We start from the raw sequence: 72,089 nt of genomic DNA on the forward strand, positions 1-72,089 counted from the left end.
AACAAGAAGGACGTGATAAGTTTCTTGGGGAGACTTAACTACATCAGCCGATTCATAGCACAATCTACAGTTATCTATGAGCCGATCTTTAAGATGTTGAAGAAGAACATCGCTACCAAATGGACTGATGATTTCCAAAAAGCTTTCAACAGAATCAAGGAATACCTATCAACACCACCAGTCCTAGTTCTGCCCGAGCCAGGTAGGCCTTTATTACTCCAGCTCGCACTATTGGATGGAGCGTTCGGTTGTGTTCTGGGGAAACATGATGAAACGGGGAGGAAAGAACAGGCTATCTACTATCTCAACAAGAAGTTTACCCCGTACGAGGCCCGGTATTCACTATTAGAATGCACTTGTTGTGCTTTGACGTGGGTATCTTAGAAGCTGAGGCACTACTTCTGCGCCTATACCATGTATCTCATATCAAGGATGGATCCATTGAAGTACATCTTTCAGAAGCGCATGCCCACTGGCAAGCTGGCCAAGTGGCAAATCCTGTTGAGTGAATTTGACATTGTCTACGTGACTCAGAGAGCAATCAAAGGACAGGCACTAGTAGATCACCTTGCTGAAAATCCCGTGGACGGAGAATACGAACCCCCGAAAACATATTTTTCTGATAAAGAGGTATCATTCATAGAAGAAGACATTGTAGAATCCTACGATGGTTGGAGAATGTTTTTCGATGGAGCAGCAAATTTCAAAGGAGTTGGCATAGGAGTAGTCCTAGTATCAGAAACCGGCCAGCACTATCCGGTATCTGCCAAGCTCAGGTTCCCGTGCACCAACAACATGGCTGAGTACGGAGCCTGCATCTTAGGGCTCAAGATGACCATTGACATGAACATCCAAGAGTTGCTAGTAATTAGGGATTCAAACCTGCTTATACATCAGGTCCGAGAAGAATGGGAGACCAAGAACTCCAAGATACTCCCTTATCTGCATCACGTACAGGAGTTGAGAAAGAGGTTCACAAAGATAGAGTTCCAGCATGTTCCCAAAGTCCAGAATGAGGTTGCCGATGCATTGGCTACACTATCATCCATGATACAACATCCAAATAAGAACTTTGTTGATCCCATTCCGGTAAAGATCCATGATTAGCCAGCTTATTATGCTCATGTTGAGGAAGAAGCAAATAGAAAGCCTTGTTTTTATGATATCAAGGAATATTTGACGAAAGGAGAATACCCAGAACTTGCAAATCCTACTCAGAAACGTACACTTTGGAGGTTATCCAACAATTTCTTTCACAACGGAGGAATCATGTACAGGAGGACTCCTGATTTAGGATTGCTAAGATGTGTCAACGCAAAAGAAGCATCTAAACAGCTAGAAGAAATCCATGTTGGGACCTGCGGTCCACATATGAATGGCTTTGTTTTAGTGAAAAAGATACTCCGGGCTGGATACTTCTGGATGACTATGAAAATAGATTGCATCCAATACATCCGAAAGTGCCACCGCTGCCAGATACATGCAAACATGATAAAGGTGTCTCCAAATGAGCTTAATGCAACAAGCTTGCCATGGCCGTTCGCCTCCTAGGGAATGGATATTATCGGACCAATCGAACCCACCGTATCAAACGGACACAGGTTTATCCTAGTAGCAATTGATTATTTCACCAAATGGGTTGAAGCAGCATCTTACAGGGCAATGACTAAGAAAGTTGTGGCAGATTTCGTTTGCGACCGTATCATGTGTCGGTTCGGAATTCCAGAGTCAATCATTACTGATAATAGCTCCAACCTCAACAGTGATTTGATGAAATCCATGTGTGAAACCTTCAAGATCAAACACAAGAATTCTACAGCTTATAGACCTTAGATGAACGGAGCCGTAGAGGCCGCCAACAAGAATATCAAGAAGATACTAAGGAAAATGATAGAGAAGCATAAGCAATGGCACGAGCAGCTCTCATTTGCTTCATTGGGATACCGCACCACAGTCCACACATCGGCAGGAGCGACCCCCTATATGCTGGTTTACAGTACAGAGGCAGTCATTCCCGCTGAGGTAGAAATTCTTTCCTTAAGGATCATACAGGAAGCAGAGCTCGACGACGCAGAGTGGGTGAAGAGTCGTTACGAGAAACTAGCTCTTATAGACGGAAAGAGAATGAATGCAGTTTGCCACGGTCAGCTCTATCAGAACGGAATCTCCAGAGCCTTCAACAAAAGAGTCAAGCCGAGACAGTTCACACCGGGGCAGTTGGTGTTAAAGAAAATCTTTCCACATCAATATGAAGTCAAAGGAAAATTCTCTCCCAACTGGCAGGGTCCGTACATAATTCACCGGGTTCTAACAGTAGGAGCCCTCATACTCACAGAAATGGACGGAGAAGTCTGGCCAAAGTCGATCAATTTAGAAGTAGTCAAGCGATACTATGTGTAATCTTTATGCTTTCCTTATATGATGTAATTTGAACTACGCCTGACCTGATTCCCGTTTAAGGGGGGATACGTAGGCAGCCCTATGGGTTCGGTCATAATTCAATAAAATTTTCATTTCCCCCCGCTATTGGAAATTGGGGCAGAATTTTGAGGAGGACCCTCAAAATTCCGAAGTTGATTTCAGCCATTTATCATCAACAGCCGTCAGAAGCAGCAGCCCAGTAAACTGGGGCAGAATTTTGAGGAGAACCCTCAAAATTCCGAATCAAGAGAATTTGCAATGACTTGAACCACGTCGCAGTCGTTGGTTCATCTAAGGAAAACTATTCTTAATTACGCATTTATATTATGCTTTTACTAAATCATGCATGTCTATTACCAAAATTTCTTTGTTCAGCAACGCTACCTCAAGGATACACAGTATCACCAAAACGGAGTTGAGCAGGTCAAGCAGAGCCAGCAAGGATACGAACTAACCTTTCCCCTTTGCAAAACTCATGATTTTTCTTTGGATGCAGGCACCCAGGTCGCAAAATCAACAAATATATTATACACTCACATTGCTCAGAAATACGACTCTCAGAACCTTCATGCCTATTAACCGCACACCACATCCCAATAGCCACAATATCGCAATCAGCTATTAGCTATCAGCTAAGAAATTTTATTACTATTCGCCTTCTATTTTCCGCATTGCATAAGGCTACCATTCTGCCTTCTGAGACTAAGCTCTGTGTCTATCTGCATTCTCTACATTGCATAAGGCTACCATTCTGCCTTCCAAGACTAAGCTTTGTCTCCATCTGCATTCTCTGCATTGCATAAGGCTACCATTCTGCCTTCCGAGGTTAAGCTCTACCTCCATCTACATTTCCTGCATTGCATAAGGCTACCATTCTGCCTTTCGAGACTAAGCTATGTCTCCATCTGCATTCTCTGCATTGCATAAGGCTACCATTCTGCCTTCCGAGGTTAAGCTCTACCTCCATCTTGCATGGCTGAAAGATCGCCGCCTTCATTTACTTCTTGCATGGCTGAAAGATCGCCACCTTCATTTACTTCTTCCATGGCTGAAAGATCGCCACCTTCATTTACTTTTTGCATGGCTGAAAGATTGCCACCTCATTTACATCTTGCATGGATGAAAGATCGCCACTTCATTTACATCTTGCATAGCTGAAAGATCGCCACTTCATTTATACCTTGCATGGCTGAAAGATCGCCACTTCATTTATATCCCGCATGGCTGAAAGATCGCCACTTCATTTATACCTTGCATGGCTGAAAGATCGCCACTTCATTTATACCTTGCATCGGCTGAAAGATCGCCACTTCATTTACATCATCTCATGGGCTGAAAGATCGCCAATCTATCCAAAGGCGTCATTGTTCGGAGGCACCATCTTCATAGCCCGAGAACGCCATGCCATGGCCTGAGGACACCTTTTATCTTTTGCATATCATTATTCAAAGACATCATAATTCGGAGGCATCACTCTCATAGCCCGAGAGCATCATTTCAAGGCCTGCGAATCCTTATTATACGCTTCATGGCCCAGGACAACATGGTCTGAGGACATCATCCTAACCGTCAAAAGATAACATTCATGGTCCAATGGGAACTTGCATCATGTTTAAATTTACGCACAATATACACTTGTATTGCTTATTTGCAGGTAAACCGGCAAACCACAGTCATCTCAGCAGGAGCAATCCCGCTCCAGTTCCCGCAGCCCTATTAGACTTTAACCATCCATCCCAACCTGAGTATCGCGTCCGTCCTTGGGAAAACCTCCATCGGCATATTCCGCCGACGGATCCTGAACTACATATGGCATGATTCCTGTAAGACCAGGGATATGCAGGCAGCTTAAGAACCAGAGCACGGTCAAATTCTTCAAACCATTTTGTTCGGTCAATTGGCCATCATATCTTTACCCGACAACTCTTTCATCCTTCCCGGGTAAAGAGGGGCAGTTGTTGATACCCAATTTTTTCCTATTTATTTTTATATGCAAAATACTTTCAAAATAGCATATATGTGCATATATAAGTATGTCCAAATATTTTAGTATTTTTTTTTAATTTGTAAAAGATTTTTAAATCAATTTATTGCCCTATCTTAACAATACAAAAATCAATAATTGTTCCTCAAATTATCATTTTGGTGATTAACTTATTTTATTCTCATATTTATACCAAAATATAGCTAAAGTAATTTTTACGCATTTTTACAAATTTATTTAGTATTTTTAAAGCTAAATTGCATATAATTACAATTTTAGCCTATTTTAAGATTTAATAGCATTTTATAATTGTGAAATTGACTCCAGTGTTTTTTAGTTTAATATTTGGGTATTATTAATTAATTTAGTACTTTTAATTTGTTTCAAAAATTATTTTACCTATTTTTATAAAATAAAAAGGGAAAAAGTGGCTATTTAAAATCTAGCCCTAACTATTTCAATTTTGACCTAAAATAAGCCCCCAATTAAACCCCAATTTCATTTTTTAAACGGACCAGCCCAATTCAATTTAACCCTCCCCTGACCCAACTAAAATCTACCCGACCCAGACCCCCTCTTATCCTGGCTGTTGATCTCCGAGATCAACTGCCCCTACCCATTCTTGCTTTTTTTAATCCAAACGACTACCCTAATCCCCTCATTTCTCTTCTATTAGCCGCCTCTAAATGCTCCACTCCCTCAAACTCTCTCGAATGTTCTCAAAACCCTAATCGCCTCCTACCGTCTACAACCTCAAAACTCCCGGAATCCATGGCTTCTCAGGCCATGGAAGCCCTACACTCACCGCTCCTTGCTCTTATACGCCTAGTACTTGGAGGTTCGAGGTCTGACCTCGAAGGTTTCCGCTCAGATCTTCGCCGATCTAAGGTTCTACGGCCATCTCCAGCCTTGCTCCGGCGTACAATAGTGTTTTGAGCCTGGTTCTGACTTCTCCAACTTAGATCGGACCTTTTCCAAGCCTTTCTCATTTCTAGGGCTCTTCTGAAACCCTAAATCTTCGAGGTTTTCTCCGATCTTTTTATATTTGTTACGTATCTATGCTCTACTTGAGTTTTCAAAACGATTTCCCTAACTTTTCTTTCAAAATTAGTTTTCAAAGTTCTTCTTTTACGAATCTAGGGTTTTTTGAAAATGCTTAAATGCCTATCTGATCTTCTTCTCCTTTCCTTTTGTGTGTATTTGACGCTACTGTGTCTTTATGCTTTCCTTCTACCACACATGTTCTTCTGTGCTTTCTATCTTTCGTTTTCCTACTGTGTCTCTATACCATGCTCTCACATGTTTATCTCACTGTGTTTTCCTACATGTTCTTTTGCTATACTTTTCGGGTGTTCTTGTGTTCTTTTATTGTATTTCTCTACTAAGTTCTTAAGTCTCTTTGTTTGCTTTCTACTGAACCTTGTTTTTATTTTCTTCTAAAAGACCCGTATAAGCATGTTTTCCTCTACTATTTCTTCTACTCTCATTATCCTTCGAATTTCTACACTCTGTTTGCTTTGAACTTTCTACTGAAGTTGCTTGTTTTTTCATAAGTTTCTGAAAGAAATCTCTAAGCCTGTTTTGACTACTTTCTTCCTCATCTTTGTACTTGACTCGAGGTGGAAACCCTAGAATTTGGGGGTTCTGTCGAGGTTTGGTCATGTGATTGAACTAGGGTTCTGTTTGAGAAACCTTGACTCTTTCAGACTAATCTCTGAGTCTATGAACTAAGTTTGAACTTCTTTGTTTGCACACAATGCTGAGCTTTTTTTTTTAATTCTTCTACATTAGACCCTTCTACTAATTGGCATGATAAGTTTCTCTCATGTTTAATGTGTCTGTTTGCTTTTATATGTGATGAATCTTTCGTCAAAAGGGTTTTCCAACTTATGATTGATTCATAATTCCTTTTAATAGGTCTAATTGATTGTTGCTGATTTTATTTAAGTAAAACCTTTCTTCACCTTTTCTGACTGGGTTCATTCCTACAAATCTTTGGGCTTCTGATTTCTTGGCTGTTAACTGATTCCCTTGCCTTATTTGCAGAAACCGTGTACTGTCAAGACCTTATCCTTAAATAGACCTTTATGTATTTACCCCTATTATACTACTTTGCACAAAGTGTTTGATTAATTTCTTTCCTTAATGGGTTTATACCCGTTTGTAATCTGAATCCCTTAATTAAAGGGAAAACTTGTGTAATTGATTGACAATCAATTTTCAAACAATTCTCTTACCTTATTTCGGCTTGCCTTCTATACTATAAAAGGGCACAACCCCTTTCTCACCAGACACTTTCAACTCAACACTTTATACTTCAGACTTCCCACCCACAATCTCAATTCTCTTCTAAACTCATCGTATTTTGACTGTCTGTTTGCACTTTGGCTTTACAAGACTACTACTTTCTTCTTACTTGTTTCTTTAAGACTGGTATGTTCTAGTTTTAGATTCAGCATCATCCCAATGTGTTTACTTATAGCCTTTACATCCATGCCTACTTTACTATCTATGAGGAGTTAAATGTTTAACTGGCATATAAATTTCTTTTTACCTGTTTCTGCTGTGAATCCTTGCACCCCTGTTTCCTTCTATATGCTTTGAGTTGTAGTTCAGGACATGGCAATATGCAAGTTATTGTTCATGTTTGGACTTGATCCCTTGGGGGATCTTGACTCCCAAAACAATGTATTTTAACAGGCTTGTAAGGTGTGCCAGCACTTCTCATTGCTAGGTATGCCCACTAGCCTGTCCTTGCTTCTTTACCACTTCCCCTTTCCCCTTTTTCAAACTCTACACTTACAGTCACTCTTAGCTTCTAAGTTCTGCCCCCCTCCTGTGAGCCTTGCCTTGGGACCTTGAGTTCCCTCTGAACTTGGACACCTGAGGGCTGGCCCTTCCATACTGCACTACGACTTAATCCTGCACATTTGGGTGTGAGCACTGCCCGGAGTTCATTTGGGGCTCTTAGGGAACTTTGACACATCCAAATGAGAGAAAGGCTTTGGATACTGATCTTTGGAGTTGGTTCATCACATATTTCAGACATGGAGTTTGAATTAGGCTCCTCTTGTTGTACTGTTAATTTCTGATGTAATTTTGCTTTTCTTATTCATTCTAGGCTGTAATAATTTGTAATAACTATTGGGAGTGGCTAGTGAAAAGGGATGGGAATGACTATATGCAAAAAGAGGTAGATATCATGCCGATAGGCTTATTAATTTCTGCAGATACCATGCCTATTTCTGCATCCGCATAGATATCCTGCTTATAGGTTTACTTACAAAATTTTGCACTTGCATATTGACACCATGGCTATAAGAATTCCTGCATCATATAGACACCATGTCTATAGGTTTATGCATTCATATAGATACCATGTCTTTAAGGTTTTCTGCACTTCTGCATTATATAGATACCATGTCTATAAGAAAGTTCTGCATCTCTCATATAGATACCATGCTCGTAGTTAACTAGAAATTCAAATCCTGCATATGCATCCGTCACTAGACAAACCTGTCTATAGGATTTAAATAACTAACAGCGAATACCATGCCCATAGGATTTTTGCACTCTTGCTACGTCTGTAAAAATGTTTAAAATCAAAAATGCCTAGAAAGCATGCCTATAGGAACTATCAACCAAATCTGAACTGCCTCACTCGTTTTAAGTTTAATATATCGGTACTAACGCATTATCAACTGCAAAACTTGTATTAATGTTAAAAACTGGCAACCTTTCTGTAATCAGTTTACTTCTTTATTTCTGAAACCAGTAGATGTCATGCCTATAGGTTTCGTCTAACACTTATGCAAGCCTTAGGATAAAAGCTATAACTGCACCAGGTTTTGTTAATTACAACCAGTGGGCAAGCCAAATTCGGACTTTTTATCTGAAAAAATGTGATAAATCAGCCTGCTTTAACTTATTAAGTTTGATTAGACATTATTCAGTACATGCAAGACATGCTAAACTATATACTTTTTCTTTGATTTAAGGAGGTTTATATGTTTATGTGTTTTCCCAATACTTGCTACATATATGTTTTGATTGCCGCCTTAGAATTTTGTCCTTTTAAAACTATGAAACCTCATACCCTTTCCCTTTTAGGATTAGTAGTCTCAAGTACCTCCGGGACTGATAGTATTGGGGCAGGTAATAGCATGCAATAAGTAATGAAACCATTCTGTGCTTTAATACCTTAATGGGGTGGGAAAGAGTAGATATGGATATGATGACCACACGATAATGTCACGTGTAACCCCTCATCGAGGACAGATTACCGGACATTGTGTGGGGTGATCCATATTATTTTTAAACCTAGGACCCCCCTTCCCTTTACTTGTTTATTTAGTTGTTTACCTTTCAGAATTTCAAACCGTTTTTCTCAAATTTCTGCTTGCCTTTCACTTCTTTAATTTTATCTATTTGCAACCATTATGTGAAAACCCCCTCATATTTGAAACTCTTACTTGCTTACTTAAAGTCACAATTATAGTATGGCCAGAAACCACACTAGTGGATCCTGAGGGGTGCCTAACACCTTCCCTTCGAGATAATTTCAAGCCCTTACGCAATCTCTGATTTTCTAAATCAAACTCTTCTTAGTGTCCTAATGCACTTTAATCATTAGGTGGTGACTCTTCTCTTTTAATAACCGTTAAAAGAGTTGTCAATGTTATAAATCTGATTTCGCGAGAAAAAGGGGGCGCGACATATGGTAAGGCTGATGGGGCCAGAGTCATTGAGCTAAAGAAAGAGTTAGCACATGTATCTCAAGGGTCTTTAGACATAGCTTCTTATTTCAACAAAATCAAACAACTTTGAGATGAGATACCATCTTATAAGGTCAAACATAATCTCATATTTGTCCAGAAGCTTTTGTCTCATTGTGATGATGTTGTATAGTTTACCAAGTCTACTTGAACTTTCCAGGGCCTTCAGTGAGGAAGCCAGTGGTGCTTGGTAGACTGGACAATGGACTTTACAAGCTGTTTCAGCATATGACTTCTCATGTTGAGTCTGTTAATGTCAATTCTTGTTCTTCTGTTGTTTCTTCTTTACCTGTAGTGTCTAATAATGTTGTTGTTGAAAATTCATATGTAAATACCATGGTTGATTCAAATAAAGTGAATAATTCTGATGTTGTTTGGCATTATAGACTTGGACACATTCCTTTTTCCAAAATGAAACTTATTTCTGGTCTTGATAATGGATTGTCTTCCAATTAGTCCTTCACATGTCCCATTTGCCCCTTAGCAAGACAGACTAGGCTCATTTTCCTGATAGTTCTATTCAATCTACTCATTCTTTTCAACTTATTCACATAGATACTTGGGGTCCTTACTCCACATTTTGGTTCCAAGTACTTTCTTACAATAGTAGAAGACTATACTAGGGCTACCTGGACACATCTGATGGGGGCAAAGAGCAATGCTTTTGATTTGTTAAATGCATTTATTTCTATTGTTGAAACACAGTTTCAAACTAGAGTTCAGACTGTAAGAAGTGATAATGCTTTAGAACTAGGATCCTCTTCCTCTAGTTCTCTTTTCTTTTCTGAAAAAAGGATCATTCATCAAACCTCTTGTCCTCACACTCCACAATAAAATAGTTTACTTGAAAGAAAACATAGGCATTTGTTAGAGACTGCCAGGGCTTTTTTGTTTCAATCTCATCTTCCTATCAAATTCTAGGGTGATTGTCTCCTTACTGCCACTTATCTGATAAATAAATTCCCTTCTCCTCTCCTTAAACACAAGATTCCCTATGAGTTACTTTTTGGTAAGGCTCTTGTATACACTCACCTTAGATCTTTTGGGTGTCTTTCCTACTCAACTGTGCCCAAACCACACAGAGATAAATTTCATCCTAGGTCTCTCCCATGTGTTTTCCTTGGATAACTTTTTGCCAAAAAGGGTTATAAACTTTACAATTTGTCCACTAAATCTTGTTTTATCTCCAGAGATGTGACTTTCCAGGAACACATTTTCCCTTTTTCCAAATCCTTTACTCGCTCATCCCCTATCTTACTCTCTCCTCTCATTCCTGACCATTTCTCTGATGATTCAACTTCTCCTTTATCTTATTTTATTCCTGTTTCTTCTTTCAATCATGTACTTCCCATTCTTCTTTCCCAAGTTCCCCTAATCTCATTTCCTCACCTTCTCCTATATCCTCTTCCCCTTCTGTTCTTCCCTCTTCTCCTCATCCACTAAGGAGATCCAGTAGGCCTCATACTGTTCCTGCTTATCTTCAGGATTTTGTATGTCCTACCCTTCCTCCTTCTGTTTCTGTACATGTTTCTTCTAGTTCTGAGTCTGTTTCTTTCAATGCCACCACTTCACAGCTCTACATTCCTGAGCCTTACACTTACTCTCAGGTTGTTGTTGTCCCTGAGTGGTAGGATGCTATGAGAAAGGAGTTTGAGTCTTTGGAGGCTAATAGAACTTGGGATATTGTTAAGTTACCCCTGGTAAGAAGCCTATAGGCTGCAAATAGGTGTACAAAATAAAATATAGAGCTTATGGGAGTTTGGAGAGGTATAAAGCCAGGTTAGTAGTTAGGGGTGATACTCAGGTTGAAGGGGCTGATTTTCATGAAACTTTTTCTTCTATTGTTAAAATGTTTACTGTGAAGTCTTTGATTCATGTGGTTGTCAAACAACACTGGCCTTTATTTCAACTTGATGTTAATAATGCATTTTTACATGGGGATCTTGATGAGGAGGTTTTCATGAAGGTGCCTCTTTGTTTATATGTTCCTTCCTCCTCCTCTTCTTCTTCTCCTCCTTTGGTTTGCAAGCTACTCAAGTCCCTCTATGGTTTGAGACAGGCTTCCAGACAATGGTATGCTAAATTATCTCAGACCCTTTGTTCTAGAGGATATTCTCATTCTTTAAATGACTACTCCCTATTTACTAGGGATTCTAGCTCTTCCTTGGTCATTTTAGTTGTGTATGTGGATGATATCATTCTTACTGGGACTCACTTGTTAGAGATTTCTTCCTTAAAGGGTTTTCTGCATGAACAATTCAGGATTCAAAACCTTGGTTCTCTTAATTATTTTTTGGGAATTGAGGTTCTGTATTGTGATTCTGGGGTACTTCTTCATCAGAAGAAGTTTATTTATGACTTATTAGAGTCATTTGCTATTTCTTCTTCTTATGTTGTTGTTTGTCCCCTTGCTATTAATGAGAAATTAAAGGCTTCTGTTGGTGATCCCTTGCCCCAGCCTGAAGAGTATAGATTCTTGGTGGATGATCACGCCCAACTATGCCTTATAAAAAGGACTAAACGGGCGCTGCAAATATATAATACGGTTCAGTTCGGAGTCGAATCCCACAGGGAGCTAACCTATTTACTACAACTTTTAACACTGCTAATAAATAACTCAAAACAATCCCCGGATGCAAGATTTTTAATAAATAATGAATAAAATTTAGTTAACTAATGAAAAACAATAATAAAACTAGCAATAATCAAGAATAGAGTTGAATTCAATGGTAAAATGGTCTAGGGTTATTGATTTCCCCAATTATCGGATTAATTCCTAATACGTTAGCTATAATCTCGACGTAATACTCTATACAAAATATGAGTTCTAGGTTAACGCAATTATCTCTCGATCAATTACGATAATTTACTAGAAGCATTCTCTCGAACTACTCTAGTTAACAATTTATGCAACTCAAAATTATTCCACCAAAGCTTCTTTATCTCTAACCCTGCTTTTAAATTCAAGTAATTAATCTCTTAACTTACCCGAAAGTGGTGTTGTTCAACAATCTAACCCAGTGCTCTTTCTCAAAAAACACAAGGTAACTAGACACGATTAATCAAGGGTCCATTCAATTAATCACAGGAAAACACGTAGTTGAACAATTATAGAGTAAGAAACGGCTTAATTATATCAAAACGTAATCAACTTCATCCAACAATTGGTTCCATCAACCCTAGATTAAATGTTTAGCTACTCATGGTAAAATAAGATAAAGCCATAAAATAAATCATAATTCACAAAATAATGATAACAGGAAGAAGAATGAAAAACTCTAATGGTGTCTTGATCTTCTCACACTTGTTCTTGCCACCAATTGAGTCTAAAAGCAAGCTTCACCTTGACTTGGGTGAGTTTGTTGAGTTTATATAGGGTTAGAATAAGTTTTCCACACTTTACACTTTGTTCCCTAGACTTTCTTGGCATTGTCCAGATCGACCGCGGTCACGGGCTGACTACGGTCGTTTTAGACAATTCTGTTTTGCGCCTTTTTCCACCGCGTTCCAGCCGGGGCCCTACCGCGGTCGCGGTGGACTATTGCCTATTTTTTCTTCGCCTTTTCTTGCTTGTTTTCATCCGGGGCTTCTCGATTGGCCTTGTGTCTACATATTTAACCCCAAAATACTCTATATCCTCCTCCTAACTCGGAGTAGCTCCTGCAAAGCATAAAACCTCAATTAGAGCAATTTGTTATCATTTAGCACTTAAAACATCAATAAAGTATGGTTTACTTAGAGCATAAATAGCATCTACATCGCATAATATAGGCTACTATCAACACCACACACTTAAACTATTGCTAGTCCTCTAGCAACAAAACCACACTCTATAGGCCTAATCATCACTGGGTCACTTCCCTTCTCCTTATATCAAGAATAATTAACATAGGTAGACTACCTTAGCGTAACATCCTAACCTCAAGAGTGGACTCTCTCTCTCTAGCCACGTAATGTCCCTAACCGACTTCCATACTCTCAGTCAGAGGTCCAGACTTACCTTCCTTCATGAATCACATGCCTACTCACCACAAAAGAGACTTGTGTTATGGTCATTGTAATTCACACACTGAGGAATTCAAATACGTAAGATTTCACTCACCCTCAGAAATAAATTCTTATGCCACAAACAACGCACCATAGGCTTGCCCGTAGTGTAATACTCGACTAATCGAGCCCATTTGATTTAGAATCATGTAGGACTTTATTTGGTTGTAATGTTGGTTGTGGGACAGGTAGGATACATATGGGTATAGTGACTACACCTCCCTAAGCACTTCAATACATTTTTCACTTTTAAGCACATACCTTTGTCAAACTTTCATCCCACCTTTACATCATTGAGTTAAACCCCCTACTTCTTTAAGCACACTTTCTTTTTTAAAAGCCACCACCATTTTGAGACTTATTCTTTTAAAAATTATTCAGCTCAATCTCACTTTTAGATTCCGGTGGCTTCTAATATTGCTTATCACACAGTGCACCTTTTTTCATGCCTTCTTAGTTCCACTCAAAAATCTAACCAACCACCCAAACTTTAACTTTTCCATATTCATTACAATTTAAGTGCTTCTAAACAGGCTCAAAGGGGTTAACTAGGATATATACAATCAGGTGGTTGAAAAATATATATAGATAGGTTCAACAAGGAAATGCCAATATCACCTTCCAGACCAATTAAAACTACCATTTCGCTTCGTACACACATAGGGAAAGCTCTAGGTATTGAGTGTTAGCATAGAATACACAAAGGCTCACTCACACATGGCATATGACTCAATTTAGTTAGGACCATCAGACTGCTCAAGGTGCTTAAGGCAACTCAAGAACACACAATTTAAGGCTTTATTGCTAGAGTCAACTAATGAGCCTAAGTGTCACACTAAAGCAATCTCTATTCAAGGTACCATGGAGTTAAAGGATCCTATTTCTATTCTTTCCTCGCCCAAAAATTTCTAAACTAAACAAAAACTAACTACACCCCGTTCAATTGGAAACCATTGGAAAAGAACCGTGGTTTAAAGAAAAACCAAGGGGGGAGTTAATACATTACATAACAGAAGAAAATCTTTTATTTTTTATTTTTTGTTCGACTTAAGTCCCTCAAGAGACCCGTCGAGAGGTGTCTGTCTTCAGTCCAAGTCGAAGTTAATTAACAGCAACCAAAAATACCAAACAAATCTATACAATTGTAAAACAACAACAACCATACCCCACCCCACACTTAAAGATTTGGCATGTCCCCATGTCAAAAAAATTAAAGTAGAGTAAGGTAAGGGGACTTCCTTTGTGCTCAGTCCTGATCGGAGATGGTGACAGGATCGAGGTGACACGCTCATCCTAGTGGCCGGAGCCAGCCCATGATCTTTTTCTCTGACCTAGCATTTTGAGTAGACAAAGTATCAACTCTAGCACTCAGGTCATTGACCGAAGTGCGTAGGCCAGCCATATCCTGCTCTAAGGCTGTCATCCGGGTACTCCGGCGGGCCTGTGATAGGCCTGCCTCATCAGTAATCTTCCCAGGTGGGGCGGCAGCATGCATAGCTCTCTCATCATCATCATCGGCATCATCATCATTCTCATCATCCGCCACATCCTGCTCTCTCCCAACTGTGATTTTGCTAGCCTTGAATGGGGCTTTTAATGGCAATTTCCCATCTACTATGGGATTTTCGGGAACTCGTGAAGCACGACACAGCTTGGTGACCAGGGAAGGGAAGTAGAACCCTTTGCTTGTCTTTGTGGAACGAATGCACATTTCATCCTGAATGATCCGGGCCACGTCAAATTCGTGGTGGTTTACGAAACACCAAATCACTGTTGCTCTTGGTGCATTAACATCTGTGGTGTTATTGGATGGCAACAAACGGCTGTTGATGATTGTTAGCCAACACTTAGCTTTCCAAGTGAGAGATTGGGAGTTCAGGTTCATTCTCGGCTTTATCCATATTGGATCCCGGCCAGCCACACAGATTGTTTGAACAATTAGGTACCACATGACATGTGGGCTCTGATAATCTTGGTAATAATCCGTCTCTCCAGTGAAGACCAACAACCTGTACACTCGGCGGATGGCCTCAAGAGACGTATTCACCAGGTTAATTCATATAGTGACAACCCTATCAACATGGTCCGGGCAATTAGCATAGAATTCCCTTACCATCATTACATTGCCCTCTTCCGGCTCATTAAAAAATATGTCCAGCTGACGCCTCCTCAATTCTTCGTAGATACCTGGGCATTCAACTCGTAAGGCATGCCTGTCAATTTGTACTTCAGGCACCGGCTTCTTGGATGACTTTGCATTAACCCTATCTTGAGACTCTTTGGAGATAAACCGGGTGTTGTTAAACTGGCTTGAACTACCCTAAGCTTGAGCTTTGGATGAACCTCCTAGCCCACTAGCGGAGGAACCTATGGCACGTCTTTTCCTTGATTTATACATTAGACCTGACAAAACAAGGGCTACTATTAGTGAGGGTTTGAGTTGTGTGAACCTTAGGTGGTTACTCTGACTTCACTACCACCATAGTCACATTAGCCATTACAGCTCAATGGGGCAATTTCACAAGCACCTAGTGTGCATGGAACTATGATTTAACACACTTATCACATGGAAGTACAAACTCTCCCCCACAAATCAACCACAATCACTATACAAACTCCACTCCACCACAATCAACTTCACACAACAACACGATGCTCTTCTCTGCTATATTCTACACATTACCCACTAAAAAGAAGAAAAGAAAACCAAAATTTGCTATAGATACTACAACAAATCTAACATTAAAATTGCAAAAGAGAAGGGGAGAAGAAGATAGAACGAAATCATAACATAACTAAGACTTGTAGAGTTGGAGTGTAATGGATATTGGGGACAAGGGGAGTCAGAAGAGTATGTGTGTGTGTGTGAGAGAGAAAGGGGTTTGTGAGAGATAGGAAGAAGAAGAAGAAGAAGAAGAGGCGTGGGGGTTAGAGAGTTAGAGTAAGAAGGGGAGTGGGGGAAAGTGGGGGCGGGTAGGGGGTAGGTTTAGTTTTAATGGGTTTAGAAGAGAAAACGAAAAAAAAAGAAAAAAAAATAAATAAAATTAATTACAACTTACCTGGTCGGGGCAGAATGGTCGTGATTCACCGCGCCTGGTCTGCGTCCCGACCGCGATCGCGATGAAAAAGAAAAAGAGAACAGTGGCCTCGTAAACTACCGCGCTCGGTCCGCGTCACGACCGCGGTGACGGTGGCCAAAATAGAATTTGCCTTATCTGTCGTGCCCGGGCCGCGATCGCGGTCATGGGCTTCAAATTTATTTATTTTTGTTTTCCTCATTTTTTTTACCTTTCCGGAGTTAGTTCTTGACCCCAACTTCTCCCAATATGCACCAATCTTGCCCTGTACACTAATAAAAGGGTTAGTATCATACACATCAAGTACAACATCAAAACAAAAAAAGAGAAACAAAAGAAAACATGGGCTGCCTCCCACGCAACGCCTGATTTAACATCGCGGCACGATGCAGGCTTTGATCATTACTCCTCATTTGCATACTGGGGCTCTTCCAAAGTTATTACCACTCTATCCCCTTTTTCTTCGGCCATGCCAAGTTAATGTTTCAGCCTTTGCCCATTCACCGTGAACTTATTTGTACCATCTTCTGATTCAATCAACACAGCTCCACTTAAGAACATTTGCACCACTATGAAGGGTCCTAACCATCGAGACTTCAACTTACCCAGAAATAATCTCAATCTCGAGTTGTATAACAACACTAGATCTTCAGCTTGAAGTTTCGATCCAAGATATGCTTATCATGCATTAGTTTCATCCTTTCTTTGTATAGTCTAGCACTCTCAAATGCCTGGAACCTGAATTCCTCGAGCTCATATAACCCAGTGATTCTGCTGGTGCCTGCTATCTCCATATCAAAATTCAACTGCCGCAATGCCCAAAGTGCTTTATGTTCGAGCTCTACCGGAAGGTGGTATGCCTTTCCAAACACCAACTTGTGCGGTGACATACCAATTGGAGTTTTAAATACTGTGTGGTACGCCCACAATGCATCATCCAGCTTCTTCGCCCAATTGGTCTTTGTTGCATTCATTATTTTTGTAAGACACTTTTAATTTCCCTATTTGACACTTCAACTTGCCCGCTCAACTGTGGGTGATAAGGGGTGGTCACCTTATGACGAACTCCATACTTTTCCAACAGTCGTGTGTATGCTATATTGCAAAAATGGGTTCCTTCATCACTGATTATAGCTCTCGGGGTGCCAAAACGTGTGAAGATGTTTTTCTTTAGAAAGCATGTTACCCCTTTTGCATCATTGGTTGGTAGGGCCACTGCTTTGACCCACTTAGAGACATGTCAACTGCTACCAATATATATTTGTTACCATACGAGCTGATGAACGGCCCCATAAAGTCGATCCCCACATGTCAAAAATCTCGACATCTTTAATTGTGGTCATTGGCATCTTGTGACGGTGAGAAATGTTGCATGTCCTTTGGCATTCATCGCAACTTTTGACCCAAGCATGGGCATCCTTGAACAGAGTTGGCCAATACAAACCCGATTCCAATACCTTAGATGCTATCCGAATTCCTCCAAATTGTCCACCATATGGTGAAGCATGGCAAGCCTGCAAAATAGAATGTTGATCTTTCTCGGGGATACACCTCCAGATCATGTTATCAACACATATCTTAAAAAGTAGAGGTGCATCCCAATAATAAGATCCACAATCACGGAAGAACATTTTCTTTTGAATTAAGTAGAGATCATAAGGTACAATACCGCTTGCTAAGTAATTAGCGATATCATCATACCATGGCGCCTTCTCCATTGTCACAACAAGTAACTGTTCATCCGGGAATGTCTCTGTGATATCTTCAACCTCCATTCTCCTTTCTGCTCCTTCCAACCTCAAGAGGTGGTTTGCCACTTGATTGCACTCCCTTTCTGTCATGGATTTCTAGATCAAATTCTTGTAGCAAAACAACCCAGCGAATCAAGCGTGGATTTGACTCCTTCTTTGCTATCAAGTACCTAATTGTTGCATGGTCAGTATAAATAATAACTTTTGAGCTAATTAATTATGACCTAAATTTGTCGAAGGCAAACACTACAACGAGCATTTCCTTTTCCATGACAGTGTAATTAAGTTGTGCACCACTGAGTGTCCTGCTTGCATAGTAAATTGGGTACATCATCTTGTATTTGCGTTGCCCTAAGACTACTCCTATAGCATAATCAGTGGCGTCACACATGAGCTCGAATGGTTGCTCCCAGTTGGGTGCAACAATGATAGGTGCAGGCACCAATCTCTTTTTCAGCTCCTTAAAGGCCAACCTGCAATCATCAAAAAAAACAAAGGGCTGGGTTTTTTTAAGCAGCTTACATAAGGGGTTAGCAATCTTGGAAAAATCCTTAATGAACCGCCATAGAACCCTGTGTGCCCCAGGAAACTTCTCACTGCCTTTACCGAAGTGGGTGGCGGCAACTTCTCAATCACATCAACCTTGGCTTGGTCAACTTCAATTCCTTTTTTGGACACTCGATGCCCCCACACTATTCCTTCTTATACCATAAAATGGCACTTCTCCCAATTCAGCACTAGATTTGTCTCTATACATCTTTTGAGCACTTTTATTAGGTTGTGAAGACAATCTTCGAATGAATCCCCCACCACGGACATCCATAAACACCTCCATAATATCCTCAACCATGTCAATGAAAATAGCTATCATGCACCGCTAGAATGTAGCCGGTGCATTGCAAAGTCCAAAGGGCATTCTCTGAAAGGCAAAGATGCCATACGGACAAGTGAAAGACGTTTTCTCTCTATCTTCCGGGGCTATTTAGATCTGGTTATGCCCCGAGTATTCGTCCAAGAAACAAAAGTGGAACCGCCCAGCTAATATGTCCAACATCTGGTTAATGAAAGGTAAGGGAAAATGGTCCTTCCGGGTGGCTGTGTTCAGTTTCTGATAGTCCATGCAAATCCGCCACCTCGTGATTGTACGAGTTGAGATAAGATCATTCTTCTCATTTTGTATTACTATCATTCCTCCCTTTTTCGGTACACAGTGGACAGGACTAACCCAATTGCTATTAGAGATGGGGAAGATGATACCCGCATCTAACCATTTGATCACTTCCCTCTTCACCACTTCTTTCATATTCGGGTTTAGCCTTCATTGATGTTCTCTGGAAGGTTTGTTCCCTTCTTCCAGGAGAATTTTGTGCATACAAAAAGCTGGGCTAATACCCTTTATATATGCCATGGTCCAACCAATGGCAGTCTTACATTCCTGTAACATCTGTAGGAGTTGTTCTACCTGCACAGCTAACAAACCGGATGATATAATAATAGGTAAAGTAGAATTAGGCCCTAAGAAAGCATACCTGAGGTGAGCTGGAAGCGATTTCAGGTCCAACTGTGGTGGCTCCTCTATCGATGGTTTCGCAGGTGGTGTTGTTCTTTCTTCTAAGTGTAGGGGCTCGAACTAGGGTTCCCTTGCCCAGAACCCTTGATCTTCGAGAGCCATGACCCACTCTGCCAACTCCTCACCATCCACATTTTCCAGATTCATCAAGCAAGCTTCTAGCGGATCCCTAACATTAATAGTCTCATCATCCTCTTGTAGTATCACATCTACGGCCTCCATTAGTGAGCAATTTGCAAATTCACTGGGGCTCCTCATAGATTGTTGAACATTGAATATGATTTCTTCATTGTTCAACCTCATTTTCAATTCCCCAGTCTCACAATCAATTAATGCTCTCCCAATGGCTAGAAATGGCCTGCCCAGAATGATGGTATCTCTTAATCCACTGGACAATCAAGAATGACGAAGTCTGCAGGGAATACAAATTTCCCCACTTGAACAACTACATCATCAAGAATTTCGGTCGGTCTTTTCACTGTGCGATCAGCCAGTTGCAGCAACATTGAGGTCGGTCTAGCTCTGCCAATGCCCAGTTTTGTATAGATTGCCAAAGGCATCAAGTTTATGTTGGCTCCCAAATCACACAATGCTTTAGCAAAAGCATAACTCCCAATGGTTCATGGGATAGTGAAACTACCTGGATCAAACACCTTTTGAACCATAGGTCTTGTTATAGTGGACAAGTCCTGGAAGTCAAATTTTCGCGACATCAGGTCTTTTATCATTTTTGCATACCCTGGCATTTCCCTCAAAGCATCCATCAGTGAAATATTCAATTGAATTTGTCTAAGCATTTCCATGAATTTCCTGTATTGATCATCTTTCTTTTTCTTTGACAACCTCTGAGGGAATGATGCAGGAATCAACCTTTGCCCACTACTTTGTATCTTTTCTTTGGTGGAATATTTTTCTACTACCTGTTCTGGGAGTTGTTCACCTTCCTTCTCCTTCCCCTTGTAAATCTGTGCTCCGATTACAACCTCGGTGAGCTCTGCCGACTCATCGGTCTATAATATAACTGGGGCAGCTGGAGTAGTTGGCGTTATCTCTCTCCTGAATTAAGCAACTTCTTGCTCCCTGTCTAAATCTCTTCCATTACTGAGACTCACTACCATGAGCTGATTCAGGTTCTGCTCCTTTGGATTAACATTTGTATCTGCAGGCAATGTTCCTTGTGGGCGATTGTTCAAGGCCATAGATAGATGTCCCAATTGAGTTTCAATGTCTTTGATGGTTGAATCATGTGCAGCTAACTTCTCTTACATCTTTCCATTTGTCCCAATGAGTTGTTGCAGCATACTCCTGATTTTGATCATGTTACTATCCTGCTATTGATGAGGTGGTTGGTAGGTCAACTGTTGTTGGTGTTGCTGATTATAGCCATGGTGCCTTTGATAAGGTATGATTTGTCCTTGTGGTCGTGCTCCTCCTGGATTGGGGTTGTGTTGTGGCTGGTTCGGTCTATACTGCTGGTTTGTTGTTAGTCCCCATTGCTTCCCACCTTGCCTTTGACCTCCAAAATTATTGACATAATTCATGTCTTCTTTGAATCCCTGGTTGTCATTCTCTCCACTCCAAGAGCACACATATGGCCGGTTTATTCAAGGAGTGCACAAGCCTCATTTTGTGGTATCCACAATGTGCACCTATTTCATACCCATCTCATCGATTTTCTTTGTCAGCAAGCTCATCTGGGTCATAAGAGTGGTTATGTTTTCTGCATGTGTGTTGTTGGGGTCAAGAGCGACAGAATGCACTATTGGAGTGAGTGTTATGTCTCTCGTCATCCAGCCTGAATTTTGAGACATTTTGTCAAGAAGAATCTTGTACTTTGTGAAAGTTCTTCTCAGGAATGCACCCCGGCAGAAGCATCTACATTGGCCTTCAGACTGTCATCCAAACCCATATAGAATCTATTTCCCAGTATCTGATCCAGAATGCCATGGTGAGGGAACTTCACCAACATGCCCTTAAACCTCTCCTAGTTCTCTTAAAAAGTCTCAGTCGGTTTCTGCTTGTATTGCAATATCTCATCAATCTGCCTCGCAGTTTTGTTGGGTGGATAAAACTTGTTTAAGAACTGCTTGACTAGTTCCTCCCAAGTAGCAATGGATTTTATTGGGAGCAAATTCAGCCAAGTTTGAGCCTCCCCTATTACTGAGAATGGAAACAATAATAATTTGATTGCCTCAGGAATCACATTCGGCTGTCTTTGAGTGACACAAATTGATAGGAAGTTCTTCAGATGTTGTTGTGGGTCTTCGATGTATGACCCGGAGAACAACCCTTTATTCTGCAACAGGTGCAACATGTTGTTGGTAATTTGGATGTCTCCGCTTGTATGGGAGGAACTGCAATTTCTGTGGCTCGGTTATCAGCAGTTGGTTGCATCCAATCATAGAGCAGTTTCTAGCACAAGAGGTGCTACCACTTTGATGTTTGGGTCATCTCGATCATTCCTGTTGTTCCCATTGACGTTATCTACGTCACCCATTTCAATTTCAATTTGTTCGTTTTGTTTCAGCTGTTTGCTCTTCCTTTTAGCCCAGTTCAATGTCCGGAATGCTTTCTCGGGATCTGAGAGTCCTTCAAAGAGTTCACCAGTTCTCGAAGAGCTTCTAGGCATGCACCTGAGTTACAGAAAAGTTCATCCGTGAGAATTTCAATGAAAATATTTTTAACACCACAGAAATTTGATCTAAACTAATAATCCTAGCAATTCTTCAAAGTTACAATAAATAACATCGTTAGTTCCTCGGCAACGGCGCCAAAATTTAATCATGTCCAACTATGCCTTATAAAAAGGACTAAGCGGTCGCTGCAAATATATAATCCGGTTCAGTCCGGAATCGACTCCCACAGGGAGATAACCTATTTACTACAACTTTTAACACTGCTAATAAATAACTCAAACAATCCCCGGATGCAAGATTTTTAATGGATAATGAGTAGAATTTAGTTAACTAATGAAAAACAATAATAAAACAAGCAATAATCAAGAATAGAGTTGAACTCAATGGTAAAATGGTCTAGGGTTATTGATTTCCCAATTGTCAGATTAATTCCTGACACGTTAGCTATAATCTCGCCGTAATACTCTATACGAAATATGAGTTCTAGGTTACCTTAATTATCTCTCGATCAATTAGGATAATTTACTAGAAGCATTCTCTTTAACAACTCTAGTTAACAATTTATGCAACTCAGAATTATTCCACCAAAGCTTCGTTATCTCTAACCCTGCTTTTAAATTCAAGTAATTAATCTCTTAACTTACCCGAAAGTGGTGTTGTTCAACAACAATCTAACCCAGTGTTCTTTCTCAAACAATACAAGGTAACTAGACACGATTAATCAAGGGCCCTTTCAATTAATCACAGGAAAACACAAAGTTGAACAATTATAGAGTAAGAAATGACTTAATTATATCAAAACATAATCAAGACTTCATCCAACAATTGGTTCCATCAACCCTAGATTAAATGTTTAGCTACTTATGATAAAACAAGATAAAGCCATAAAATAATGATAACAGGAAGAAGAATGAAAAACTCTAATGGTGTCTTGATCTTCTCACACTTGTTTTTGCCTCCAATTGAGTCTAAAAGTAAGGTTCACCTTGACTAGGGTGAGTTTGTTGAGTTTATATAGGGTTAGAATTAGTTTCCCACGCTTTACACTTTGGCCCCTGGACTTTCTTGGCATTCTCCAGATCGACCGCGGTCCGACCGCGGTCGTTTTAAACAGTTCTGTTTTGCGCCTTTTTCCACCGCGTTCCAGCCGCGGCCCTACCGTGGTCGCGGTAGACTGTTGACCATTTTTTCTTCGCCTTTTCTTGCTCGTTTTCATCCCGGCTCTTCTCGATCGGCCTTGTATATACATATTTCACCCCCAAAACACTTTATATCCTCCTCCTAACTCGGAGTAGCTCCTGCAAAGCATAAAAACCTCAATTAGAGCATTTTGTTATCATTTAGCACTTAAAACATCAATAAAGTATGATTAACTTAAAGAATAAATAGCATCTACATCGTATAATATAGGCTACTATCAGTGGGAAAGTTGAATTTCTTAACACACACAAGGCCTGATATCAGTTTTGCAGTTCAACATCTTAGCCAATTCTTGCAAACTCGTTGTGTCCCTCATATGCAAGTTGTTTTGCATCTTTTGAGGTATTTGAAAGGGACTTTTGATTTTGGTTTGTTCTTCAGTGACTCTCCTGATCTTTCTTTAAGGGTATATTGTGATAGTGATTGGACTTCTTGTGCTGATAGTATAAGGTTTATTACTGGTTTTTTGTATTTCTTGGTGATTGTTTGGTGAGCTGGAAATCCAAGAAGCAGCCTGTGGTCTCTCTTTCTTCTGTTGAAGCTGAATACAGGGCCATAAGTAAAGTCGTTGCTGAGGTTACTTGGCTTTCAAGATTGCTATCTGATTTTGGTCTTCCTTTTTCTTCTCCAATTCCTTTGTATTGTGACAATCAGGTTGCTTCGCACATTGCCCGCAATCCGGTCTTTCATGAGAGGACTAAACATATAGAGCTGGACTATCATTTCGTTAGAGGCAAGATTGGTGATGGGTTGCTTAGTTTGGGTCATGTGTCCAGTGATGCTCAAGTTGTTGATATTCTTACCAAGACCTTTTCTAGGCCTGCTCATCACTTTTATCTTCGCAAGTTGGGGGTTCTTTCACCTTCCAACTTGAGGGGAACTGTTAGAGTACTAGATAAAGGCTGATTTTGTATTTGGGCCATTATTGTAAATAGAATTGGCCCATGTTATATTTGCTTGTAATTGGATCACCGGGTCAAGGCCCACTATTTATAAGTGACTTTCCCTATTGTAAACATACAGATTTTCATTTTGTTCAATACAAGATATCTGCTTCTCTCGAAACTTCTCTCAACTCGTGAACTTTTACTTTAGTTTTGTCATTTCTTCTCCAAATCTCTGTACTTAACAAAAACTAACCCCTTTGTTTCAAAGAGCTTTTTTATGAATTGATTTTGTAACAGTAGCAAATTAGTATCAAATGTCATTATATTATTAGGTTATTAGCACCTAATTAACCTTGCTATGATATACTTAAGATAGCAAACAGAACTTGTCTATGAGAAACTGAAACCTTGGACTTGGAAATGTTATTTAATTTTGCAAGAAAAATTACTCATTTCAGTGGTTGTCTGGAAAATATGAGCACATGTATATATTTTAGGACATTATTTGTGAGGTAATTGCACAAAGGTTTTTTTTTAAAAAAAAAAATATAAAAGCGGAATACCTCTCCACATGGTTTCTCAAGCTACTAATTAAATTGAATCTAGTTGATTACCTACAATGTTGAGCCTAAAAAAAATTGTGTCTAGAAAAGAACTGAAAACCTAGTTCTTTCAAAATTATATAATGCAGATCAATTAGCCGGCGTTAACTTTACCTTTGATTGTATTGAATTCTCTTTGTTAATTCATCAATAATCTAAAAACATACAGACATTAAGCATCTATATATTCAATTATTAAGTCATAATCTCAATAAGACAAGTTCTGTATTATAGGGCTACAGAATGAACCAAGCCAAAACCTAAATATATTGGGAAATTACCAGTTAGGTTCATTTATAGGTAGCTCATTACAAAAGTTGGTCAATTGATAAAATATTACTAATATTAGTCAAATTAGCCAATTAGCTATTTGTAGCAAAAATATCAAATTTTTGCTTTATTTTGAGTGGGTGTTATTAGAATAGATTGGGCACAATTTAAGGAGCTTGAATCTAGTTTTGAAATGATTTGGTGAAGTTTTGAGGTGGTTTGAATTGAAAATTCGGTAAAAACTGAACATGAAAAAAATGATATGTGTATCACACTATGTATCATTTGTGTATCACATATGTATCATATTTTATCTATTGTGTATCACATGTATATCCATGTATATCTGTGTGTGAGATACATGCGTGATACATGTTTGATACATGTGTCGCAGAAGACTTTTTTGAACTCTATTTAATTACGAATTTTGATACAAAACCAGTCCAAATCACCTCCAATCTTCCTCAAATTTTGTATATTGACTTATCTATATATTTTCAATGAATTTCAACTATACCCATTGAAAAAGTTCCTTTTTTGTTTAGATTTTTGGAATACTGTATATTTTTGTATTTCATTACCTTATTTGCTACCTCATCCATAAAATTTCTTTTCCGTCTTGTATCTAGTGTTGCTAATCACGCTTACAAATATGGAAGGTGATTTTTGCATGTGATTCTTTGAGAGAAAGAATCCTATTATTTGATTTTTCAATTTTTGTTGGCAGTTTTGATAAGTTTATAATTAATGGCTAGAGATTGGTAAGTTGAGATTTATTTGGGACATTTGTGTAAGTTTCCCAAATATATTCGGATAATCGAAGCAAAACAAAATAAATAGATTTGAACAATATTATCGTAATGCCCTGCCATTAAAGGGCCTAGGATGACAGCACAAGTATTACATATATTCAAACACATAATTTACAGAGATATATCACCTTATTTAACAAGTAGATGTTGACTGCATTCCGGTTTCTCATAAGGTCATCCAGCTAATGAAAATTGTATAATTAAGTCTTTTTTTTTTTTTTTGTTCTATAACGGAAAAGTCATTACTATTTTTGTCATTTTCACTTATAAAGTCAAACTAAAATGTCACTCCATTTTTTTCATTTTACCAAGTGTTTTAAAAGGTGTGAGGTAAGGTTAGGCGTTTTACATATGCCTCAGCGAGGCGTAAGTCCCGAGACACAGGGCATAAGCCCCATGGCTATTTAATTTTTAATATTTTATAAAATAATATAATTACAATAAATATCTTTAAATAGGTAAAATTGCATAAAAAATAAAGAAAGCTATAAATAAGTGAAAATATATATAGATATGCTCCATGCCCTAAAAAAAACTAGTCAAAACAATTTATTATACGCTACTTTGAAGCACAAGTAACTTGAATTGAAAAGAATAAGTTTTTTACGTGAAGGAACAAAAAAGATGGCTAACCTGCAATTCGAACTTTTGAACTTGGTATGGAGAGGAATGAGTTTTCTTTGTATTTGCAAAAAAAAAAATGATTGTTTGTTGCTTTTGAGAGATAGTAGCAGACTAGCAAATAAGATAAAAGAATTGGAAAAGACCATAAATTAGGATTTCTAGCAATAAAAAAAAGGTCTTGACATAAAAATTTGATGTTTAAGTTTCTTTTTAAAAAACTTGAGTAATTACAAGCTGATATAATTTGAATTTGAGTAATTACATGTTTCTTGACATTTGAGAATTTGGGTATTATATTTAGGGACTTATTTAGCAAATTTTGATTTAATTTGAAAAAGTCTTTTGGGCTTACGCCTCACTAAAAACGTGCTTCATCAACCCCCGGTGTACGCCCGAATTGCTGGGTGTACGCCTCTTGAGACTTTAGTCCCCACAATCGTCTTGGGGCATTTTTCGTGCTCCTTAGCCCAGGGCTCGCCCTCATAACACCTTTTATAACGCTGATTTCACCTACAAAGTCAACTCTATGGATTCAGTGATATTTCTAATGGCTTTAGTTAATGTAGCTATCATTTTTGGAGTTTAATTTAATATCCACCGTTCTGTGTAAATAATATTTGCACTATTAGGTAGGTTAAGATTACTTGTAGCTAGCTTTTGGAGTACCTGATAGTGTAAATATTTTTTTTATACTTTAAGTGCATATAAGTTAAACTCTTTTTTTATTAGTTGCGTGACCTTCTGATAAATCAACATATTCTAACATTTTAGTGTAAATTAACACGGTTGATTCAAATTATTTTAGGACCAGAGTTGTGTAAGGGTTGATTCTTGCTTGAAACGGTAGATTCAGTATAGTCTAATGTTTGGCACCACGAAAAACATCTTTAATGCTAGTTCCTGGACATGGACGGTGAGATTTACAATCTTATTTTGGTTGCAATTTGAAGTTCTGAAGACCAGTTCCAACCACCAAGTTTGTCCAACTTGTTGGGTTCATTGAACTCAAAATGCGTAAAATCCAAGTTGCTAGTAATTGTAGAATTATATAATAAAAATCCTGAATTCCCGTTGAAACGTTTTCGATGAGCCAATTAGTGCTAAGACATTCATGTTACTGCAACAAGTGGAAGTGTGATTGATTTTTTGAGTTGTTTGTAGAATCAGTCTAGGAAACATTCTCCAAACTCCAAACCCTTTAAGTTTGCCGAATTGAATACAACAACAATATGCATGTTGTAGTCTTCAAAACAGTTTGTATTCTGTAGGTACTTCATGAGAAAGAGGCGTAGTTATTATATCATGCAATACCGAAGATACATATATTAGAGGATATGAAGCTAACCCTCAGAGGATTCAAGATTAACTGAAACTATCCATACCCACCAGCCAAATCCGTATTAGATCCGGCTCTACATTATTATACATCATAAAATTGTATAGTCAAATGCACCATCCACGTCAAGATTACTAAAATTTAGAATAACCCATTATAGGTCCATTCTAGCGTTCTGAGGAATATCACGTTCCGGCCGGCCAGTCAACTTTCAAAACTAGTGCAATGCTAATGGATTTGCCATCCTCATCGTAAAGTAAAAATTGCACGGGCACCTTATTTGGTCGCCTCCATTTAACCTATATCCATTTATTTAAATTTTTTTAACTTGTACCCACTTTTTAAACAACTTCAGCCCCCTTCCTTCTCCTTCTTCGTTTTCTTCTTCTTTTTCTTCTTTCTTCTGCTACTATTAGTGCTGCTATGAAACTTCAGTTCATGGGATGATTGTCATAAATATGTTTATCAGATTATTTAAAAATAAATTATAAATAATTATGTAAGTTAGTAGACAATAATTTGTGAATATTTCCACGTACGTAAGTTAGTAGACAATGATAATTCAGTTCTTTTCACATTTATTGTTTCCAAAATTTATGATTTAGATATTGTTGGTAATATGATTATTTATCTAGTATGTTAAAAAGCTTTTTCAAAAACTTCAACTTATATAGTGCTGAAGTTTTTACAAATGAACTAAATAACTTCAGCATCTTCTACTAAAGTTTTTGAAAAAGCTTTATGACAAAACTAATGAATCCAGTGCTGAAGTTTTTACAAATGAACTAAATAACTTCAACATCTTCTGCTGAAGTTTTTGAAAAAGCTTATCCAGGACAAAAAAAGCTTCAGCTTATTTAGTGCTGAAGTTTTTATAAATGAACTAAATACCTTCAGCATCTTCAGGTGAAGTTTTTAAAAAAGCTTAATGACAAAACTAGTGAATCCAGGACAAAAAAACTTCAATTTATTTAGTGCAATTACAAACAAAAACTTCAGCAAATAGAGAACAAAACTTCAGCTACTATGCTTAAGTTCAGCAATTACAAACAAAAACTTCAGCACACTTGGTTCAGCACACTTGCTATTTCAGGCTCGTCTACTAGAATGCTGAAGTTTTGCGTGATTGCCTTTGCTACTTCAGCCCCGTATGCTGAAGTTACGCGAAAAAGTAGGTACACTTGCAATTTTTTTTGTAAAGTGAGCACAAGTTAAAACGTGACCCAAAAAGCGAGTATAGATGCAAATCCCCCCATCTTAAATCGTACTAGTTATAACCTGAACGGTTCAAATCGGGTACCCAAAGATAGAGGAATTGAAAATTTCCAAACACTAATATGGGAGTAGGCCTAAAGAACAACTCCGTTCATGAATGTGGAAGAAACTGCAATAGGATATAAACCTTAGACCTGGTGAACACGAAAATATGTTGCAAAAATCTAGTCTTTTACATTTTCTCACTTTTGACGAAACGAAACTGGGAAAACTGTAAGCAGTTGAAGAGAAACAAGAACAAGGAGTACCAATACAGAACTGTCTCGGGTAGATTTACATAGCCCAGTAACTATTATAGCTAATTCACGCTAGTGCACCAATATCGTGTAATCAAATTTCCTTAAATCATTGTCCTACATATTGTACATTACACCAGCTCAGATATTTAACTCATAAAGGAACATAATCCTGCTCCAAAAGAATGAACTCCCTGCTAAATGTAATAAAATCATACAACAAACAGAAGACTGTCATCGATAGTACCATTGGCAATGATTCTCAGGTCACAATGCCTCCGAATTTGTAATGTACAGCACAGAGAGAAGTACTTCATCACCTTTGAGCATTGCATTCAGTGTTTGTTCTACTAACAGGGCATTATCAACCACAACTCTACAGATAACCAAGTCAGCAACATGTACACAAATTTGCTTACCGCATCCTTCAATAATCAGTTTTTGAGCCTGTTTCCTCCATAATACAAATTCCCAGAATCTCTCAGAATATTCAAGAGAATGGAAGTGTTTGGACAAGTTGCAGCTGTCTTCTTGCCACTTCAATTGAGCACAATCATTCTCTAGTAATAATATCACCATTATTAGCTGCTAAAGTCGACTCCTTGTTGGTTAATGCATGAAGCATTGACTGGGCAGCAATCAACTTTTCCCTGAGCAACATATTGTATTCGTAGAGGTTTTGGAGATCTTTCTGGAGATTGGTCATACTTATATGATCAGCAGCCTGTGATTCTGCGGAACAAAAGCAGCATCATTACTTTAGACAAACACTACAAATCAAAAATCGCTGATACTTGTCAGACCCCAGAACTCTATCTCAAAAAGACTACAACAACAACAACAACAACAAACCCAGTTTGATCCCAACATGTGGGGTCTGGGGAGGGTAGTCTATACGTAGACCTTACCCCTACCTAATGCAGGTAGAGAGGCTGTTTCCAATAGACCCTCGGCTCAGGAAGGGCAAGAAGAAGAAGAGGGAAGCAAGGAAGGAAAACAGTATCCAATAATAGCAACACGGAATACAATACCTGAGGCGAACAAAACCACATACCGTAATAAAAATCAAAGACTATGAAGGGAAATGCATGCTACTAAGCCTATCGGTGAACACTATAAACTACCTACTAACCTTCTACCTTAATCCTCGACCTCCACACCCTCCTATCAAGTGTCATGTCCTCAATGAGCTGAAGCAGCGCCATGTCCTGCCTAATCACTTCTCCCCAGTACTTCTTAGGCCTACCTCGACCCCTCCTCAAAATCTCCATGGCCAACCTCTCGCACCTCCTTCGAGGGATAAAATTGAAAGAGAGAAGCTTCTAAGGGACAATAAAAGTACGGATGTCTTATAAATTCTTCACTAGTTCATATAGTGGAGTAGACAACATACCGTCTCCACAACTAGCACTAAAATAGGAAATTGTCTCCTGTTGCATTTACTACAGCGCTTTTGGCATTGGTAAAGGGAAAAAGCCTACCCACATCAGCAGAGTTGGTTGCTCAACTAGAAAATTATAAAACCAGAAAACTGGTACCACAACATGACATCTTCCCTTTGACATCAATTTCTCAGGCAAAAGCAACAGAATGCTAGAAAGAATAGCTTGCCGACGTACAGTTTGTTGATACCCTAAGTTATGATTTTCCAACTAGCTTAGCAAACACCCAAAGTAACTACTATCAAGCTCCTAGGTTCACTATTTTACTGATCACCTACCAGTCCAGTCACAATCAGCAATAGCTAAAAGCTTGGATATAGTTTATATTGCAGTTCTATCTGCTAGAGCCTAGAGTTGCTTAGATTTATGAAGGCTTCACTACAAAAGGAGAAGGAACATGGCATATCCTTGCAGCAATTTTCTACATGCAACCACATTTTGAAACCAAACTCACAGAAACAGAGATAGAAAACAGATATCCGAGGAAATAATTGTTCAAATATTTAACAGCCGGGAAGTTACGAGTCACCATACATAGTTGAGGTTTATAATCTTCAAATACATTATTAAAATCAAAGAGAACAAGATCATCGACAGTGGACTCTCATAACCTTGACCCTTAATATCTTATACTTGTCACATGACATTAACCCAGAAATGTTGACCAAATCTATAGTGCACTTGATAATAGCATGTGCAACTTGAATAAAAGCTTAAATAGGTTGAAGCATGATATGTATGAGCAGCTTAACATCCGACATCATGAAATCCAAACAGCTGACATGTTAGGCGGCATGAGGAAAGAGAACATAAATAACACTGATCTCATGATTTCAAACTCACCTAATGGAGGCGGAGGTGGAACAGTTAAGTTGTCAGCTGCAGAAAAAGCTGGAGACTGGATAACAATATCTAAATCTTCAGGTTTACTATCTTTCGTGCTTGGAGGTACAGCATTTTCTTGAAACTGAAGTATCAAGGATAAAAGATAAGTCTAACAGCTTCCTACAGATAAAGCAAAAGTGAAATTGCCAGTTCTTTGGGAAGATAAAGAAAGCAGCCATGAAAACCAAGTTGAATTAACACTTAGTGTGCAAAAGGGAAGAAGAAACAAACTAAATTGAGCATAAGAACAGAAAATGAAGAAAGAACTGTGTACTGTCAAGTAGAGGAAGAACTAACAGCAAAAGCAGGAAAAGATCATAGCATATATGTACGTGCCTTATAAAAAATATCTAAAACCATGATACAACATTTGAGAAATGAAGCACCTAAATGTTAAATCGGTAATTTCATAAAAATATAACATCATTAAAAGGTCTCTTGTCCATATTCTACTTGTGTCGGCTTCTACAAGTCCAAGACCACTTTCTGAAGAGGGAAAGAAATGCTACCCCAAAGTCGCAAAATTAGACACTCACAGGTATTCGGCAATCAAATCAAAATATTTCTTGAAGGTTCTATAAAGTAAAGCAATTCATTTTTAGTACCTCATATAACAGCAAAAATTGCAAAATCGAAGGAAGTAGCTGTAAGCCTGTAACACCCCTGGTATGGTTAAAACAGAAGAACTTAAACATTTAATGTACACCATTTAGATATTTCTTTTGCCAAGTTGTCTTAAGCCCAAATCATAGCGTAACAGAGGGAATGATAGCACCAATACATGAAAAGGTCCGTGGGATCAGGTCGAGACAGTAGCCAAAATACAAATGTCATTTAGAAACCTCAAGAAAAAAAAATATCAGAGAGAAATAGCAACTGACTCTTTCTTCCTTCAGACGTGTACTCTTTCGGCAATCTGCTGCAGATTCAGGCAAAAAACGTGTGGCACCTTGAGTATCAATCTGCTCTGAAATGGCTCTCTGGGAAAGGAAAATAGGACTTCAAAAGTTTATGATCTCCGATGACATTTGTCAAGAAGCAGCAGATATAATCATACTGATATAAAGAAGTTGAGGCAGCAAAGCTGCACCTTTTCACTAGGTAAGCTAACTTTTCGGCTAAAACTGATGGTATCTAATCTGCTAGACCCTCTTCCTCTAACTGAAGAGCTCTTTCTGTTGAGTGATTCCATTTTGACACCTGTGCAACAACCATCATTTCTCATGTCGTACACCTCTTCCAATTGGTTAGGAGCGTATGTGTACATCACATATTTCCTCAGCTATCAGAAAAGGAAGTGGAAAATTCAAAGCAAAGGATAAGGAAATTAGACAGGGCAGCTGAATTGGCAAAATAAAAAAAGATTGTCTTCAGGAAGAAATCAAGTGAATTCTTTTGTTTATATTAAAACTCACTTTATCCCAGCGGTCTTGAGCTTTTCGGCGACTTCTAACCTTCCGCATTACACAATCCTCATTGCGTAATTTCTTGATCCTATATTCACACTGTAAAATAGGAGTATTGACATAAGTAGGAAAGTATGGACATAGGGATCAATCACACCCTCCAAATAGGTTAATTTTCCATGAAAATAAGTAAAACACTCTAAAGTTACTTTATGAATTTTACAACTTCCAAGTACCTTCAGGGTTCCTTTCTTCCATCACTAAGTTCAGGCCGGCAGATCAATCTTAATTTCAACCCACATTCCATTCTAGAAGTAAATAACTTCTATTCAAATTAGAAAGAAAATGTCTTAATCTTGAACATTTCGATTGTTAGTAGTTGAAGTGATACAACGAAATCGGTGTCAGACAAAACACTTTGCCTAACCTTTGTTTTTCCTTTTCTAATTTGAAGCATAATATTCATATCCAAGATTTAATCAGCAGACATAACTAACTCTAAGAGCCCCATGCAATATCATCAGCACCTAAACTTCAAGAATACAGCAAATTTTCACAGCAAAATCGCTAACAAAGTGCCTTTTTCCTTTTTGTTAGATAACACATTGTACTCAACCGCACTTGGGTTACACCGATACTTCATTTGCCTTGACTATTGTGTCGAACGGATGAGACACGAGTATGGGTACTTTGTGCATATTATTCACAATGCATTGAAAGTTGACAAAAGACGCATGTTACACGTATACTTGTACTGGATGCGTACACGTAAACAAGTACATGCAATATCTTACAATGAAGTCCAAAATATACAGGACTAGTAACAAAAAGAATGAAAAGAAAATTCACCTGCACCAAAATGTAGAAGAAGAGGCCAATACTGATGCAATAAAGGCCACCAAGATCCGCAAGGAAGCTTACTGCACTCTTGGGAGAGGAATATATAATCAAAACATCACCACAAAAAAGGCTTCCCAAATGAAATGAACCATTTAAAGCACTTGATATACACACTAGATTTCTGAAGCAAACCTAAAAGTCAGTCTTCTTTTTCTTATCATATCAGTATGAAGCTGTATTATATCCTACATAGCAGTTAAAATATGAAAGGGCGCATTAAAGTAGCAAGTTCAATATTCTTTTTAGTAAGTTTAGCCTGAAAATCAGCAGTGTGATAAGTATAATCTGATTACGTGTAACGACCCGGCCGGTCGTTTCATGAGTTACCGCTTCGTTTCCCCCATTTCTGCTTCTTTATATGTTGTTCAGCTGTATTTCATCACATCGTGTTGGTTAGTTTGGGTTCGGAGTGGTTTTGTAGAGAAATGAGACACTTAGTCTCTTAAGTTGGCATTTTAGTTGGAAAAGTCAACCGGAAGTTGACTTGTGGATAAACGATCTCGGAATTTGGGTTTTATGATTCGGATAGCTTTGGGAGGTGATTTGGGACTTAGGAGCGTGATCGGAATGAGTTTTGGAGGTCTGGGGTAGATTTAGGATTGAATTGGCGAAATTGAAATTTTGGCGGTTTTCGGTTGGTGGTGGAGATTTTGATATAGGGGTCGGAATGGAATTCCAGAAGTTGAAGTAGGTCCGTTGTGTCATTTGGGACGTGTGTGCAAAATTTCAGGTCATTCGGGCGAGGTTTGATAGACTTTTTGATCGAAAGCGTAATTTGAAAGTTTTGGAATTTCTTAGGCTTGAATCCGATGATCATTTGATGTTTTGATGTTGTTTTGAGCGTTCCAAAGGTTGGAACAAGTTTGAATGATGTTATGGGATGTGTTGGCATGTTTGGTTGAGGTCCCGAGGGCCTTGGGTGAGTTTCGGGTGGTTAAACGGATCAAATTCTTGTTTTGAAAGTTGCAGATTTCTTCAGTTCAGTGTTGCAGATATTTGGCCTTTGCGTTCGCGAGAGGGCTCTCGCGTTCGCGAAGGGATGTGAAGCGAGGCAGGAGAATTGCCCTTCGCGTTTGCGATGTTGGTCCCGCGTTCGCGTAGAGTAGTTGGAGCGGCTGGGTCCCCAGGATTTTGTGCTTTGCGTTAGCTTAGGTTCAGTCGCGTTCGCGAAGGCTTGGAGGGTGGAAGCATCGTGTTAGCGTGGAGTATGTCGTGTTCGCGAAGGAGGAATAAGTGGTCAATGGATTTTAGTGCTCCTCGCGTTCGCGAAGAAGGAAGTTTCACCTGGGCAGAATGTTTAAATAGCCATTTTCGCGATTTTTTGTCTATCTTCCACCACTGTCGAGCGATTTTGGAGCTTTTTGAGAAGGATTGAAGAGGGAATCGAAGGGAAACACTTGGAGGTAAGATTTTTGAACTCAATACTCGATTCTATGGTGATTTCTACCTAATTAGTTATGAAATTTATGGGATTTAAAGCCTAAATTGGGAAATTAGGGCTTGAAATTGGAGACTTTGATTTGAGGATTTGAGGGGTCGTTTGTGGTCGGATTTTGATGTATTTGATATGTATGAACTCGTGAGAGTGTAAGGATTCTAGTTTTGTGATTTTTATCGGAATCCGAGACGTGGGCCCGTGGGTCGGGTTTTGCCAATTTCAGGATTTTTGATGTAAATTGGTTATTTTTGAGTGGGCTTTGTTCCCTTAGCATATTTTGATGGTATGGTACTGTTTTGGTTATATTTGGAGCATCCGGAGGCCGAGTCGAGAGGCAAAGGCATCACGGGCTAGAGTTTGGACCGGATTGAGGTAAGTAATGATTGTAAATGTTGTCCTGAGGGTATGAAACCCCAGATTTCACATCGTTGTGCTACTTTGAGGTGACGCACACGCTAGATGACGAGCGTGGGGTCGTGCATCGTTGGGGATTGTGACTTAGTCCATCCCGTATGATTGTTAAGTCGCGTATTTGATTGAAAACTGTTTGATATCATTGTGTTTTGGAAAGTATTACCATGTTTTGGGATGAATGCCATATTTGGGCCTCGTGCCAACTGTTTTGGACCCTTAGGGGATTTTTATTACTATTCCTCACTGTTTTGACTTCATGTTTGTACTCAGTCATGTTGTACTCTACTGTTTTCATAATTCAGCCGTATTTACTCCATTTTGATATTTTAAATGATATTTTGGGCTGAGCATCATGTTTTACTGTTGCCCGAGTGGCTTGAGAGGTTTCTGACTGAGTGAGGCCGAGGGCCTGTGTTGTGAGGATTATTATGGGATTGGGCTGCGCGCCGCAGCATGTGTATTGATTTGTGATATATGAGCGGCCGAGGGCCTGATTTGTTATGCCACGAGATGGCTTGTGATAGCGATTGGGCTGTAGGAGCCCCTCCGGAGTCTGAACACCCCAGTGAGTGCGGGTACCCAGTGTGAGATGTGATATTGCCCGAGGGGCTATTGTTGTTTCATGTTATTGCCCGAGGGGCTGATTACGAGTGATTGTGAGATAGCCCGAGAGGCTGGTTCTGTTGATATTTTGCCCGAGGGGCGGTTGTGGTACATGTTTTGCCCGAGGGGCTGATTACGTTTCTTTCCTTTTACTCACTGTTTTCATCACTCGTTTGAAATTATTGAAAAATGTTTTAAAAGGGTTTTACTGAACTAAGTTGTTTTTACGAGTTTTATTGCTTTACTGCATTGTTCTGGACTTATACTGTTTTGATGTAGCATTATGACGTGGTTTACGTGTTTTCTTACTGCTCAGCTGCCTTTACTTTTATTACTTACTAAGTTGGCGTACTCACATTACTCCTTGCACCCTGTGTGCAGATCCAGGAGTCTAGGGTCGCGATAGCGAGTGCTGATCAGTCTTCCAGCAGGTCTCTGGAGTTGACTAGGTAGCTGCTTGGCGTTCGCAGCCCAGTGTTTCTCCTTCCTATCTTATTCAGCTTTGTATTAACATTTGTTTCAGACTATGTTGTCTTTTCTTATTCCTAGACGAGTTGTAGTTGCTCATGACTGGTGACAGATAGGCAAAAGGAAAAAAACATTCCACTCAAGGCCCTAAGCTGCTATGCAGCAATGGCATATGCAAGATTGGTATTGAATACATTTAACAGGTTGTGCAATGTTAATTATGCACTCTGTATTAGCCAGAGAAGAAAGCTTCTCATGAATTACATCGGAAAAAATGCTAGTGGACAACTTTGGCATTGAAAAAACTGGCTTAGGATCTTAAGCAGTAAGCTAAACTTTCAGTTCTGCAGAAAAGACTCTTAACCATAAGCCCATAACCATTTGGCATGGCCTCCTAATCGATGCTCCATATTTAATATCAGTAGAAGAAATGAAAGAACTTCATTTCAGACTAAGGGAAAAAACTAAAGCATGTATACCAGAATAAATATCTCTGTGGGTGCTGCAGAACACCAAATACGTAGTTTCACCATAAGATGTACATATAGAAGATAATTAGATGTTAACAACCACCCAATCCAGAACTCCCGCCCTTTTGTTTTCTTCCAAAAGATGAGAACACGAGGAGGATAAAGAGAAGACAAAGAGGGGGGTGAGGAAATTCAGGAAAACACAGATCATCATTATGTAAAGCACAAAACTGCTGAAGACTCTCGCCTATATCAGTTTTCGAGACAACTGACAAACTTTAAAAATAATTATAAGAAGATGATCAATCAACACGCAAAAATAAGAAGAGTTACAAGAGAAGAGCTATCAGATTCATTATAAATGAATTTTGAGAACGTGTACTAGTTCTCCTCAGAATCACAAGACATCATTAACATAGTTCATACTGTTGCGGAAGCCAAATGTATATAGTGTGAATAAGTCACAACTACTATACCAAAAATTATGACAGCCACCAAATAATAAATAAGACAATAAAGCAACAATAAAGGGAACACCAGAATTTACGAGGTTCAGCTAATTTTGCCTACTCCTCGGACACAACCAATATTTTATTTCACTCCAAAATACAAGTGAAATAATACTAAAGAGAGAAGATACAAATGCCTTAAACAGATGAGAAGGCAAATGAGAGGTGTGTTTCAATCCTAAACATTAGGCCTTCTTTTATAGGGAAAAAATCCCCCCAAACTTAACTCCCAACCAATGTGGGACTTTGGCATTTTGCCAAACTTCAACAAATCTCCACCTTGGCAAAATTCCACATTTTCAATTCTCTCTCAATAACAAATTTTGGTTGTGTCTTCATCTTCAATCTTCAGTGTTCAACAATGTTGATCAAATCCAAACAATGTTGAAACTTGACCGCAGTCACCACCTTTGTCAGCATATCAGCAGGATTCTCTGTAGTATGAATTTTCTTCACCGTGACTCCACCTTCTTCTATGATTTCTCGTACGAAATGATACCGAACATCAATGTGCTTCGTCCTTGCATGATAAACTTGGTTCTTCGCTAATTGAATAGCACTTTGACTATCACAAAAAATTGTGATACCTTTTTGTTCAACACCAAGCTCCTTTAGCAATCCTTGAAGCCAAATTGCCTCTTTCACAGCATCTGTAATAGTCATGTACTCTGCCTCTGTTGTAGACAAAGCAACTGTTGACTGCAAAGTAGACTTCCAACTAACTAGTGCCTTTGCAAAAGTAAACACATAACCAATAGTTGATCTTCGTTTGTCCATATCACCCGCAAAATCTGAGTCACAATATCCAACTACAAACTGATTGTCTTCCTGCTCAAAAACTAACCCGACATCTACAGTATTATGAATATATCGTAGAATCCACTTCACAGCTTGCCAATGCTCCTTCCCTGGATTGTGCATATATCTGCTAATAACTCCAACAGCTTGTGAAATGTCAGGCCTTGTGCAAACCATTGCATACATCAAGCTACCAACAGCATTTGCGTATGGTACCTTTGACATATACTCTCGTTCAGCTTCATCCATTGGCGACATAGTAGTACTTAGCTTAAAATGGGAAGCAAGTGGAGTACTAACTGGCTTAGTCTTGTCATCTATGCCAAAACGTTGAAGTACTCTCTTCAAATATTCCTTTTGAGATAAACAGAGTTTCTTTGAACGTCTATCTCTAATTATCTCCATGCCAAGAATTTTCTTTGCCTCACCCAAATCCTTCATCTCGAACTCCTTCTTCAGTTGAATCTTCAACTTATCAATTTCTTCCGAATTCTTGGAAGCTATCAACATATCATCAACATATAGGAGAAGATATACAAAGGAACCATCTTTAAGCTTGTGCAAATACACACAATGATCGTATTTGCTTCTCTTGTACCCTTGCCGCAACATAAACTCGTCAAATCGCTTGTACCATTGTCTAGAAGATTGTTTCAATCCGTACAACGATTTTTCAAGTTTGCACACCATATTTTCTTTTCCAGCAACTTTGAATCCTTCTGGCTGAGTCATGTAGATTTCCTCCTCCAAGTTTCCATGTAAAAACGCAGTTTTTACATCCATCTGAACTAGTTCCAAATCCAATTGTGCTACCAAAGCCAACATAATTCTAATGGAGGAATGTTTTACAACTGGAGAAAACACTTCATTGTAATCAATTCCCTCCTTTTGAGCATATCCTTTGGCCACCAATCTTGCTTTGTAGCGAACATCTACTTGGTTAGGAAATCCTTCCTTCTTTGCAAATACCCATTTGCACCCAATTGCTTTCTTTCCCTTCGGGAGATTGGCCAATCTCCATGTATGATTCTGATGAAGGGACTGTATTTTATCATTCATGGCAATCCTCCACTTATCTTCTTCTGAACTTTGGACAGCGTCTTTATAAGTAGTAGGAACATCATCAGCTACAATTGAGGTTGCACAAGCAACCGTCTCTATGAGACGAACAGGTTTCGTTATTGTTCTTTTTGGCCTGCTGGTTGCTATTGATTCAAGTTGTTGTTGAGATTCCTGAGTTGGAATCTCCTCTACTGGCTCTCCTTCCAGAGGGTAATCTTCATTTGTTTCCTCCTCTGCTTCTTGTGTAGGAAAAATAAAGTTTCCCTCAAACTCCACCTGCTTAGAAGCACCTTCATTTTGTTTGGTATCTTCTGTTACCTTATTTACCATAGCAAATTCATCAAAGGTAACATCTCTGCTGAATATTACTTTCTTTGTCATAGGGCACCATAATCGATATCCTTTGACTCCAGAAGTAATTCCCATAAAAATAGCCTTCTTTGCCCTTGGATCCAATTTTGACTCCGTCACATGATAATATGCAGTTGAGCCAAACACGTGCAAAGAGTTATAATCTACAGCAGGTTTTCCGTACCATTTTTCAAATGGTGTTTTGCCATCAATAGCAGCAGATGGTAGACGATTAATGAGGTGACATGCATATGTAATTGCCTCAGCCCAAAATTCTTTGCCCAAGCCAGCATTGGACAACATACACCGTACCTTCTCCAGCAAGGTCCGGTTCATACGTTCTGCCACTCCATTCTGTTGTGGTGTATGTCTAACAGTGAAGTGTCGGACGATGCCATCATTTTCACAGACCTTATTGAAATGATCATTTTTGTATTCACCTCCATTGTCTGTGCGAATACACTTGATCCTCCTGCCTGTTTGATTCTCCACCATCGTCTTCCATTTGAGAAAAATTCCCAGCACTTCATCTTTGTTTTTCATTGTATACACCCACACTCTTCGAGAAAAATCATCAACAAAGGTTACAAAATAGTGCTTCCCACCCAATGAAGGTGTTTTGGAAGGACCCCAAACATCAGAGTGTACATAATCCAAAATGCCTTTAGTATTATGGATCGCTGTACCAAATTTAACCCTTGTCTGTTTCACTTTGACACAATGCTCACAAAACTCCAAGTTGCAAGCCTTTACTCCTTTTAACAATCCTTGATCTGATAGAGTTTTCAAGGATTTTCCTCCAGCATGTCCCAAGCGCATGTGCCATAGCTTGGTTGCTTCTGCCTCTTTGTCGTCACTGGATGTTACTGTCGCTGTCCCAATAACTGTACTGCCACGATAGCGGTACATATTATTATTCTTCCGATTAGCCTTCATTACCACTAGTGCACCGGAGCATACTCTCATCACTCCATTTTCTGCAATGATTTTGAACCCTTTTGATTCTAGGGCTCCCACAGAGATGAGATTCTTCTTCAAATCCGGTACATATCGAACATCTATCAATGTTCTGATCATTCCATCATGGTTCCTTAATCGTATTGAACCAATGCCATATGAGGTAAGAGGGCTGTTATCCGCTGTGTGGATGACTCCATATTCTCCTTCTTGAAATTCCATGAACCAGTCCCTGTTGGGACACATATGATAGCTACAAGCCGAGTCCATCAACCATATGTCTGATGATGTTGATGACTCTGTTGTAACTAATGAGAAGTCTGAATCATCACAATCAGCTACATTTGAATCCATAATGGCCTTTCCATTGTTATGTTTGGCCTTATTCTTCAACTTCGGACAGTCTTTCTTCCAGTGCCCTTTTTCTCGACAAAAGGCACATTCATCTTTGCTGGGTCTGGATCTTGACTTGGATCTTCCCTTCTTTGTCCTCGTTTGATTTTGAGGACGACCCCTCACAAATAGTGCTTCTCCTTCTCCGCCCTTCTGTTTTTCTCGCTTTCTTTGTTCATAGTTGTACAAAGCCGAACAAACTTCTCTGAGAGAAACTTCGTCATTTCCATGGAGTAGAGTAGTTTCAAGGTGCTCGTACTCATCAGGAAGTGACGCCAACAACATCAAGGCCAAGTCACCATCATCATAAGTTGTATCCATATTTTGCAAATCTGTAACCAACTTATTGAAACTGGTGATATGTTCATTCATCGTGGTACCAGGAACATAGGTGAAGTGAAACAGTCTCTTCTTCATGTACAATTTATTTTGACTGTTTTTCTTCAAAAATTTATCCTCCAGTGCTTTCCATAATTTACTTGCAGAAGTTTCCTTTGTGTATGGATATTTCTGCTCCCTAGCAAGGTAGGATCGAATGGTACCGCAAGCAACACGGTTGATAATTCTCCAATCTTCTTCTCCAATAACATCTGGTTTCTTTTCTTCAATGGTCAGATCTAGCCCTTGTTGAAAAAGGACATCTAGAACCTCGCCTTGCCACATCCCAAAATGTCCGGACCCGTCAAATATTTCGACCGCAAATTTCGCATTTGACACAATTCTTGTCATAAGCGAAGATGCCAATGATGACGTATTGTTGACACTTGATGTAGATTCTTCTTGTTTATTGTTTCCCATCTTTGACACAAATATTATTTAATAGCTGACGACACAAATCAAGATTATTTCCTTTCTGGTGTGGAAGATCAGACTAAGCTGCAACCACAGAGCATACTCAGACAGAACCTTGACTCAGTTACCAAGATAAATCTTTTCTGATGTGGAAGATCAGACTATGCTGCAACCACAGAGCATACTAAGACAGTACCTTGGCTCTGATACCAATTGTTGCGGAAGCCAAATGTATATAGTGTGAATAAGTCACAACTACTATACCAAAAATTATGACAGCCACCAAATAATAAATAAGACAATAAAGCAACAATAAAGGGAACACCAGAATTTACGAGGTTCAGCTAATTTTGCCTACTCCTCGGACACAACCAATATTTTATTTCACTCCAAAATACAAGTGAAATAATACTAAAGAGAGAAGATACAAATGCCTTAAACAGATGAGAAGGCAAATGAGAGGTGTGTTTCAATCCTAAACATTAGGCCTTCTTTTATAGGGGAAAAATCCCCCCCAAACTTAACTCCCAACCAATGTGGGACTTTGGCATTTTGCCAAACTTCAACACATACTTCATGGTCACAGTGATAATTTCTTACTGAATTTTTATTTGTCAAAAGATAAAACGCGAGCACATCTCACAAAAGTATGACCCGAAAGATATTAGCAGACTTCAGAGCTAAAGGATGTTTATACAATACATGCATTATTGTAGTTCTTAAGTATATGACAATGAAAATTCAAAAATCATAAGGTTTAAACACTAGCCAGATAAGACATTGAAAGCAAAGAATACACAAATGTGCCGAGAGATTGAAGATGTTACTCACCAGGCCCCAAAACATTTTGATTCTTGATCTCAACTATATACGAAGATAGGAAGTTGACATATAATGTCGTGTTGATTAGTCCATCATTAGGCCTTTGAACTGAGGCTTGGAGTTGACTTATCTCATTAAAAGATGAACCTGGCAGAAACTCATGAAGTAGTGGTTGGATAAGCCTCAGGTCATGCAAATTATGGTACATTCTAGGGAAAAAATTGAACTTCAATATATTTGGTGTCAGCCCTCTAAATGTAACCGGTTTGTTATCAAAATTGCTTCCATTCCTCAGTGTTCCACTGACCAAGCTCAGATGTTTCTTATTTTTAGGATCTTTTGCTGTTAGGTTGAACTGAAAACCAATAGCTGTTGCAGGACTATTTGGGAGATCAACAAATTGCCATGAAATATAGGCACTATCTCGACTAATTGGACAGTTGCTGCACTTAAGCACGATAGTTGGTCCTTTAGTTGTGTTTATACAGGAATAGTTGGCAAATGTTGACAGAGGAGCAAATCGATAGTCAACGAAGCCTGGGTTCCCAGTTACCACGGTTCCGAGACCACGCAAGTGTAAGCAACTCATACTTGAGATGGTAGTGATGTTAAACTCCAAATCGTTTATAAAAGCAGCTAAATCAGGTGCATTTGTTGCTCTCACATTGTGCATCTCAATAGCTCTCTTCGATATGATTTGGTAGAGCAAACTGTGGCAGCATATAAAAGGGTCTATTATGGATGGAATAGAAGGTAAAGAAGAAAAAGAACTGGGGAAGAATATTATTCAGAAAAAGAAAAAACAGGATGGATTTTATTTTTATTTTTAGATAAAAAGGGGCCAAATACTTGATAGGAATAGCGAGACACTGGAAATTAAAGAGAAACAAACATCATGTACTCACGCAGCAAACAGACCAATAAAAAGTATCCAACTAGCTATTGAAAAAGTTCCACCAAGCTCTGTTTTGCGCTTCATGACGACCTGCTGATCATCCTACATGAAAATGGTGCACATAAATGTTTTTGAAAAAATCTAAAGATTGTCAAGATGTGTATTCAAGTGTTTACAAACAAATATATACTTTTCAAGTATCACACAAACACAGAAAACTGCTAAAACCAAACAAGTCAACGGGTGGTATGACGCAATGACCACATCACAAGTAAGCTCAGTGAGAAGTGATTTATCATACGAGATAATAAGCAAAATAAAGGCTATTCTTCCATCAAGTAACTAAGACGAATGAGCTATGAAGCGCATGTTAAATTTTGAGCTGCCTATTGGTACTAACATGTGATATGGTAAGTATACCAAATTTTCCTATAATTGCTCATACCTCTAAATCTAGGATTTGAGTACCCTACAAGTGGATACATTCAGGAAAAATTTGATAATTTTGGTGTCAGAATGAGATTTTATAAGATAGCACGGGGTTGTTTTAATAATTAATGAAATACAAAAATTTGAACAAAGAATATTTAGGGGTCGAATTGGACCCAAGAGACTCCTCTCTTTGTTTGAGGTGTGTTTGGATTGGCTTTTAAAAAGTAGCTTATAAACTAAAAGCCAAAAGCCATAAGTTGGTAATACCCAACTTTTAGCTTTTGGCTTATTTTTGTACTTTTCATACCTAAAAGTAAGTGCTTTTAAGCATTTTTTATCATTGCCAAACACCACAAAAACTAGAAAAGTGCTTAAAAGCCAATAAACACTTAAAATAAGTCAATCCAAACACCCTCTTTGTTTTTCCTTCCTTTTTACTTTTCAAATCAGTAAAGTAAATTTTATATCAGTAAGTACCAAGAAGTATGAGCTCCTTTTGTGAGAATCAATGACACTAAAGACGGGACAGAAAACTCTTCTTATTTAGCCAGACAAGATGATTATTTTGATTGGAAAAGTTTAGGAGGCTGGAGAACAAGATGTCCTTATATCTATACTCTATTAAAAGTACGAAGGCCCTTAGCGAAATGTCATCCGCCTTTTTTACCCTTTAAAAATAAAGTTTCACAATAGACAAAATAGTAATTTTATTATTTTTCTAATATTTAGGATCCTAAGATCCTCAAATTTTGGTTACTAAATCTTTCCATGTTTTAATTATGTAAGAATTCATAATATTTAGGAACTAATATTCTTACCTTATATAAATTGTTAAAAAATAGAAAAACCCACAAATTTGTGTATTTAATGCAAAAGAATTATAATGAACCACAAGAATTTTCATAAATTAATATCCAAATAATAAGGTTTAAAGCACATTGGCCACCTTGACATTGTAATATTCTTTTTTCCGACCTTGACATGGTAATAGAATTTACCATTTTCCACTTCTGACAATCGCCTTCAAGTATAATTTCACAATTTTTAAAAATTAAATTACTAAACAGTTTAAACTAGATCTCTTCAACTACGATTCAATATTTTTCTTCCATCAATATAATATATGATTAAATTAACATATTAAGTTATCTACGGGTCAATATAATTATATCTAGCTAACAATTTCTTTTAGAATGAACTTAAGAATATATTGTTTTTTTTAAAAAAAAAATCTTAATGCTTCAGGATTATGTGTTCTTGCTTAAATTTTAAAAAAAAAGTTAACTTGTGAATTGAAGTAATTACATTATAACTGAAATCAATTTTAAGTTATATATTGAACACTTATCGAATAGAGTTTCTTTCTTTATTGAATAGCTAAATAGGATCAACAATTATCATTTAAGGAACTTAATTATAATTTTTTGTTATTTTATTTTATAACTAAATTACAAGTTCTAATATTATATTTTTATATTTTTTAAGTAAATTTTATTTGAACTATGTAGATAGTTTTAGCATTCATAGTACTTTAAATAAATTAAACTTTAATTATCTTATATAATTATTTTCTTATTTGAACGATATAACATAATTGTAATCCCTCCATGTTACAATTAAATATTTAAAACTTGAGATGAGCTAATATTAAGAATTTGAATCAATAAAAAATAAATTAGTTCTTTTAATATCAAGGGCAAATAATTAAGTCTAAAATTCAATTCAATTATTTTTCAAATTAACTGTATAATTAAAATTATGTTTCAATTTGAAAAAATTCTTAGGATGCCTAAATGTGTTTGCATAAGAATAGTACAGGCGGTGAAAAAAATCAAAAAATAGAAAAATTAACATAGAATGTTTAATCCTTTTCAACTAAAATTATACATATTTTAAGGAGCATAAAATAATTTTTATTTTATAGTACAAACATATTATATTTAATAGTACTTCGACAATTTTCTAAAAGGTCGTATATTCATTGACTTAAGTACACGCCTGAAGCGCGTACCATAAGACTAGTATACATAAATGAGGGGGAATCTAAATCAGTTCACTGGAACCATGAAATGGTTCTTCCACTATTGACTGCTCTAAGCGTCGAATTTAACATGTATTACCCCGCAGAGAAAAGGAAATGATGGTCCCTTTACCTTATCTTTAAGAAAAAGAAACTGATGGTCTACTAGATCTACACCATTACTACAGCAGACTGCATTTCACCAAACAGATACACCAGTTTGCATAGTATCTTTTTGAACCATAAGTAAAGCAACTAAAATGGTTAATTGACCTTAACCATCCCCAAGAACTCTATCGCCATCACCCTAGAGAATCAGAAAAATGCCCCTATTTAGTCTATTCCTAATAAACAAAATACTTCTCGTAATCAGTTGAGAAAAATGCTATCTGGTGATGGTGTCAAAGTGGCCTCCAGTCCCTAAGCTCTGTTTCTAGCTATCCTCATAACCTAATTAGCGTATTAGAGGCACTTCTTGAGTTCTTTTGATTTTGTACCCCTAATGTATGCACCATTGAAAAATTTGCACCCTATCCTTGTTTTATTTTGCCTTATTCTGTGCACCATTTTTTAATTTGTGCACTCCTTTATTTATTATGATTATCCCCCTAATATTTGCATCTTATTTCAGTTTGCACCCTATCCTTCGCAAAGTTGTAAAACATTTCATTTTATGAATAATAAAACTCAAGGGCTCTGTAGCATTGCAACAATATCCACTTATCTATATGTTTTCTCTATACAACGTCTCCAACACCTAGTTATGAGGATACATGCATTTCAAAGAATACATAGTGGAAGACTATGCTAAAGAGTTCATCTTTAAAGGACTGCTTAAATAACAAAAAACCAACTATGCCTCAATCCAAGTCATTGTTAGAATAGCTATGTGAATATATATGTAATTAGTCCTAGTCCCATAGGTAATAGGAATAGGTTATATATTATGTGTACTTATAAATAGGGTTCATTGTATTACAATTAACATCAATAATAGATTTTTCTTCCGTGCATTCTCACATGATATAAGAGCATATAAGTGATTTGGCTAAGCGACTAACGGCTATGAGAAAAGGACTACCGAGAACATAGAGAACCGAATCTAAAGGTAAAGAAGGAAGTGAACTTGCTTGACCTATTCCAGTTGTCATGGTTTGAGACCCGTTGGCCATTGTAACTGTTGGAAGAGATTGAGAATATAAAATAGTAGTGAAAAGAGATTTGTAACCAGAGATGTGATCAAATGCACCTGAAGCAATGACCCAAGACTCGGAGGATGAAGATTGGAAGACACAAGTCACGCTATTACCTGTTTGAACAACGGAAACCATCTCTGAAGATGTATGTTTATACGCTTTGTACTGAAGGAACTCAATATAATCCGATATATAGATCATCCAACTATTCATAGTATTGGATCCCAGTTTGCTACAACCAATTTCTCAAATTCTTGACTAAAAAAGTTGTATGGTTAACGTTGGAATACCAAATCAGAACACTTATTTTTTTTCTTAGTCAGATGGAGCTGAAAATCAAGGTCTTCACTTGAAATAGTAGAAATCAATAACTCCTATGGGAAAACTGATGAAATAGCTGGGAAAACACTGTTCACGACAGGAGGAAAACACTATTCACGCCGGAAAACACTGTAGCTCGCCGAAAAAAATCTAAAGTTGTCGGATTAGAAAGAAAATTATATGGACAGGCTGTCTTAAAGAACCTGGGCCAAAAAATGGCTAGAACAACCTGCACGTGTCAGTGCGTGGATCGGAGGTGTCGCCGGAAAATTCACTGTCAGCAGCGCGTGAGGGCGCGTGAAAGGTATTCTGGCGGAGATTTCTTTCGAGGTTGGTCGCCAGAGGGTGATTTACCTCGTGGTGGAGTTGGTTTTTGCACAACACCAACAACTCCAGCTCCACCACCTATAGCTTCAGTTCCACCACTTAGTCCAGTTCAACCTTGTGCAGCTCCACCACTTCTGACTTATCATCGTCGTCCGTGCCCAGCATCAGGCCCACCTAATTCACGTCATGCACCTGACCCAGCTAATATTGCGGACTTGTCTCCTCTTAGTCAACCAATTGCACTACGGAAAGGTATATGATCCACACTTAATCCTAATCCCCATTATGTCGGCCTAAGTTACCATCGTCTGTCATCACCCCATTGTGCGTTTATATCATCTTTGTCCTCTGTTTCCATACCTAAGTCTACAGGTGAAGCACAGTCTCATCGAGGATGGCGACAAGCTATGATTGACGAGATGTCTGCTTTACATACGAGTGGTACTTGGGAGCTTGTTCCTCTTCCTTCGGGTAAATCGACTGATGGTTGTCGTTGGGTCTATGTGGTAAAAGTTGGTCCAGATGGTCAGGTTGATTGACTTAAGGCTCGTCTTGTTGCCAAAGGGTATACTCAGATATTTGGGCTCGATTACAGTGATACTTTTTCTCCCGTGGCTAAAATAGCATCAGTCCACCTTTTCTATCCATGGTTGTTGTTCGCCATTGGCCTCTATCAGTTGGACATTCAGAATGTTTTTCTTCACGATGACCTTGAGGATGAGGTTTATATGGAGCAACCACCTGGTTTTGTTGCTCAAGGGGAGTCTAGTGGCCTTGTATGTCGGTTGAGCCGGTCCCTCTATGGTCTAAAGCAGTCTCCTCGAGCCTAATTTGGTAAGTTCGGCACAGTTATTCAAGAGTTTGGCATGACTCATGGTGAAGCTAATCACTTTGTGTTTTATCGGCATTCTGCTTCAAATCTCTGCATTTATCTGGTGGTTTATGTTGATGATATTGTTATCACCGACAATGATCAGGATGGTATTACTAAGGTGAAGCAACATCTCTTTCAGCACTTTCAGACTAAGGATCTGGGCAAATTAAAGTATTTTCTGGGTATTGAGGTCGCAAAGTCTAGCTCAGGTATTGTGATCTCACAACAGAAGTATGCCTTAGACATTATTGAGGAGACAGGAATGACAGGCTGTAGACCTGTTGACACTCTTGTGGATCCGAATTCTAAACTTATGCCAGGGAAGGGGGAGCCGCTTAGTGATCCTGCAAGATATACTACAAAGTTTGTGAAGTCGAATGATCAAATTGCAGATATTTTCACTGAGTCCCTTACTGGTCCTTGTATTAGTTATATATGTAACAAGCTCGGTACATATGATTTGTAGGCACCAGCTTGAGGGGGAGTGTTAGAATAGCTATGTGAATATATATGTAATTAGTCCTAGTCCCATATATGAGAAGAATAGCATGTTTGTTCAACTTGAAACCTTTCTGCTACTGCCAACGGTCATATTCGCCGACTTCTAAAACCTCGCCGCCGACGAGCTTCCGTCAGAAATCGGTTTGCTTCTTCTCCTAATCTTTCCTATTTATTTTTAGTCTTTTTCCTTTTCTTCCATTTCTTATTTTCTCCTTCATACTGCTTCGTGAATTAACCTAACACTTACTCTAATTGTTTTAAGAAATCTATAATTAATCATTCTTTGATTTAGCGTTTTCAAGAGTTTAGTCGTCATTACCGGATATTGCCGAAAACCTCGCCGGAGAATAATAAGCAAAATCTTCGTGATTCTGGCCACAAGAGTTTCGTAAATTCTTTGTCGTTTATCCTATGCTTTTGTTGGGTTTCAAAATATTTAAGCTTAAGTCTCGGTAACTTGTTGTACTTCCACTTAGCTAATCTATTTTGGCATTTTCCACATAAAACTATTATTCTTGGCTCTTGCTACTGTTGATCTATTTTCCAGACACCACTCAATTGAGCTACGCCCTTGGTTTTTCATCTTCTGGGTTTAAATTTGCTGAAAAGCTTTGCTCAATTAGATCTCATTTTCAAGTGACCTGTGGAGCTCGCTGATCTAGGTCCATCGTTTCCTTCTCATGCTTGGTCTGCGCGGTAAAAGCCAGATCTGACCATTATTGGTCCGAAGAATACTAACCCATTCTCTATTAGTTACTTTCGGGGCTACACTAGTGGTAGCGGTGACGGCCCTTTTTGGTTTTTGGGTCGTGGTATTTTTCTGTGTTTTCAGGGAAATTCTCGAAGTTGTTGGAGACAAGTTGGGCACACAAGCACTAGCAAAGGAGAGCAACCTGGACGAGCGTCAGCAAAGGGCGGTGGGAAGCGGTGCGTGAGCTTGCAAGTACATCGAGTACTGCAAATCAACACATGTTTGGTTCTCGGGAATTGGTACCTCCCGTTCTACTGTTTCCCTTTTGGTGTTAGCTAAATTGATGTTACTTTAGTTCACAATAGTTAAATCATTCAACTAGTGTACTAGTAGTCACTTGTTTCCTTCTAGTTTGATTCGTTGTCTGTTGTGCTCTAGCGAGTGTTCTTTAGATTTGTCGTAGGTGTAGTGGTTGCAGTCTGGGATGATAGATTAAAGGCATGTCCTCGGGTGGGGCCGAGGTCAGGGTGTGGGTCGGGAGGCAGGAGAGGTAGAGGGGGCAAGGGAGCCTATAGGTTGATAATCGGGTCATGGAACATAGGTTCACTAACGAGTAAGTCTATAGAGTTGGCGAAGATCCTTCAGAACAGGAAGATTAATATAGCGTGTGTTCAGGAGACTAGGTGGGTCAGATCGAGGGCGAAAAACGCGGATGGGTATAAGTTGTGCTACTCTGGAGTCGTGAGCGGTAAGAATGGAGTGGGTATCCTGGTAGATAGTCATCTTAGAGAGTCGGTGGTAGAGGTCAGGCGTGTGAATGATAGACTAATGACTATTAAATTGGTGGTGGGTGAGTGTACTTTAAATGTCGTTAGCGCGTACGCGCCGCAAGTAGGCTTGGATGAGGAGATTAAAAGGCGCTTTTGGGAAGGGTTGGATGACATCGTTCGTAGTATTCCGCCTTCCGAGAGGTTATTCATAGGAGGGGATTTCAATGGTCATATTGGGTCGTCTGCAGGTGGTTATACTGAGGTGCATGGCGACTTTGGTTTCGGGGAACGGAACGGAGGGGGCACTTCGCTGCTGGATTTTGCCAAGGCATTCGATCTAGTGATTGCGAACTCAAGTTTTCCGAAGCGGGAGGAGCATTTGGTTACTTACCAAAGTTCGGTGGCGAGGACTCAGATTGACTATCTCCTCCTCAGGAGATGCGACAGAAGGTTGTACGAGGATTGCAAAGTTATCCCAGGTGAGACCCTTGCAACGCAACATAGGCTTTTGGTGATGGACATTAGTATTATGATAAGGAGGAAGCAGAGGTCAGTACGAGGCCGCCCGAGGATTAGGTGGGGCGCCTTGACTAAGGATAAAGCTCAGGAGTTGGAAGGAAGGTTGTCGGCAATGGGAGCTTGGAGAAGTAGTGGGGACGCAAACACTATGTGGTCGACGACGGCGGACTATATAAGGAAGGCGGCGAGAGAGGTGTTAGGGATATCTTCGGGCCGCACCGGTGGCCACAAAGGAGACTGGTGGTGGAATGCAGTTGTCCAAGGTAAAGTAGAAGCGAAGAAGGTGGCTTACCTGCGGTTAGTAGGGAGCACTGGCGAGGAGGAGAAGAGAGCGAACATTGCGAGATATAAGGTAGCTAGGAAGGAGGCGAAGATGGCAGTGACGGAGGCTAAGACGACAGCTTTTGCTCGTTTGTATGAGGAATTAGGGAACAAAGGCGGAGAGAAGAAGTTACTCCGACTCGCTAAGGTGAGAGAGAGGACGGCTCGGGATCTAGACCAAGTGAGGTGCATAAAAGATGATAACGGCAAAGTTTTGATGGGGGATGACCAGATTAAGAGGAGATGGCAGACCTACTTTCATAAACTTCTAAATGAGGAAGGGGATCAGGATATTGTACTAGGTGAATTGAGGAATACCGACAGCCCACATGAATTAAGTGATTGTAGGGACACTGAGGTCGATGAGGTCATGGAGGCAATGCGTAAGATGGGAAGGGGCAGAGCTACTGGGCTAGATGAAATTCCGGTTGAACTTTGGAGGTGTGTGGGTAGAGCAGGCTTGGAATGGCTTACTAGGTTGTTTAATGTTATATTCAAGACTAATAGGATGCCTGAAGAGTGGAGGTGGAGTACAATGGTTCCGTTGTATAAGAACAAAGGCGATATCCAGAGTTGTAACAACTATAGGGGTATCAAATTACTAAGTCATACCATGAAAGTCTGGGAGAGAGTGGTAGAAATGAGAGTGCGAAGGATGATGTCTATTTCAGACAACCAGTTAGGGTTCATGCCGGGGCGATCTACCACAGAAGCTATCCACCTTATTAGGAGGATGGTGGAGCAATACAGGGATAAGAAGAAGGATCTCCACATGGTGTTTATCGATCTAGAGAAAGCGTACAACAGGGTTCCTAGGGAGGTCTTATGGAGATGCTTAGAGGCTAAAGGGGTCCCGGTTGCCTACATTAAGGTGATTAAGGACATGTATGATGGAGCTAAGACTCAGGTTAGGACAGCATGAGGCGACTCCGAGCATTTTCCGGTTGTTACGGGGTTGCACCAAGGGTCTGCGTTCAGCCCTTTCCTAATTGCCCTGGTGATGGATGCCATAACGTATCATATTCAAGGGGAGGTGTCATGGTGCATGCTATTTGCTGATGACATAGTCCTAATTGACGAGACACGACGCGGCGTCAGCGAGAGGCTAGAGGTTTGGAGACATGCCCTTGAGTCAAAAGGTTTCAGGTTGAGCAGGACAAAGACGGAATAGTGCAAATTTGGGGCCGAGCCGATGGAAGCGGGAGTGGAAGTGAGGCTTGATTCTCAAGTCATCCCTAAGAGTGGTAGTTTCAAGTACCTTGGGTCAGTTATTCAGGGGACCGGGGAGATCGACGAGGATGTCACACACCGTATAGGGGTGGGGTGGATGAAGTGGAGGTTAGCGACGGGAGTTCTATGTGACAAGAAAGTGCCACCGTTACTGAAAGGTAAATTTTATAGAGCAGTGGTTAGGTCTGCCATGTTGTATGGGACCGAGTGCTGGCCGGTTAAGAACTCACACATCCAGAAGATGAAAGTTGCAGAGATGAGGATGTTGAGGTGGATGCGCGAGCATACAAGGAGGGATAAGATTAGGAATGAAGATATTCGAGAGAAGGTGGGTGTGGCTCCCATAGAGGACAAGATGCGGGAAGCAAGACTCAGATGGTTCGGGCACATTCAGATGAGGAACACTGATGCACCGGTGAAAAGATGTGAGCGACTGGCTGTGGTGGGTACGAGGAGAGGTAGAGGGAGACCTAAGAAGTATTGGGGAGAAGTGATCAGGCAGGACATGACGCGAATTACTGAGGACATGGCCCTTAACAGAGAATTGTGGAGGTCGAGTATTAAGGTTGTAGGTCAGGGAAAAATTGTGAATATTTCTACAGCGCACTAGAGTGAGACTAGCCAGTTAGGAGTTAGTCTTAGGATGCTACTGATCAGCTACTGATGATGGGCTTTATCTGTTGGTTATTAGTATACTTTACATCTTTCTCGTATTTCCTATATTTCTTATATTGCTGTTATTTTGTTATTTTATGGTATTTTATGTTAATGTTATGGATTTTATGTTATTTTATGTTATTTTATTATGAGTCTATTGATAGTACTAATATAGCGTCTCTTGTTGCTTTCTTGAGCCGAGGGTCTCCTGGAAACAGTTTCTCTGCCCCTCGGGGTAGAGGTAAGGTCTGCGTACATATTACCCTCCCCAGACCCCACTTGTGGGATTATACTGGGTTGTTGTTGTTGTTGTAGTCCTAGTCCCATAGGTAATAGGAGTAGATTATATATTATGTGTACTTATAAATAGGATTCATTGTATTACAATTAAAACCAATAATAGATTTTTCTCGCGTGCATTCTCACATAGATGAGGTCGGTTATATGAATTCTCACTATACATATCACTCCATTTAAATTTGTTTTAATCCAACATTAAGAAAATGGTTCTCAATCTGAAGAATGCTTAAATGGCAAAACAAAAGTACCTTCGACCAGAAGGACCTTCATCAATTTTGACTTAGGTGTAAACTTTCTGGATGATTTAGGAAACCAAATGTAGTTTTCCTGTGTAAATATGATGGATCGAGAGAGTTGATGAAGCTAGGGAGTTCAATATGAAAAGTAGTGGGAAAAGTAAAGTTGTTGGACATCCGTTTTACATTAAAAAGGAATGGTAGAGATGATAGACCCTACTTGAATGCATCCTAGTAAATTGAAGTATGAACTCCTTACTAATAACAATACAAGATTGGATACTAGGAAAGAACTAGCCGTAGCTTTCAAGGAAAAGATAGAATGAGATGGACAGCAGACTAACGTGACCTTTTCTCTATTAATGCCCTTTCTTAACCTTGATAGGTGATACTAGAAAAGAGTATCACAGGAGAGTGCAACTGGTATTTAACCACATAAAAATTAGGTAATACTAAAATAAAGGCCCAAAAGAAATTTCCACAATTCTGGTTGCAAACCTTGGATATTAACTGGTATTACTATTTTAGTTCTTGGCGCTAAGAACATCAATTCCATCATTAATCTCAAAAGTGAGGAACACGTCAAGAAAATTATATACAAGATAAGGTCAATTCATTACCCTGAGAAAGCACTGAATTGCAGTTGTCAGCTACATATCAGTTGTGTACGCAGACCTTACCCCTACCTTGTGGAGGTAGAGAGGTCATTTCCCATTAAAGTAAAAAGGAGGAGTGGCAATAATTTGGATAAACACAGGAATAGAAGAAAGACTCTCCATACTCATCCTTCTACATAATGTTTTGTTTTTTATAGATTCTTTTTGATAAGTAAGAAATGTTTCATTGATGAAAACCAGCATTAGAAAGATTATTCTTTAAAATATAGATTCTTGCGTCTTGCCTTCTCCATCATCTCCGCCTCCCTTTTATCAACTCATGATTGTGTCATACTGGCATACTGCAGAGGCAGCTAGCAAGGGATTTCTGATGTTTATTCAGTCTCTTTTTCTCATTTCCGTATTCAAGATTTTGTTATAGGCAGGAAGGCAATCTGATCTTATTTCCCTTTTCTTGTTAAACTCTCAGTAAGGGTTGGAAGTGGAAAAAAAGTTACTTAGGCTACAAGTTGCCTAAAAGGAGGATATGAGTCACAAGTCACAACCAAGAATCATTATTAAAGCAATGCAAGTTAGCATCTATAGCTCTATGCAACATCGAAACTTGAAGGTGAGTTCACTCAACCAGCAATATCAATGTCATTTACGTTTAGTGCTTAGTCTTAAATCGAAATCAACGTCCAAGTTGTCTTTTAAATGTTTGATTTAAATTGATGCTAACAAGTTAGAGTTAAGTGGCATGTTTTATAAGTCCAGGAAGCAAGGTATAGAATAATAAAAACTTGTTAAATACCCAAAAGATATTTAACTTCTTTCCCAAACTGGCTGTCCAATTTAGTTTCCAAAAGTCAAACATCCAATATATTTTTTGCAACTTGTAGTACTTAATTCAGTTTGCAAATATCAAAACTTTACTTTCAAAATGAATTGATCGATTCACAACTTAGCTCCGTAGAACAATCCAATTAACTGTTGGTACAAACAAAATTCTTCCAGAAGGAGTAATTAACTAATTTGCCAGTAGCCTAAATAATGTCTCACAAATCCATTAATCACGAAATAAAAAGGTAGTAGAATTTAAAACGCAAAGTTTAAACACCTAACTACATTTAATATTATCCGACAAATTAAAATTAAAATAATGAAGAGAAGAAATCATACAAGCCAGTGGCGGGAGGCAAAGCAGACATCAAGGCGACTAATCCACCAACGGATCCTGAACCAAATCGAACGGCCATCACCAAGCGGAGCACACCGCGCAAAAAAGCAGAAAAAAAGCCAGGAAAGCAACATGAAAAGTGTAGCTTCGAGAAATACAGCTTGCGATTGAGTCAACTTCCTAATTGAATCAAAATCGAAAATGGTTCCACTTCCGGGGAATGATACAGAGTGATAGTCCACACCGGAATCCATCTCCACTGGGCCCCATTCGTTGAACAAGTAACAGCTTCGGCTTGTGATATTGAACAAATAGCCAGGGTTGCACGCGCATTGTGTGGCGTTGTAGCGAAAGGAGTTGCTGGGACATTGCATTTTTTGAGCATTTAGAACTATGGTTTGATTTTTGTTAGAGAGTTGTTGAAGTGAAGAGGAGGAAGAAGATGGAGCGGAGAAGTAAAGAATATGGGGACAAAAGAGTGTAATGACTGAAAGACCCACAACAATGTGACGAAAAGTCCAAAATAGAAAAAGTGGAAAAAAAGTAAACGTGATGATCTCATACATCCAGGAAAAATTAAAGACGTGGTTTCTGCCTCACTGTCTATTGGTTGAGAGCTTTGGTCTTTTTTATTTTTTTTAAAAAAGCTTTGTCTTTCAACTTTCCTTTTTGAAGTTAGGGATTGTTTGGTTGCTCGGACAAAGGATAATAATTTAGGAATAAAATATGAGATTATTTTATTTTGTATTTGGTTATGGGCATTAATTAATTTTAAGAACTATTTTATATTAAAATGATGAGATTAGTTATTTCATATAGAAAGTGGATATCTTTTCTCATAATAAGATATATTGTTTATCACACCCATCAACCAAACTACAGTTACATCGCGTACCTTAGTATTAGGATGTGTTATAGTAAATCCACATGAGTACGAAGGAATTATGTCTATTAAGAGGTTATAGAGGGTTTAAGACATTATTATTCTGAGACCCTGTAAGTTTATAACTTTGATACCGTTAGATATTATATTAGTGTGGCATTTTCTTTTAAGTGGAGTATTTTAGTAAAAGTTTTATAAGTATAATTTTGGGTAGTTACCATTATTACTATTTTTGGATATGGTAAATTATACGCATAATATAAGAAAGTTTATGAGATTTTCTTTATTGTAAAGATATAAATTATTTACTCACTAGAAAAAAATATTATCTTTTTACCATTTTAAGAATTAAGCATACGAGAATTTTTACTCTTTATATGAGATTAGAAAATTAGCAGTTGAGAAAATATATGTATTTTTTTATACGGATGTTTTAACAAAATAATAATGTAGGTATTGTTTTTATATGGTACCATATGACCATGATAGTATGGTATATAAAGGGTGTTAAAAGTAAAAAGTATTTTAAGTAATTTGAGATAATTCTTAATTATATGGGTAATTGGTCAATTATTTATTAATGGGGAAAATAATTAGTTAATTAATAATTAGTGAATGATTAATTAGTATATTGGATAAGCCTAAAAGGCTTTAACGTGGCAGCACCCCTGAACTTGTAAAGTGACTCTTAAAGTCTTGCTTAAATGTCACATGTGGGAGGATTTAAAATGACTTAGTCATCCACTAAGTGGGCCACACCCACTTAAAATTTCCTACAACTATGAAATGTTTTTCCTTTGTAACAAAGGATAAAATATCAAGAATGGAATTGAATGTCTTAAGGAATGGGCTGACCGTGAGATTCCGGGAGAAATTCAAAAATAATCAGATTTACAACTCGTCGTTCAAAAATAGCTCAGTTTTAAAAGTAATTGAATTTTAGCCACTTTTTATGTAAAGATAAATTTGAGCAAAAACACTGTTCAAAACCCGAAAAATACGTCAGTATATTATACTGGAGTTCCAGCATAAGTATGCTTGAACTCCAGCATATTATACTGGAGTTCCAAGATAAGTATGTTGGAACTCCAGCATAATATGATGGAGTTCCAGCATAAGTACACTAGAACTTCAGCATAATATACTGGAGTTCCAGCAAGTATAATTGTCCAGTATAATATACTGGAGTTTGGAGCACTGGTGCTCTAGTCTCCAGTATATTATACTTCAGCAAAGTATATCGGTCCAGCATAATATGCTGGAGTTCATACACAGGTGCACCGAACTCCAGTATATTATGCTGGACCGGTCTCTGTTGCAGCAAAATAATGAATATTTTTCATTGACTTCGTAAACGTTAGCTATTTTTGAATGACCAGTCCGAAAATTGACTATACCGTGCTATTTTTATTGAGATTCCATATTACTACAATTAGTTTGCTTCATATTTCTTCAATATGAATTCATATGCTGCCTTAAAATCCAATTAAATCTTTTATAGAGAGTGGATGGTCGTGAGTTCTTCAAAGAGCAAAATAATTTCATACCAAAATTAGATAATGTTGGTTGTTGATTCTGTAAAGCGTGAATTGTAAATTCTAAGAGAATCGGTTCAGGTATGTTAAGGCTAATCCTTCCTTCTTTTGGCATGATCCAAGTAACGATACGTAAATGTAATGCTATTCCATAAGTGATTCTCCTCTTAGCAGTTAAGGATGTCTATATTATTCATTCCCGTAAGGTGATATTCAAGCATGTCTAAGTATGTATCTAGTTCCTTATTGAAGTATTTTGATAAAGATGTTAATGTTTATAACAAAGATCCCATGCAAATTACATGAGCAAATTTCATCGTGATCATCCAAGTGTAAGTTTATTTTACCAAAACCATTATTCTAATTTGTGTCACTTTAAAACAACCCAACTAGACCTGATTAACTCAATGTCTATTTAGATTTACAAAACTGTATTGAAGAAATAGTACAATGTCTATTTGAAGTTTACATAAGCAAAGTTTAAGTCCTAAACTACCATGAAGAAGGGGTAGCCTGAATCTGGAATGCTAGAACGACTTCAGGGTAAGGCTGTGTCCTCCACATCTACGCGGCTCCAAGATCTGTACACAAGGTGCAGAAGTGTAGCATGAGTACAACTGACCACATATACTCAGTAAATATCTTAACTAACATCGGTGAAGTAGTGACAAGGTTTTAAGTTAAAAGATACATACTTGTATTTATACCCGTGCAGATGATAAGTGGAAAGAGCAGATACGAAAATAGATACATACATAACCACATAATGAATAAAACAAGAGTACAAATGACAGAGGGCCCCATAATATCAAAATCTCATATCATAACACCTAGGATAAAATCTACAGCTACAAACGACTACAACACATTAATTTTCGTCGCGTCGTGCAATCCGATCCCAACAATTAACATAATACCATGATCTGATTTCCATTGTCATACGCTATCATCATCTGTTCATATCATATTCGTCCTTATATATTCATATCATATCATATCATATCATGTTCCTTTGCAGTGTGTAACCTGACCCAAAATATCAATTCAGTTCAATATCGTTACGGCATGCAATCCGATCCACAATATCAATTTATTTTAATATCGTTGTATCGTGCAACCCGATCCACAATATCAACAATATCATATGAAACCACAACAACAACCAAACGCGAGAAAAGTTCATAACGTAACACTAAGAAACGAACATGCATTACCCAGCTAGGTAATACAACTCAATAGAGTAAAATGAGCAGTCCAATATCAAAACTAATCTACCATATATAATAACAAGGCTCACACAAGGAATATCACACAACTAATACAAGTCACCCATTCCGGTTAAGCAAAGGAGAGTAGTATATAAAACTAGCAAAGATGTTTATCAAGTAAGAACAAGGATCAAAGGAAGGTTTTCAATACATGAAATCGTGTAGCAAATAAAATCACGTAGCAAATAGAGGCATTCAACCAGTGAAGGCATATTGTAAGTTAAGCATAGAGTGAGTGGAGACATATAGTAGGTAAAAATATGTAGTGAGTGAAAATATGTAGCAAGTTAAGGCATTTTACAAGTAAAAACATATGGGAAGTAGAAGCATATGGTAAGTGAAGACATATAGTAAGTGGAGGCATGTAGTAGGTTAAGGCATCTAACAAGTAAATCGCGTGACAATTAGAGCATGTAGCATGTATGGCTAATAACAAGTAAAGTCATGAATTCGAAGAGGACACGTAATAGAAGTAAATCAAGTGAAAGAGAGGCATAGCTAAAACAGTATGGGCCAAAGGAAAAATACAGAGATAACTACATAAGGAACCCAAACAGAAGGTATCATGCCAAACAACAAACACTAATAAAAACCATACTAAAGGGCATGTAAGTGCTTAATGAACGAGTAATCATAACAGAAATCCATATTCCTTTCTTTCTGCATGGTAATATCCAACGAAACAATCTCATTTCACAATGCACGGAAATACTCATCGTGACAACATTTTAACAACTGCACGAAAATACTTATCATGCCAAACATTTCCCTAAGGCTCCAATCATCATCTCTTAATACGAACAAATAAGTTCAAGTAATGTGACAATAAAAAATGTAGATATAGATTTCCGATACTACGATCAAGTTAAGTATACAAACGATTCTAGAAAACAACACATCAAATCCTTTTTATATGCATCACCCTCGCATGTGAAAAACAATATCAATTAGTAGAAAATTTTTTCCAATAAAGCTAGGCAATATACTTATCTCAAATAGGCCAAATCAACACTCAAAAATAGTATTTTCTTTAAGATTCACCTCCGCTCGGCTCAAGTCTAACCAAAATCGACTTAATAATATCTAACAATGCAAGAGAAACCAATTCCAATAACTAAAGTTAAGATCTTTACATAATTCCCCAAAAGTTAACTCCGGGTCCGCCCGGTCAAAATCCGGGTCCAAAGATATATCTTGACTAACCAAATTTCACAAGTCCATATATATTTTTTGTTTTCAAATCCAACTCTTAAATCTCAAATTTTTATTTTTCAAAACATAGACAAAAATCCCCCAAATTTTCTTTCAAATCTCATGATTTTGATGTTAAACCTCATAAATAATCATGTAATATAATTGAAAATAAATCAAAATGACTTACCCAATAGTTGTGTGTGAAACTTCCTCCTAAAAATTGCCTCCTACCGAGTCCAGGATTCAAAGATATGAAAAATACCGTCTTCCAACCCTTTTGTTCAGGTGCAGATGTTGCAAATGCGACACAGGGTTCGCACCCTCGCAAATGCGGCACCATCGTAAATGCAACTCCTGATGACCCCAGGGAATGTTGCAAATGCGACCCTGATTTTGCATTTGCAAAGTCAGGCCCTTTGCAAAAGTGATCATGTGATCGCAAATGCTATTCAACTTAGCCTAGGCACCTCATTGCAAAAGCAAACAATGTGTTCCCAAATGCGAACCTGACAGACCCCAGTGAACCTCGCAAATGCGACCCTTATCTCGCAAATGCGAGCATCGCAAATGCAAACAATGTCTCGCATTTACGAGACCTGAGCCACCAGCAACACACTAGCTAAACTAAAACAGCCCAAAACGTATCCGAAACTCACCCGAACCCCTAGGACTCCAAACCAAACATCCCCACAAGTACATAAATATCATACAAACTCGCTCTTGCGATCAAAACACCAATATTTACATCCAACCCGCAAATTGAACACCAAAACACATGAAGATTACAATAAACTTCAATAACTTCTAAAAACACAACCACGCGTTCGATTCTTATCAAACCAACTCCGAAATACACTAAATTTTACAGATAAATTCCAAATAACAAAATGGACCTATACCAAGTTCCAAAACTAAAATCTAAACCTGATAGACATAAAGTCAAACCATGGTCAAACCTAGAAATTTCTAAACCTTTAAATTGTCAATCTTCGCCAAATAGTGCTGAAACCTTGTAGGAATATCCAAATGAAAATCCGAGCATACATCTAAGTCCAAAATCACCATTCGAGTCTAACGAAATAATAAAAATTCGATCCGAGGTCAAATATACAAAAATCAAACTTGAGCAACAATTTCAACTTATAGCTTCCTATTTAAGAATTAATCTTCCAAATCAATTTTGAACAACTCAAATACAAAAACTAAAGATACACACAAGTACTAATACACCATATGCAGATACTCATGACCTCAAACTACCAATATGAATGCAAATGCTCAAACGATCAGTCGGGTCGTCACATTCTCCTCCATTTAAACATACGTTCATCCTCGAACGTGCCAAGAGTCGTTCCAAAGCCATCAAATCACCGCATAACCTCTCCATACCCATACCCATGGGTGATCTCACATCATCCCAATCCATGTAAGCATGACAACACAATTTAACTGAAGATCTTACTTTATCCAAATTCTGAGCGGAAATATGATATCATTTTCCAAACATTCCTTATCTCAATATGGTAGTGCAAATCTCAGATCTAGAACCTCGCTTCACCCAATACGAGCAGCCCAGCTAACAAGTCATAACAAAAATCACACAGATCCTCGAACAACGCGGTCCATACACCAAACAAGAAATAACTTAGGTATATGTAAAAATGGAAAGAAAGCAAGATACGGGGACTATCCAGCAAGTACAACTGATATAACAACAAAAGCATAATTTCATGAACTCGTCCCACAAAGTAAAAAATAAAATACGAAATAAACACAAGGAAAGGTATCTCACATAACTCCACTGCGGCGCGCAACCCGATCCCAATTATATATCAATCCACATAGGGATACCTATTGAGCCATAATGCTCGGGCTCACAACCACATGTGTGTTAAGATCAAGCATGATAGAGTGCATAAACATAACTATGAGAAGATGATTATACATAAAACAATACGGAGAAAGGCAAGCACAACTATGGTGCAATTAGCAAATCAACATTACGAGTTCCATCTCGCCCATATTGCCATAAGTCCTAAACGGGATTACAACATGCATACGAATAATCATGCAACCTCCCAACCCGTCATAACATAAGAGTGAAATACATAACATATACTAGGGCATGAATAACATCCATTATCTGATGATATACCCACAATAGCAATTGCGTAAGGATAAATAAACCCGATTCGACATAGATTACATATTCTCATTAGGCTTACAAATAGCCCCCAAACCAATTCCGATCATCCCCAGATAGGTAAAGGACCTTCCAAAAGTCCATAGCAACCTATCTATTACACGTACCATTAGTTGTCCAATTCTCAACATTTCTTCACAATCCTCAATCGAGGAATAGTCTGCCTACATGGACATCCAATCGCTAAACCTCATGAATACTATAATCTCCATATCCGTTCTTAACTCCGCTACTCAAATGGTTGATAGGTCACTCATTCTCTGTCATCTTTTAGAAAAATACCCATATAGATCTTCTGCGCCATGTAGCAAAACTCGAGCCTTAGCTAAACCTGTCAAACAGGCCAGGTTGACCCGGTTCCGGACCGTCCAGATAGTAAAGGGGCAGGCAGGGTTGGGCTAAATAATGAACCGGCCTACACCGGTGTAGATTTGGATACCAATTAACCAGACTAGTCCAACCAGTAAAATCACGTCAAGCTTGAATCGGTGAACTGGACCGACCTAGTCCGGTTTAATGGCTAGTTTTGAATTAATGTTTTTTAAAAAAACATTTGACCATTGGCAACGATCAGCTCCCATTTTGACCGTTGCCCCACGACCTTAATTACAAAATAGCCATTTGGGGATTGTTTTTAAAAAAATAGTATTTTTATTATTTACTAAAAACATTTAACCTGCTCGGATGTACGGGCAGCGGGAGTATGAGTGCCTCCCCTGGCCTAGAAAGTAGCTGTTGTAGTAGAAACAGTGACCGCCTGAGCAACACTGGTGCACATGGTCAGAATCTGGGCTAAGGTCTCTTGAAGACCTGGGATAATAATAGGCACTACCGGTGCCTGAGGTGGTCCCACTAGAGCATCCACAACTGGGACCTGATCATGAACTAAGGCGGTTGGTGGATCTGTGGATGCTGTCTTAGCTGCTGTGCGGGCTATACCCCTGCCCCTACCACGGCCTCAACCGCGACCTCGGTTTCTCCCGGCCCCAACTAGTGGTACTGGTGGCGGTCCGTCCTGACTGGTAGCACGTGTCCTCACCATCTGTGAGAGAATAGAATAACAGAAGTTTAGTTACCAGAATCAACAAATTCGCACGACAAGAATTCAACAATGTGAAGTTTTCCTAAAGGTTCTGCAGCCACTTGAAGATAAGTATAGACATCTCCGTACCGATCTACAAGACTTTACTAAACCCGCTCATGACCCATGAGACCTATATAACCTAGGCTCTGATACCAACTTGTCACGACCCAAACTGCCATGTCGTGATGACACCTATCGTGGAACTAGGTAAGCCGGCTCTTTACCACAAACAACACGATATCTCACTTGCAAAGATAAATTAACACTATTTCATATTTAAAACTTCGTAAAGAAAATCTGAATAACGAAAGTGCGGAAAGAAAAGCCCGACATTGGGGTGTCACTAGTAATGAGTATCTACTAAACACTATCCGAAGATACTAAGACTAACATAGTCTGGAAATGTAACTACAAAATAAACTATAAGAAAATAGGAGGGAGAAGAACAGGGCCGCAATCACCAGCATCTACCTTGCCAACTTCGAGAAGAATCTACAGTTGGACTAGTCAACAGCCGCTACTAGGTCCCGATGTTCCTGGATCTGCACACAAGGTTTAGGGAGTAACTTGAGTACGCCAACTTAGTAAGTAACCAAGGTAAATAAAGACTGAGAAGCAGTGATGACCAATAAAACATAGTAAGTTCATATCAGGAAATCTCAATAAGAATATAACATGCCTTTAAAAGTAGAGTTTGAATCAAATCATTTCATTTAAACTCAGTTTCAAAAAAATCATTTGAAAATGTTTTTCAACAGTTCCCAAATAGAGGCTCAGTGCAACAGTGAGCAACATGATGAAATCGTAACAGCCCCTCGGGCAACATATCACTCATACCCTCGGGCAGACCATCACTCATATACAACCCTTAGGCAAACCTCACAGTCACTCGTATACAGCCCCTCGGGCATACCTCACCATCACTCACAATTAGGGTACCCGCGTTCACTGGGGGTGTGTAGACTCCGGAGGGGCTTCTTCAGCCCAAGCGCTCTAACAAGCCACCTCGTGGCATAAATCAGTCAGGCCCTTGACCTCACTCAATCATGAATCAGTAACAACATGCTGCGGCATGCAACCCAATCCCATAAATATCCTCACAAATCAGCCCCTCGGCCTCACTCATTCATAAATCTCTCAAGCCACTTGGGCTATCAGTAAAAGCAGGGTGCTCAGCATAAAACAACATTTTATATGCATCAAAATAGAGTGATAAAGACTGAGTTTTGAAATCAATAAGTATAACATGACTGGTATAGATTTTCAAACAAAAACAGTGAGAGGATAATAAGAAAAAGGCCCCTAAGGGTCCAAACAGCTCTGACACGAGGCCCAAATATGGCATTTAGCCCAAATTGCAGAAACTCTTTCAAAACACATAAGTATCATATAATTTTAACCAAATACGCAACTTATAGGTTCTATGGGACGGACCAAGTCATAAACCCCAATGGTGCACACCCACACGCCCGTCACCTAGCATACATGTCACCTCAAAATAGTAAAACGATACGAAATCCGGGGTTTCATACCCTCAGGACTAGATTTACATTCGTTACTTACCTTAAACTGGTCAAGTCCCTACTCCGTGATGCTCTTGCCCCTCGACTCGGCCTCCAATCGCTCTAAATTTATTCACAACCAGAACAATACCATCAATATATGCTAAATGAATTCCATAAGAAAAGCTATCAAATTAGGCACAAATCCCGAAATCCACTCAAACCCGCCCCCCAGACCCACGTCTCGGAATCCGACAAAAATCACAAACTAAAAAGCCCTTTCACTCACGAGTTCATACATACAAGATTTATCAAAATCCGACTTCATTTGGCCCTTCAAATCCTCAATCAAACTCTCCAAAATCTCAAGACCTAACCCCTCAATTTCACCCTTAATCTCCACTAATTATATGATTAAACTACGGGAAATTACCATAAACACAAGTATTAGGGATCAAATTACTTACCTCAATGAAAATCCCCTTGAATCCCTCTTCAAATTGCTCCCAAAACCTCCAAAACCGGATAAAAATGGTGAAGAATGACCCAAAATTCGCGAAGTCCACAATTTATACTTTCTGCGCAGCACTTCCGCATCTGCAGTCCAATAGTCGCATCTGCAATGCCACATCTGCAGAAAATCCATCGCAGGTGCGATTCCCACTTATTCCCTTAGAAACCGCATCTGCGGTCCCAACATCGCACCTACGGCTCCCAGTCAACCTCATCCTTGGCCGCATCTGTGGCACCTTCTCTGCTTCTGCAGGCCCGCACCTATAGTTCCCACTCTGCATGTGCGGTTATGACAGCTGAGTTCAATCTTCAACATTCCTCAAGTTTCCAACCTTGTTCTGTCAACTACCCGAAATCAACCTGAGGCCCTCGGTACCTCTACCAAACATGCCAACAAGTCAAATATTAACATACGAACTTAGTCGAACCTTAGGAACACTCAAAACAACATCAAAACACCAAATTATCCTCAGATTCAAGCCTAACAACTTCTAAACTTCCAAATTCCGCAAACAATGCCAAAACCTACTAAATCACTTCTGAATAACTTGAAATTTTGCACATACGTCACAAATGACACTACGAACCTACTCTAACTTTCGGAATCCCATTCCGACCCCGGTATCAAATTTTCCACTACCGACCAAGATCGCCCAAATATCCAATTTCGCCAATTCAAGCCAAATTTTACCGCGGACCTCCAAATTACATTCCCGACATGCTCCTAAGTCCAAAATCACCTAACGGAGCTAACCGAACTATAAAAATCCAATTCCGAGATCGTTTACTCATAAGTCAACATCAGGTTGACTTTTCCAACTTAAGCTTCTAAATAGGAGACTAAGTGTCTCATTCCACACCGAAACCACTCCGGACCCGAACCAACCAACACGATACGATAAAATATCACTGAAAAACACATCAAGAAGCAGAAATGGGGGAAATAGGGCTATAATTCACTATGACCGACTGGGTCGTTACATTTTCTTCACTCTTCTCTCAATTCCCAAACTCAAATTCTCAATTGTCATCCTCTCATTCTTCAATTAAATTGCTACCAACTATTTGGATCTCTCTTTTTTTTGGAATTTTATTTATGGTATTATTTGAAGTTAACGTCGGAGTTGCGAAATTCAATTTCAAGACTTCAAAAATCATCAAATGTTCAATTTATTGCGGAATTCAGTTCCAGCGGTCATTTTTTGTACTTTTAGCCATTTAGCCCTACCCCTTACTAAAATATCCCCACGCCCCTAATTGATAAATTATATTTTTAGCTTTTTAAAAACTATAAATAGCCCCCATCTTCTTCAATTTTTTCACAACTTGCTCTGTTCTTCTACTCTTGTTTTTGCTCAATTTCCTCTTGATTATTGAATTGCTTATTGCTCTCAAGTTCTCAATTAATTAATATTTCAAGTTTTACCAATTATCTACAGTAGCCACTACAAAATTACAATTATCAAGTGAACTGTGGTTACCATTTTTGTTAGGTTCAAGTTAAATCATGCCCCGTGCTTGTAGAGTGCGCTCACATATTTGGAAACACTTTGAGGTGGTAGGAGAAAATGAAGAAGTTCACAAAGTAGAGTGCAAGAACTATGGTCGAGTCTTTAATATTCGTCGAAAGTGGGAGGACACAGCTGGTTTAAGGAGGCATATCAAGGGTTGTCTTGAACGTCCTCCAGGAATTCGTATTTAAATTGATTTGAGACAATTTGTATTTTGAATTTATTAGACTTGCTTAAGCTTAATGTGTTAGTTTATTAGACAAGTTAATTTGAAGTATTATTATGCAATGAAATATCAATTGAAGAAGTTTGATCCTTACATATTGGTCTTATTAAATAATTTTATGTAGCCACTTAATTTTAATTTTTAAATGTTTAAATTCAAATTTCAAATTTAACACTTTAAAGTTTAAACTTTAACCTTTAAAAGTTTAATGTTATGTCTTACAATACTTATTTTATTTTAATTAAGATCGGCCCAATCCGACCCACTAGTCCTGGAACTGTTGCGGTTCCATTTAGCATTGGTTAAGCCCGGAACCGGTAAACCTGGTAAAATTGTAACTAGTAACTGGACCAGTATCGAGACCGGCTGATCCCCTTTTTTCTCTAGCCCCGCCCGACCCCTTAACACTCATAGTTTTAGCAACCCAAAACCAGGCGATCACCGCAACACTAGCTAAACATCCGAAAGTCAAAATACAATACACCTTCTAATATGCACACTCTTCTTAGGTAACATCAAATAGGGTCATCATTCTCTTAAACTTCTAAAATAGTCCGTGCCATCAAGAACACATACCCTTCCCTTCGAAACTAAACCACAACCCTAAAGTCGCAACTTTCAATCTCACACGGCGCACCGCCACAATCATGCTAACTCGTGAAAATACAAAAATCTCATAATCAACTCTGAACCACAAGCAAGTCGAACATCTCATCAACCAGGAACCTTTCATTTAACTCAATCCAGAAGGACATCACCACCTGCCATATACATCCTATACATGTAGAAGACACCAACCCCGCATCGTGGACATAACCATAGTAAATTCTTCGGAACTCGTTAACACAAAATCAAGTCATCAGAACTGATTTTCTCTAACTCAATCGAGTCATGCAGAATGCCAAACCCAAAAGTAACTCAACCCGATATGCTCGTTTTGAAGGAACATTCTGCGAATGCAAAGTTGTTTCTTGCATCTCTCCAATGCTTCCATGCAGAGTCATTCTTGATATAGAAGTACCGCAAACCCGGACACCATCTGCTATCGATCCCGTGCTCTAACCATTCATAGATCTGAAAACTCTCAAGCGCCACATATAAATCTTGAACTCATCAGAATCTTTTCGATAGTCATCCACCTTGTTCTGAATCCCCACTTCATAGCCAATAGACACCGAATAATCCGCATATCCCCCATACCTAAACAACCAGAAGAGGCAACCAAGCGATTTATTTTCTTGCACACTATATCCATAATGAGCATTAAACTTGAATCTTTCCTAAGACCTCTATATACCCGTAAAGCATATTACATCACGCATCCACCAATTCTTTGTTGTGAATCATCCTCGACGAAACCTTTCTCAAATCATAGCCAATCTGCAAACACATCCTGGTCTAGGAACTAATACACTGGATGATCATGCAATCCGATCGCCGATAGCAGACTCCCCCACTTAGCTCAAAGCGATATAACACATTGTTGGTAATCAAAAGTACCATTCCTTCATAGTTTTTGCGGCCCCACATTGTTAATTAGCTGAATATTTCATAAGTTTATGTAACACTAGTCATAAAACACTCTAAAGACGCTGTCGAGCGCATACTTATCCTTATGAGAGTCAAGCGGATTTCTTCAAATTCCCCAAAATAATAATATATGCATTCTAATGAATAGAAACCTCATATAAAACACGCAACCTCAAATCCTCATGCAAGATATAACCCACCAGCTAGGCTCAAATCAATAACTCCCCATGACCCCACCATGGTCACAACAACTAGGCAACCGACTAGTACTCCCGAGTTTACACTCGTCGCCAAGGTATAAGAATCCACTTCATCACACAAATTAACTTTTGTTGACTTTTTGGTAAAAGTGTAAAGATCTTAGCTTTATCTATATAAGTAGATTTTGGTTAGATTTGAGCCGTGTGGAGGAGAATTTAAGGAAAAGCTATTTTCGAGTGTTGAATTGGCCTAGTTAAGATAAGTATCTTGCCTAACTTTGTGTGAGGGAACTACCACTTAGAATTGGTATGACTGATTCATTTGTGCTATGTGAAAGCCGTATAAGCAAGGTGACGAGTAGGTACACGGGTTGTACATAGTATTTGACTGGTTTAGGCTGCTTAAATTCTTTCCATGCTTTAATTGAATTGTAGTATCATGTTCTAAACTCTCATAGTCACTTTATTACTACTTGTGTTAGTCTATCCTTACATGTCTTATGATTCATTAACACTTGTTCTACATCCTAATTGATAAATTGCTCGTATGCGTAGACTTGTGCCCGAAAGACTCGTTCCCATTTCCAAATATTGATCAAATGATTGATGCAATGACCAGACACGAGTTAATGATTTTCCTCAATGCTGACTCCGGGTATAACCAAATCAAGATGAACTAGGAGGATCAGGAAAAAACTTTGTTCATAACGAACTTCGACAAATAATGTTATAATGCGATGCCTTTTGGGCTAAAGAATGTTGGAACCACTTATCAACGGCTCATAAAAAAATGTTTGAGAAACATAGGGAAAACTATGGAGGTTTAAATAGATGATATGCTTGTTAAGTCTTTGAATGCACGTGATCATCTTAAACACTTGCAAGAAACCTTTGACATCTTAAGGTAGCATAAGATGAAGCTTAACCCCGAGAAGTGTGCATTCGGGGTCAGGTCTGGTAAGTTCCTAGGGTTCCTGGTGTCGCAAAGGGGGATCGAGGTTAACCCCGATAAAATTAAAGCCATCAAAGACATCCTGGACTAGCTATCAAGCGTGAAAGAGGTTCAAAGGTTGACAGGGAGACTGGCTGCTTTGAGCAGATTCATCTTCTGATCTTAGGAAAAATGCCATAATTTCTTTTCACTACTCAAAAAGAAGAACAACTTCGAATGAAATCCAGAATGTCAACAGACTTTGAAGAATTTGAAAAGGTATTCTTCAAGTCATCTATTATTGTCAAAATCGGAGGAAGGCGAACAACTGTTGATCTACTTAGCAATCTTGGAAGTAGCGGTAAGTGTCATTTTAGTCTGTGAGAACGAAGGTATGCATTCTCCTATTTATTACGTTAGTAAAATTTTACGAGAGTAGAAACTCGCTACCCACATCTGGAAAAACTGGCCTTAGCCCTCATAGTCGTTGCTCAAACGCTAAGGCCTTATTTCAAATTTCACCTAATAGGCGTGGTGACCCCTTTTCCCCTACGGAATATTCTTCATAAACTTGAAATTCAGGTAGGCTGGCCAAATGGGCCATTAAAATGAGTGAATTTGATATAGAGTATAAACCTAGGACAGCGATTAAGTCTCAAGTTTTGGCCGACTTTGTGGCTGATTTCTATCTAGGTTTGTTACCTTTGGCTACCAAAGAAGCAGTGATGGTGTCGGAATCAACATCGGAAGTTTGAATCTTGTTCAAGGATGGAGCTTCCAATGTGAAGGGGTCCGGGCTCGACATAGTGCTAACTATGCCCTCGGGAGAAACCCTAAGGCATGCCATAAGAACTATTCCTCTGACTAACAATGAATCAGAGTATGAAGCTTTGATTTCAAGACTCGAGCTGGCCCATAGACTGGACTCCGAGGCCATAGAAATCAAATGTGACTCCTAATTGGTAGTAAATCAGGTCTACAGGATCTTCAAAGCCAAAGAGAAATGCATGTAATAATATGTAGTGAAAGTCCAAGCTCCGTTCTCTAGGTTCAGGGAATGGTCGATTACACACATCCCGAGGGAAGAGAATGCTGAAGTAGATGCACTAGCCAATCTTAGATCGTCCAGAAAATGAAGGGATTGGATTCTGGCACGATCGTACATCTTATGCATTCGGTACTGGATGCGCATAACTATTACAAGGTAAACACAACCAATTTGGTTGGTAT

General features: G+C 38.7%; 1 protein-coding gene across 1 annotated transcript; it reads right to left on the reverse strand.

Moving 5' to 3' along the window:
• Positions 1 to 29,402: 29,402 nt before the first annotated feature.
• LOC107825497 (uncharacterized) lies at positions 29,403 to 56,778 on the reverse strand. The gene is made up of 9 exons (XM_075225109.1): positions 56,282 to 56,778; positions 44,119 to 44,210; positions 43,223 to 43,923; positions 34,086 to 34,156; positions 33,246 to 33,335; positions 32,921 to 33,112; positions 32,712 to 32,810; positions 31,789 to 31,912; positions 29,403 to 30,235 (listed from the first exon to the last, which is right to left on the reverse strand). Exons 1-9 carry the CDS (start codon positions 56,651 to 56,653, stop codon positions 30,057 to 30,059), a joined length of 1,920 nt encoding a protein of 639 aa, XP_075081210.1. The 5' UTR covers positions 56,654 to 56,778; the 3' UTR covers positions 29,403 to 30,056.
• Between the last annotated feature and the right edge of the window lie 15,311 nt (positions 56,779 to 72,089).

Source organism: Nicotiana tabacum, chromosome 11 (genome assembly GCF_000715075.1).
Source record: "Nicotiana tabacum cultivar K326 chromosome 11, ASM71507v2, whole genome shotgun sequence".
Lineage (NCBI taxonomy): Eukaryota > Viridiplantae > Streptophyta > Magnoliopsida > Solanales > Solanaceae > Nicotiana > Nicotiana tabacum.

Coding starts and splice junctions, on each gene's coding strand:
- LOC107825497 (XM_075225109.1), bottom strand. CDS start 56,653: ATGCAATGTCCCAGCAACTCCTTTCGCTACAACGCCACACAATGCGCG. Junction 34,157..43,222: donor TCAAAATGTTTTGGGGCCTG/GTGAGTAACATC, acceptor CCAAGAGTGCAG/TAAGCTTCCTTGCGGATCTT. Junction 30,236..31,788: donor TCCACCTCCGCCTCCATTAG/GTGAGTTTGAAA, acceptor TTTGTTCCGCAG/AATCACAGGCTGCTGATCAT.